The sequence below is a fragment of the Mustela nivalis genome (genome assembly GCF_964662115.1).
Source record: "Mustela nivalis genome assembly, chromosome: 18".
NCBI lineage: Eukaryota > Metazoa > Chordata > Mammalia > Carnivora > Mustelidae > Mustela > Mustela nivalis.
In genome coordinates, this window is record NC_139037.1 from 47,408,933 (window position 1) to 47,469,880 (window position 60,948).

Here is a 60,948-nt window from a genome sequence, read left to right on the forward strand (position 1 = left end):
TCCTAGTCTTTGAGGAAAAATTAACTTTTCTTCCCTAGTCTTAGCCCAATCCCCTTCATAGTCTGATTTAGTCCATTTTTGTAAATATACTTGCATCCTTGACAAGGAGGACCGTGGCAGCAATTATGCGGAGGCAAGGGGGGAACCCAGCCACTACTAGATCTAGTTTCTTGCTAAGATAGGCTACTGGCCTTTGCCAAGGCCCCAGAGTCTGAGTTAAAACTCCTTTGGCCATCCTTGCCTTTTCATCCACATACAAGTGGAAGGGCTTAGTAACATCTGGGATGGCCAGTGCTGGGGCACTCAGTAAGGCTGTTTGTAATTCCCAAAATGCTCCTTCTGCCTCAGCTGTCCACTCTACCATAGTGAGTCCTCCCTCAGTTTGTAGAGAGGTCAGGCACTCTCCACAAACCGCGGTATCCACAGCCTACAGTAGCTCACTGTCCCAAGAAACTCCCTCACTTCTTGGGGTGTGGTGGAGCTGGGGTACCAGGTGATCACCTGTTTTCTGGACTCAGACAGTGAACGCATTCCTTCATGGAGATCAAAGCCAAAATAAGTGGCATGGCTCTGACAAAGCTGTGCTTTTTTGGTTGACACCCAATACTCTTTCTCCTGCAGAGTCTGTAAGAGAGCTCTCATCCCCCGCAAGCATGAGTCATAGTCCTCAGCGGCTATCTCTGCTATTCCCGCTAACTAAGTTAGGTTCTTCCTTTAAATCCTTCAATTTTCTGAAGTTCCCTTCTTATATTTGGGGCTGACTGACTGGCAAAGGCAAGATCATCTAAACGAGCTGTTGTGCAATTTCTCTGAAGTTTACCTCAAGTTGTCTAGTTTAGGTAAACAAACATTTAAAGACAACAAAATCTAGAACTTAATATCCACAAAGGCATGTTACTGAAACATAATTTTTCTCTCTAGAATAACCCTCATTTCCAGAGATAGCCAAATCAGAACTAATTTATTTGAAAAACAAGTCCAGATTTAACAAACTTGGCCTAATTATTTACATAAGCTCAGCAAGAACAGTAAGTGATCATATAGATCTTTTAGAATCTGCTTTTTAGGGGCGCCTGGGTGGCTCAGTGGTTTGGGCTGCTGCCTTCGGCTCGGGTCATGATCTCAGGGTCCTGGGATCGAGCTCCGCATCGGGCTCCCTGCTCCGCAGGAAGCCTGCTTCCCTCTCTCTCTCTCTCTCTCTCTCTCTGCCTGCCTCTCTGCCTACTTGTGATCTCTGTCTGTCAAATAAATAAATAAAATCTTTTAAAATTAAAAAAAAAAGAATCTGCTTTTTAAAAAATTTTGTTCAATTTATTTATTTTCAGAAAAACAGTATTCATTATTTTTTCACCACACCCAGTGCTCCATGCAATCCTTGCCCTCTATAATACCCACCACCTGGTACCCAAACCTCCCACCCCCCCGCCACTTCAAACCCCTCAGATTGTTTTTCAGAGTCCATAGTCTCTCGTGATTCACCTCCCCTTCCATTTTACCCCAACTCCCTTCTCCTCTCTAACACCCCTTGTCCTCCATGCTATTTGTTATGCTCCACAAATAAGTGAAACCATATGATAATTGACTCTCTCTGCTTGACTTATTTCACTCAGCATAATCTCTTCCAGTCCCGTCCATGTTGCTACAAAAGTTGGGTATTCATCCTTTCTGATGGAGGCATAATATTCCATAGTGTATATGGACCACATCTTCCTTATCCATTCGTCCGTTGAAGGGCATCTTGGTTCTTTCCATAGTTTGGCGACCGTGGCCATTGCTGCTATAAACATTGGGGTACAGATGGCCCTTCTTTTCACGATATCTGTATCCTTGGGGTAAATACCCAGGAGTGCAATTTCAGGGTCATAGGGAAGCTCTATTTTAGAATCTGTTTTGCTGGAACTTCTTATAAGGAATCTCTTGGCTGAACTTGTAATAGCCTCTCCAGGCCAGAAGCCAAGCCATATACTTGTCATCAGAGATGCCTGCAATACCAGTCAATTTGGGCGAATTCATCTTCCTGAGGTCCCCAAAGTATCCTGAGGTTCCTGCACCTGCCAGGAAGTGACATTCTTTACTCACCTGGTGAGGCTGCTGGGAATTCTGCAGGCCAACAGTTTCCAGGGGCTTTATGGCTCCAGGTTTTATAAAGTCAACCTTAGTTCCTTTAAGCTGTCTGGTCATATCCGAGTCTTTCTCAAATATGACATTCCAGTCTAAGCCTTGGTAAAATAATCAGTGTTTCCAATTGTGTTCTGTTATAAGGAGAACAGATTCTTATTGAACTTATGCAAATGACCGATTGTCATGGAAGAAAGAATACTTGCTGAGACCTTTTGAGTTTCAGAGGGTTCAGTTTGAGAGAAAAGTGAATGCTTTGATTTGTTTACAAATGAATATTTTTACATTTCTGTAAGTCACAGACATCTTAAGAAAAAAAAGTTTCCTTAGTCTGGAAAAGCAAACATTAGAGAACCAGCAATGTTTAAAATAACAGATACAACATTAAGAGACATAACATTACAATCTTTCAGTTCATCTAGTCCCATGTTACTAATTCTGGTTTAGTTAGAATGCAGCTCTTATTTCTGGAATTTTTTACCCATTTCAGTTCCAGGATTTCAACATATCAAAGACCTGTATTTGTCCTGAAAGTCTCCCATATGAATTTCCTTTAAGGTGGAATGCATTTTACAAGATAATTAAAACAATTACAAATGACAAAAACTCAAAATATATATGGTTAAATATCAAGTGATGACCCTTATCAAAACATTAAAACTTTAGGAAATGCATAGAATCTCTATAATAATTATAGCATTTATCTAAATGTAACCCAAGGTTTATCATTGGTTTAGCAGTACTTCCTGAGTAACTTAGCATACCAATGAAAAGCCTTATGAGTCAAAGAGATCTCATTTATAATTTAGATTTTGTTGGCAACTGTTAAAATCTAAGTTTTAAAGCACATGCTTAAATAGGATTATGGATGTTTAAAATATGATAAAACAAAACAGAAACTGGTTTCTCTGGGAAGGCAAAGAGAAAACCATTTACAGTCTTTTTTTAAACAGCAGATCAATTAATACATAATAGTTAACATTTACTTGAGTGGATCACCAATATAGATTTGTCATGAGAGAGGGCTTTAGTCTACCTTCCTTAAATACTATGCCTCATTTGAACAGAAACATTTTACAGGAAAATATTTATTAGTATTTTTTTCCTTCTTGTGAATAAATCCATCAAAACTGATCTAATATGGTCAAATTTTCAAAATATTTCATTGTTTCCTTTTAAACCTATAAACCAAGGCAAATAAAAGTCACTTTCCCCAAGCCTTCTACGACTTACTATATACCCTCAAGTTTAGTTTTTATTATCTCCTTTCATGTTCTGGTGCAACCAGACATTTTTACTTTTAGACAAAACTATTTACTCTCTTAGGCCCTCTTTATTTGTGTGTACAGTTTTTTAAACTTACTATCAGTCAACTGCCTTTTCTCTGGTTTTTCAGAAAACATTAAAACTTTTAATAAGGTACGTCTGGGTGGCTCAGTTGGTTAAGCAGCTGCCTTCGGCTCGGGTCATGATCCCAGTCCCACATTGGGCTCCTTGCTCAGCGGGGAGCCTGCTTCTCCCTCTGCCTCTGCCTGCCATTCTGTCTGCCTGTGCTTGCTCTCTCCCCCTCTCTCTCTCTGATAAATAAATAAAATCTTAAAAAAATAAAAAAAAAACTTTTAATAAAAACCTTATGGCATTTTTCTTTTGGTTATCCATCCTGACCATACCTAAATTTTTTTTTCTGAAAATTTCCCTTCACAAATATTTTACAGCTTTCTTTTGTATCCAGGTTTTGTCCCAAGCCATTTCCTTACAAACAAACCATCTCACTTAGGACAAAATTACCTTTTTCTTTAACAAAATCTATTCTCATTCCTCATCTTTCTTATGTGTATCCTACTTTTTTACATATAGGGTTATTTCCTTTAGTTCTGTCAGTCTTAGTTACAGTTAGCAGAATTTTCTATTCTTAGAAACACTTCAGTTTCTAGTGATGGCTAAGTATTAACCAATTGTGAACAGTTACAACAGAATTGCAGTAAGAAGTCAAAAGCATGAACCTACATCAAGTACTCAATGCTTTAGTATTTTATCTCATTTGGTTAAGACCTAGATGTCCATAATTTGTCATCCAACCAAAACTTCAAAGTTTCAGGTTACCAAAGACTTTGAAAGTTACTTTAACAATTACCCATTAAAACTTTGAGACAGACAATTAACCATCAGTTCAGTTATTTCTTTGCCAATAGCTTTTAACAAATAGCATGAGCTTATTTGACCTTCAGTAAACTTTGATTGAAGTTTTACACTTACTGCTGTAACTTTAAAGACATGTCTATCTTAATTAAACCAACAAACTTAACTTAGTTCAAATACTGATTTACATTTCACCTGGATCCACTCCACTTTTAATGTTTACCTGAGACACGAGTGAGAAGATCTGGAGTGGGGGGTGTTAGGTCCAGGGGCTGCTCTTCTTGCTCCTTGACAGTGAAGAGGGAAGGAGCCATGGTGCAGGAAGCACTGGGGATAGTCTAGAGGCTAGTTATGCAGGCCGCACCCAAGTCAGTTCAGAAACAGAAGGGGGAGTGCTGTCAGAAGGCAGAGAAAGGATTCCCAGTTTTAGAGAGTTTTTCTGGATAAACCTTGTCACCCAACTGGGTGGTTTTACCTTGAAAATCCTTGAAATTCTGGAGAACAAGACTTAGGGGTGTCATAGGTCCCTTACTCTCCGCTTGCCCCATTTCTTCAAACACAACAAACAACACAACAGACAACAAAAAGACAAGACAAAGACAACTGCAGACCAGACCCAGCAGCCCTTCCTCAACCAGATATCAAGTCCAAGGGTGTGCAAGATATAATCCCAACTCAAAAATACAACCTGCTGGTGGGGATTTTCTTGGCGCCCTGACTACCTACCGGGACTCGAACCCCCTGGCAGGTCCCCTGACCACCTACGGGGATTCGAACTCCCTGGCAATCTCCCAGTGGAGAGTTGGGGCATCCCCACATCCACTCCAGCACTGGGGAGCAATGCTGCATCCAGCTTCTCCCTGGTGGGCTATACTCTGGAGTTCTGGAATCAGACAGACAGTCCATATCCTGCAAGATAAAATCTCAAGATCTTACCTCCGGAGGCTTTTCCCAGAAATTCTGATGCTGACTCAGTTCTAGTCGTAGATCCCAGACGAGCCCCTAGAATGTTGAGGCCCATTATCAAAGGAATGAGACTGAGACAAAGTGAAAGTTATGTGAAGCTTTATTCTATGCCAAGCATTAGAAGTCAGACTGACCGGCCAGGGCCCCTCCAAAGAGAGTGACCCCCTCCTGATCTCATAGGCTGGTTTTGTAGGGCATACCTACAGACCTAAGGTATGTGGCTTCTATTGTTAAGGCGTTTACTCCTGGAATCAATACCCGGAACCATACCAGGAACTACTGGGGCGTTTATTCCCAGAATGAAGTCCGTAGATGTAAACAACAATATGGCTACCTAGGCAATATGAAGTCGCTCTGGCTAAGCAGGCCCTAATAGTTAAACAGGTTTTAACATTAAATTGGCCCTAATACCCTACACGCAGTGCTGAGAAATTGTGACTGCCTCAAGTAAGTCTGCTCCGATGTATGGGTGTCTCTTTTGTGATTAGTCTTGTTGTTGGTGTTTCCTATCCCATAGCAGTTCCCCATGCATCTTATACATGGTCTACATGCAGTGGTCATGACTGTATAGATGATTATTTTATGCACCAATGAAATGGTTTTGTATCCTACTTCTATTGCTATTTCTGCATTTATTAGCTAGAAATTTTAAAGAAACATAAAGAATTTTCCATAATCTTCTACTCAGGTTCCTCAAAATACAGTCTGTACCAAAAAGGGGAGAAAGAGCTTGATAACATTTGCTCTGTTTAGCGATTTCCAGAATAATTATTTGGATCATTAACATCATCCTCAAACAATAACCAAATACTTTTTGTTTTTGTTTTTTTGTTTTTTTGTTTTTTTTTTAGAGAGAGAGAGTGAGAGGTGGGAGGACGGTGGAGGGGCAGAGGGAGAGAAAGAATTGGTTTTTTAAAAATTTATTTTAGACAGAAAGAGCACATGAGTGGAGGAAGAGAGGGAGGGAGGGAGAATCCTCAAGCTGACTCCACACTAAGTGTAGAGCCTGATGCGGGGCCCAGTCCCAGGATCCTGAGATCATGACACCAGCTGAAAGCAAGAGTTGGACATTCAACCCACTAAGCTACCCAGGTTCCCCCAAATGTTTATCTCAGGGATAAGATGCCCCCTTTGCACTTGTACTCAGATTGTGACCATAGTAGCCACTACCACATCAGGAAAAAACATTTGTCAGTGGCTCTTCTTTTCAGATAAGTCTAAGATTTTAAAAATAATTGTATCTGTGTTTGTTAGGGCTGTTGTAAAGGAAATAGGATCGACTGAGTGGCTTATAAACAACAGAGATTTAATTTCTCACAGTTCTGGAGACTTTAAGTCCAAGATCAAGGTGATGGCAGATTTGGTGTCTCATGAGAGCCCACTTTCTGGTTCACAGATAGCTTCTTCACAGTGTCCTCACATGGTGGAAGGGTCAAGGAAACTTCCTAGTATCTCTTTATAAGGGTACCAATCCTATTATTAAGGCAGAGCCCTCACGACCTAATCACCTCCCTAAGGTCCCTTCTCTTAATACCATCACGTTGGGCATTAGGTTTTCAACATACGAATCGAGGGGGACACAAACATTCAGACCATAGCAGTATCTCTGTTAGGAAATTCAGTTAAAAATATATGGAGGATGGGTGCCTGGGTGGCTCAGTGGGTTAAGCCGCTGCCTTCGGCTCAGGTCATGATCTCAGGGTCCTGGGATCGAGTCCCGCATCAGGCTCTCTGCTCAGCAGGGAGCCTGCTTCCTCCTCTCTCTCTCTCTGCTTGCTTCTCTGCCTACTTGTGATCTCTCTCTGTCAAATAAATAAATAAAATCTTAAAATATATATATACACACACACACACACACACACATGGAGGAGAGGAGACACAGGTGGAATTGCTGGGGTTGGAATACTGAGATGTATCCATACATGGAAGAATTTTTTTTTTTTTGGCATGGGAAATAGGCAAAATGCCACATCATCTGGTTCCTCCTCCTCCTGTTCTCCCTCCCCCCTCCTTTTTTCTTTTTTTTTAGTGGGGTAGAGGCAGGGGGAGAGAGAGAGAATCTTAAGCAGGCTTCACACCCAGCACAGAATCCAATGCGGGGTTCAGTCTCACAACCCTGAGATCATGACCTGAGCAGAAATCAAGAGTTGGATGCTTAACAGACTAAACCACCCAGGCACCCTGGACGTGAAACTCACAAAGTTGACTCTAAAGCTTCAGTCTATTTGGAGAGCAACAAGATGTTTATTAGTTCCAAGTTCTGAGTGAAGGTACTTTGTATCTAAATGATACTATAAAAATAACACTATGATATCTTGTGTTACTCCCCCACACAGTGAATGCAGGAGTAAGTGCCCCTTAAGGAGTCTTTAAGCAACACTACAACAAGGCTGTTTAAATTATACACAGTGGCATATGGAATTAAAGGTATCTTTACACTCACAGCTCCTAGAAGAGGTGGCACTGTACCTCATACAAGTGGCCAGATGGGGCCAGGGAACTAGCTAGACCAAGCAGGTGGGGGAGTCCAGAGTGAGGGAGTCAAAGGGGAGTACACAAAAGACTTAAGAGAATTCATTCATGCCCTGGAATGTCACTAGATCACAGGGAAGGATAAGAAAAGGAAGTTGTATAGGGGACTAACCTTATTATCACACCGGGGTACCTGCTCACGTGGGTGGGGTGCTCACAGCCTGATGTAGGACGTTGAGGCAGCAGGAAAACGTGGTTTTATTTTTATTTTTAAAGATTTTATTATTTATTTGACACACACAGAGAGAGAAAAAGAACACCAGCAGGCAGGCAGAGAGGGGGAAGCAGGCTCCCTGCTGAGCAGAAAACCCGATGCAAGGCTCGATCCCAGGACTCTGGGATCATGATGACTGAGCCAGGCCCTCTGAGCCACCCAGGCGCCCCAAAACGTGGTTTTACAGTACAGTGTGACTGCTCGCTCCATGAGGAAACTTAAAATAAAAAGATGAAGAAAACGCAATTTGGGAAACTGCGGAAATTTCCGTGCGTCCCCTTTGTGAGTATCCGATGCTGCCCCGTTCTTCTCCTGAGCCTCCGCGCACCCTCTCTCAGCGCCCGGGTTCTAGAAAGAGCTGAGGAGCATTCCTCACTGGGTAGGAGGCAGGACAAAATTACATTACCCAGAAGGCCGTGCCGCCCGAAGGGGCGTCGCTGGGTCCGCTGGCAGAGGCGGGACTTCCGGCGTCGCGCGTGGACGTGTTTGTGACGTAGCAGGGGTGCGTGCGGGCTGTGAGTTACCGGCGGCTCCTCGGGTGGACGGGGAACGGCGGCGACTGGCCTCGCCCGCACACCTGCGGGACGCAGGGGTGGGCGGGCTGAGCCCGCAGGAGCCCCGCGGCCCGATGGCGCGGTCCCTGGATCCGGCGCAGGTGAGTGGGCGTGCGGGCAGGCGGTGTCCTGCGCCCCTGAGCTTCGCCGCTTCCCCGGCTGACGTTTCTCGGCGCTTGGGGTGGGGACTTCTCCGCTCCAGAGGGCAGGTCGGGGTCCCGTGGGGGAGCGCCTATCTCTTTGGCAGCGGGTGGGATGCTGTGTGGAAGGGACAGGTGTGGCTCCTGCAGTCCTCCCCGGTTCCCGCCCCGCTCCGCCCCGAGTGTCCAGACCTGTAGTACCCAGCGCGGATTCTTGCCGCGCCCCTTCCCGACCCCGTGACCTTGAGCGAGGTCCTCTCCCGCGCTGGACTCGTTTTTTCTCAGGTGTGAAACGGAGGAGTATGTACAGTTCCTCGTCCTGGGTTGAGGGAACTAGAAAGGGTCCGTGGGTGTTGTGTGTCCCCGGTGTCCAGCAGGGTCCCGGGAGCATCGCTCTGGGACCTCTCTCCTCGGAGATGTCTCCTTAGCCTGTGTTGGTCTTGGCTCAGCCCAGTGGGAGTCTGACCTCTGCCCCTTCCTGGCCTCTAGCCGCTAAAGCTAAGGGCTGGGGTGGAGGAGCTGCAGGAGTGGTTTTTTGGAATTGCTGCTGTGCTAGGGCAGAAAAGACGGAAGGGCAGGCTGGGGGCTAGGAAGGCCAGGCAGTTTATCTTTCCGTTTACAGCAAATGGAGCTGGCTTTCCCCTGACAGTAGTGAATCTGTTTTCGCTCAGTTTAAGACACTCAGATTTGAAAAATGAGTCCATTCAAATGGCCGGTGATGATAGTGTGCAGTAGCGTGTGCCATTGGACACAAACGCACAAGGGGATCCAGGTGAGTCTCCAGCAGTCAGCCCTGTTGTACCCTCTTCATAGCCTTGATCATGGTGAGCGCTTGTCTCACTCCCATCAACCGGGCACCCTCCCTCACTTTATTTCAGACCCACTCCAGTGTGCCATCCTGAAAGATGCCTTCCGTGTTGCCCCATGTAAAGTGGACTACAATCTTTTTAGTCTCCTTACTCTGTTTTCTTGTCTTTAGATTCTTTAGGTCCCTCTGACATTGTCTTGCTGATTTTAGTTGCTTATTTAGGATGTGTTTCCAGCCCTGGATGGTGAGCGCCTATTGCTGCCCTATGCCAAGACCTAGAACGGCCTGGGCTTGTAAAAGGCACTCAGTAAATAGTTGAATGAGTGAATGGGTCTCCCCCTCAGGGGCTCCCATCATACTTACATCAAATGCACGCAGCCCCCTCTCTGGCCCTCAGGGCTCTGTTCCATCTGCCCCGAGACTTACCTCAGTGCTCCCCTTCAGATCTTCCCGTTCTCACTGCACCCAGTTGGGTGGTACTGAACTTGCCAAAGTCCTTCCCATATTGCAGCCATTGCCCTTGCACTTCCCTTCGTCCCAGGTCCTGTCCCCACGTCCCTGCAGGGCTGTGCCCTGTACTCTCTACTCCTGTGCATCCATGTCACCACTTAGAATAGCCTTTTTTAAGGTGCTTGTTTTCTGGTAATGCTGTCATCTTTTACTGGATGTTCAGATTCTTTCTCTGCTCCTTGAAAGTGAGACTGTGGGAAACTTTCTAGAGCTTCCTGAGCCTCCGGCTGCTGGAGGTAATGGTGGCATTCACCTTGTGGGCTGTGGGAGGGTTAGGAAAAGTCACAAAATACATTGAACACATTCCAGGCCAGGCACTCCACTGTTTGCCATGTGAACATTTTCTCTTTACTTCTCAGAACTGCCTGGTGAAGTGGGAACGATTAATTGTACTGATGTGGAAGTCAAGGCTTAGAGAAATGATGGGATGTCCACCCCATGGTCACAGCTGGCAAGTGTCTGATTCAAGAGTCTTAATAAAGTCCCTGGGAGTCTGGATCCAGAATAGGGGATTTTAAGTCACTTTATCTCCGTGTGAAACCCTCAGCTGGGGCGGGGACAAGGGGAGGACCAGGGAGACTGAGCTACTGTTGCTGCAGTTCTCATTGTTGGGATTATCATCGCAATCACTTTCCCCGTTCTTCTGATGTCCCAGATCACCTACTGTCTGCCCCCACGGTCTTCCTGGGAATGCTACTGTCTGTTATCTCCAGCAGCTTCCCAGAGGAGGTTTTCTCTCAGCCATGACTGCATTATGTCCAAAGGCTGCATGTATCTCCCCCTTGAGCCCAGCACAGAGCTCTGCTCTCAGGAGGCCTCATTGAGTCAGGCCTGGGTCTCTCCATATCTTGACCAGAGACTGAGTTATAGGGTTCTGACCCCATCCAGCAGCACAAGATCAACATCATTACCTCTGTTTGATTTTTCAGGTTTTGGTGACCTTCAAGGATGTGGCTGTGACCTTCACCCAGGAAGAGTGGGGACATCTGGACCTGGACCAGAGGGCCCTGTACCAGGAGGTGATGCTGGAGACCTGTGGGCTTCTGGTCTCATTGGGTAAGGGCTCACCTCTCATCCCTGTGGGGCAGCCCACCCTTCTTGATTCCTGGCTGATTAAGAAGGTCACAGGAGCCATCTTCCATCTTCCCCAAAGACCCTGCAGTTTTCTGAGTCCTTGTCCTTCTACCTGGTCTCCCTGTGTCAGGTCTGCATTAGGGATCATTTGGAGAGAAACAGCCTTCTTCTGAACGCAGACTCATCCCAAGACTCAGCACACTCAGGCTGCGGTCTGATGTCCATATTCTAGACTACACAGGAGTCTCTTGGGTTAGGCGTCCGGGGCCCAGTTAGCACAGCTGTGAGTGATGGGTTGTTCTCAGGAGAGAGGGTAAGTCAGGCACATCCCTATATTTGTCATCAGTGCCCCAGGGATCTTCCTGAACAACACGGTCTCTGTAAAAAGACCCGTGGTGTCTTCATGATCATCACATGTTCTCCTGAGGCCTAGGTCACAGCCCTCCACTGGAGCAGGAGATGCTTTAGAAAGTGCACAGGAATGTCACAAAATACCAGGGGTGGACACCTTGAGAAAGCCAGTCCTTTGACCGCCTCTGTCTAGAATGCTGATTGTTGTCAAGAGAAAGTCTCAGAACAGTGCTGAGTATTTCAGGTGCCCTAATTGTGGGTAATTTTTCCAGCAGAAGGAACAGCCTCTGGCTCACAATCCGGAGCTCTCTGCATGAACTTGCTGGGCTCTAATGGCATTACTTTGATTCTGTTGTTTTGATGGTAACCTGCCATTTGTGGAAAGTGAACTTGACTCTTTTCATTTACCACAGCAAAACAAAGAGTTCCATTTGAGAACAAAACACTTAACAAAAATTAAATGGGGTCCATTTAAAGAGAAGCCATCAGTGACAATGACGCCCTGTGTGTGAGAATACAGACCAGTCACTCTGAGTTAGGTGGGAAGGTGGATGCCAGTTCTTAGATGAGTTGTGATGAGTTGTAGGAGAATTAGGGGAACTTAGGAGTATTTAGCCAGGTGGTCATAACCCATCATGGGTGCTGCAAAGAAGGCATCTCAGGGAGTGACATTGGAACTGAGCATTGAAGCTTGGAGGGGAGGTAGAGGAGGGGTTCCAGGTAGAGGAACCATATAAGAAAAGGCCCTGAGGGGAGAATGGGCTCAACTCCTGTCAGAGCCAAAGGAACGTCTGGTTCACCTTTTCTGCTGCCCCTCCATGAGCTCAGTGCCAGGCACATAGGACACATCGGTGACCGTTACTGAGACCTGCCTGAATGAGTCCCAGCCTGAGGGTCAGAATCTGCCAGTGGAGACTTCCGTGGGTCCTGATACCTCAGCCCTTGAAATGCTGTGCGGAACCCACCTGGCTGTGTTGAGCCGTATCTGGCTGCATGAAACAAAAACAAGCTGGAAAGTGGCTTTCCTTGAAGGAAATTCCCCATCTCGCCTAATGGGAAGCCCCAGGGTGGGGCTGCCCTGGATTGGAGGTTGCAGTTACATAGTTCTGTCCTCAGTGATATGAAGGTTCTCTCTGCTCCTCTCCCTGGACCAGGCATCTCCCTGTTCCTCAGGCTGGCGCTTTTGCAGGCCTGTGGGGTGCTGCAGCTAGGACTGGGGAAGCAGCCCCCTTGTTCAGCCTCCTTTCGTGCTGGAATAAAGGCTTTGTCTTCAGCTCAGGTTACCTGCCTGTCTCAGATTACCAGTCCCATCAGAGATGCCATTCACTGATTTCTTCCCCTGGCAGGTTTTAGTTCTCTTGGGGAGAGAGAATTCCCTAGCGAGAGAGCCCAGAAATACTGATGGCTAGGCCTCAGCCCAAGCACTTTTGTTTCTTTCTGTTTGAGGTTGGAACCAAGCATCCCTAAGTGTTTCTGAAGCACAGGGTGTTCGAGAACAGTGACTTAGATTAATTACAGAATCCCTTCTGGAAGGAGGGGCTCACCTTCCTGGGGTCCCATGGCTGTGTGTGAAATGGCTTTTGCCGATGAGATTCAAAGACATTGATGTTGTCTGGACGGACAGGACTACCTTCTGTGGCAGTTGAAGCCAAGAATGGGATTTGTTTGGTTTTCAGGTCACACATCAGCATTTTCTTCACAGCTTCATCCAGGTCTTGGCCCTGCCATGAAGTCCCACATGGGATGGAGATACTGCTTTTTTCTCATACACCACAACCTGTTTCTTTCTCCATCAACAGGGCATCCAGTTCCCAAAGCAGAGTTTGCCCACCTGCTGGAGCATGGGCAGGAGCTGTGGACAGGAAAGGGAGGCCTCTCCCATAGCACCTGCTCAGGTAGGAGCAGACAGGTGGTTGGGGGTTGTGGGGTGGTCAGGGAGCCTTCAGCAGGCAAGGAACCAGTGCCTCTGAACTTGTGAGCTCTTGGTCACATTCCTGGAGAACTGAATGAGAATGGAGTCTGCTAGTCTCTCAGATGAAGAAATTGTGCTTTGAAGAAGAAAGTAACCCATCCAAGACCACTCACTTGGTAGAGGCAGGACTGGAACAATGGCTTTCTGGCTGCAGAATGCGCTTAACTACCACGTGATGCCTCCCAGCAGAGCAGAAGCTTGTCATTTATACCATTGGTCTCGGAGTGTCCCTCCATCCCTCTTCTTCAGTCTTAATTCTCTTCCTTTCATGATCACCCTTCAGTGTTGGCTTCACCAGGCATCTGGGGCCCTCTCTTCCTTTAACTGTTCAGCACTCCCCAAGAGTGACCCTACCCATGCTTGTTCCTTCCATTCCAACCCAGTGCTCCTTTCCTCTTCCTCTCTCTGGCAATTCTAATTCTCCATTAGGACTTAGCTCATGGGACACTTCTATGGGAAGATGACCTCTTTTTCTTCCCAGTCCTATCTGGGGCCACTTCTGTGTACTCTCTTAACACCAAGAGATACCAATTCTTGAAGCAAATACCCCACAGACAGTGTTCTCAAAATTGTCCTCCCTCCTCTTCTCCGAACTGTGAGGAGGGGTCTCCACTCCAGATCCTCGGTTCCCTGGTCCAGCCTGTCCTCGGGTTTTTCCCTTGAATGGTGTCAAGGCTACAAGGACCGTAGACAGTCATGGGAAACCCAGGATCCAGAGGTGGGGAACACAGCAGTCCCGGGGCGCTGTTTCACTCTCACTTTCCCACTGAAGTGTTGAGTTTGTTTCTTCCGTATTGAATCACTAGAAGTCCCCGGCTGTGTGTTTGCTTCTCTGCAGGTGACAGCATGAGACTTCAGACCAGGGACCCAAGCACTCCTCAGCTGGTTTTGTCTGAGGGAGTCTTGCTCCAGGGAAGCCTGACTCAGGGATCTTCAAAGGACTCCAGGTTGGCGCACGCCAAGGATTGGGAAAGGCTTGTGCAAATGCAGAAAGGTCAGTTGAAGCCTGGGACAGATGCTCAAAAAGAGACCCATCTTGGGAAAATGAGCCTTGAAGATGATAGTTTGGGGACAGAGGATAATCTGCACTCCTGGGTGTTACAGGAAAGAGTGTCTCAGGGACATGTTCTCCGTGACTGTGACCCACAGGGACGCAGTAAAGGCCGTACGATTCATGCCAGGAATATTGTCTACAAATGCAAGCAGTGTGGGAAGGGTTTTAACCGGAAGTGGTACCTCGTTCGACATCAGCGGGTTCACACTGGAATGAAGCCCTATGAATGCAATGCATGTGGGAAAGCCTTTAGCCAGAGCTCAACCCTTATTCGCCACTACCTCATTCATACCGGGGAGAAACCATACAAGTGCGTGGAGTGCGGGAAGGCCTTCAAACGCAGGTCCTACCTCATGCAGCACCATCCAATTCACACTGGGGAGAAGCCCTACGAGTGCAGCCAGTGTCGAAAGGCCTTCACCCACCGCTCTACTTTTATTCGGCATAACAGGACCCACACTGGAGAAAAACCCTTTGAGTGCAAAGAATGTGAGAAATCCTTCAGCAACAGAGCACATCTGATTCAGCACTACATCATCCACACGGGAGAAAAGCCCTACGATTGCATGGAGTGTGGGAAGGCCTTCAGATGCAGCTCGGAACTCACGCAGCACCAGCGGATTCACACCGGGGAGAAGCCCTATAAGTGTGCCCAGTGTGGGAAAGCCTTTCACCGGAGCACGTACCTCCTTCAGCACTCTGTCATCCACACGGGGGAGACACCGTACAAGTGCCTCGAGTGTGGGAAGGCCTTCAAACGCAGGTCACACCTCCTGCAGCACCAGCGGGTTCATACTTGAGAGAAGTGCTCTTGGTGCCATGAATGTAGAAAGGCCTTCGCCTGCTTCTGCTCTTCTGTCCGTCATGAGGGGAGCACAGTGGAGGAAACAAAAAAACAAAAACCCTCTCAGTATAAAGAATGTCGGAGAGGTTGTTTTGGGGTCTTCAGGCACATGAGTGGTCATACTGGAAAGGAGGCCTGTGATGCAGTGAACATGAGAAAGCCTCCAGCCACTGCTCTCTGCCCACTCATCATGGGGTTCACACTGGAGAGAATTTTGAGAAGGCGGGTCACCCATGGGTCCACCTCTGTCTGCATCAGAGAGAGCCTCAGGGAAACAATTCTGAAGGCAACTACTGAGGAGTCATTTTAGCCAGAAGAAGATACTTAACCATCTGAGAATGTGTAACAAACGGGAACCACATCCTTGTCATTACTGTGAGAAAACCTGTGACAGGTCAGCACTTAAGAGTCAGATGGAATGGGACACAGCGTAGGCCTTACTGTGAGAAGGATGTGGGAGACAGGCAGTGGGTACTGTGCACTTACAAAGACTTCCGACCACACATTTTCCCCTTCGTTGATGCTTAGAAAGCCATCTCAGCATTTTTTTTTTTTTAAAGAAGAAGGAAAAGGGGATGGAAATCTAGACTGTAAATGGAAAAAACAAATGTCTTCACAAACTGTCAGATTTCCCTGCCAAACCTCTTACAGTTTTTCATCAGTTTTATTTTTTGGTTGGGGGGAATGTTGGAGAGAAAGGGTCTCAGCCCTTCATTTTTATGTGTGTTTATGGCTCTTCTGTGTCAGGAAGCTGTTGTGAGGACAACTCTAGAGACGTTTGCTGGAAGCCTTGTTGCACACATCTCTACCCACAAGGAGCATCATTCTTTGTGAGAAATGTCAAGTCTGAGTCATGAGGTACTTGCACTTAGAAGGTTAGAATTCTGAAAGTAACATCACCTGCCACTTGCCTCTGTTGTCTGAGAGCAGGGTCCGCATACAACAGCCGCATTAAAATATGCTCCCTTGGGACTGCTTAAGGCTTTGGTATTTATAAGTAAAACTCCTGTTTCTATGGTTTTTAAATGCCCAGTGTTCTCTCTTCCTCCCTATTTCTTGATTCCATTCTGCTCTTCTGCTTTCTTCATTTTCCCCTGACAAATGTGGAAGTGGACTTCTCAGCCAGGACCCAATTCTTTTGTGTTGTTGGGGTTTCACAGGTTAATCTCGTGGGGAGGAATATGCATTCCCCAGGCCCTCTCCACAGCATTCTGGGGCTTACATTATTGCTAAAATCAGTGAGATGAAACACTCAGCTGAGGCAAAGTCATGATATGCCCAGAAAAACAGTATTCTCATTGTCTGATCTTATAAATGTGAAGTTTGGTTTCAAATAAAGTGTCAGGGATTTGAAGAGGAGACTCCAGTTGTGTACATGCAGGGGTTGGGTTTGTGTGGGCTTCACAGTTGCCACCGTGGACATCCTGTTCCTTGGGTGCCAGCATTGGAGGTGGTTATTTGAAATTCATCCTGTGGACTGTCCTTCAACCCTAGTTTTCAAGGTACACAAGGTAATCAATGTTAATGGGTTAAACATGTACAGAAAAAATAAAAAGTGATTATTTCCTCACTTGGAGCTTTCCTCACATCATTTTAAAAGACTACATACACAGTTCACATGTTCATAGTGGGCCTGAGCCTTTTTTGTGACACACATAGTATGATTGCCTTCTTTGTGAGTTCGTAAGAGTTTTTGTTTGATAGTGTGCATGGTTTTTTGTTCTTTGGAAAGGACATTTGACTCAAAAGACCCCTGCCCTCTTCTCTCCTCTCTCTGGAGGATGGTATATGTTGTAGCTGTGGTTGTACTTGTGGCTGAGCTGTGAACTTCAACAACTTCAAGTTCTTGTGAACTTCAAGAGAGTTGGAGAAACCCCTTTGGAAACATCATGGTTTTTATCAAAGGTTCTTCTTTGCATGCCTGGAATGCTGACCCCAGTTTGTTCCAAAGCAGGAGTGATGCATTTTCCACTAGATGGACATCTGAGGATTGGCTCCCTCAACTCCAAGGTCTTCGCATATAGTCTTAACGTGTTCAGTGCCAGGACCTACTATATATTTGCTGCTGGCTCGGCAGGGGTCTCCTGAGACCTCCATCCTTCCTCCACATGACCACTTCTGTGTTCTGGGCACACTGAGGAGTGGGGTGCCTGGGTGACTGAGGTGGCAGTCCTGTCCTTGAGCACGGAGGGAGCTTGATGCTAGGGTAGGTGAGCAGAGTACACTGGACTCTAAAAAGACAAGGAAGTTGAGCACATGGCTTTGCCGGATTCTTAACCACCTTGAAAATTTTGTCTCCAAAACAGGATTCTTCTCCATAGGTGAGTGTACTCAGGATACTCAACTTGAAGGGAGGGTGGTAGTGACTTAGTAAAGTTAGGATAAGCAGCAGAGTGGATTCTTATAAATGGGTAAGAAAGTGAAGGTGACATTTAGTGCTCCAAGAAATCATTTATTGTATATCTTATGAGAGTCTTGGATTCTTTTAGATACATGAGTTGCACAAAACTGCCACTTGTAGACGGTGCACGGGAGAAGAATGAGGCACAAACAAGTCAGCTGCAAGAGCAAGGGAGCAGGGGACAATAGCAGAAAAGACTGTTGCCCCGGAACAACTCAGTCCTGTTTTTATTAGGTATAGACAGTAATCAACAAGGGCTGAAGAAGGCCACATATTCATTCATATGCCTTGTAGATAAACAAGAAGGAAGGCAAAATACGTCTGGTCAAGCAGTATAAAGTTTATAGTTGAGCAGCACATTCAAGGAGCTCATCAAATTAGCCACGGGTGCTCTCAGGGGAAGGGGAGATAGGGGAGAATGAAGCAGTCGGCGTTCTGGCCTGAGTGGCCCCGGGCGTCCCCCGCTGCTTGGCTTCAAAGCCCTCTATGGTCCCTTCCCCCAGAGGCCTGTTGCCAGTATATGTTTTTCTTTTTTTTTTTTTTTTTTTTTTTTTTTTTAAAGATTTTATTTACTTATTTGGCAGAGAGAGAGATCACAAGTAGGCAGAGAGAGAGAGGGAAGCAGGCTCCCTGCTGAGCAGAGAGCCCAATGCGGGCGCCAGTATATGTTTTTCTTAAGGCTGCATCTAAACATGCTTGGTAACTGATTTCTCATGGGTTTTATTTTAAGTAGTACATTGTTCTGAGGGACAGTTACACAAAACAAAGGAATTTTGCCCTCATGGAACCTACTTTTCTGGGTGAGGAAATGCAATGTTCCTAACTCCCATAGCACGTGAGAAGGGGATGGGTTCTGTGGAAAAGAGGGGAGCAGGATGGCAGTGAAGAAAAAGGGAGGAGTCCTGACATTAGGATGTTCGCATTAGGGCTGGTACAGATGATGCGTTCTGGCATTTATTTTAGATGGTGAAAGAACCATCTATTTCTTTCTTTCTAATGTGTATGTGTATGTTTTTCCTGGCCTTACAGCATGAGGTAGTTTCTGTGGAGTAATGCTGAAGGCCAAGTGATCCCAATTTTTTTTCTTTTGTCTCTGATCTTAGGTGAAATATTAACATCATACATATGGCGTGTGTTGTAGAATATTTTCAGTGTTTAAGGAAAACCCATTCTACGCTTAAAAAAAGCCAAAAATGGGTGAATTAGCATCAAATGATATCTTTTGCGTCATCTGAGTTGATTATGATACATACATTTTGTATGAAGTGGTAAAATGTGTTGATTTTTGAATTTTTAAAAACTTCAGTTTTCAACTTATAGTACAAAAATAGTACAAGATACTCATGTATAAATTCTGCCCAGATTAAACAGTTGTTTGTTCTGTGTCTTTTGTTTTATCAGTCTCTCCCCACACACGTACATGTGTGGGTTTCTGAACAATCCAAATTAATGGGGAGATACATTGCCTCCGTACAAGTGAATGCTTTGGTGCATGTTTCTTAAGGGCACATTTTATATGATCAGAATATTATAATCAGGATATTCAGTATTGGTAAAATACTATTAAGTAATCCACAGGGCATGTCCAGATGTTACCATTGGTCCTAATACTGCCCCTTGGTGTCTACGGGTCTGTGAGCAAACCTAGAACAGCATGAGGCATTTGGTTGTCACTGTTCTCCACTCCTTAATGAAGCAGTTAATCAGGCTTTGAGTTCCATGGACATGACATGTCATATAGTTTGTAGAATTTCCCTCTGTTTCTCTAATGTTTCCTAATGGTGATATTTTGCTCTTGCATTGTTTTATACTGAAATCACAGAAATGGTGCTGTATGTTTCATAGTACATCATATTGGGAGGTACGTGGTATCCGTATTTACCAATACGGATAGTAACTTCAGTCACTTCTGTAAGTTTGTGTTCTTGACTCAAGAATTACTATTTCCCTTTATTTTTTGTAACATTTTAAGAGTTTATTTGAGCAAAAGGTGATTCAAATCAGGGCAGCATCTAATCTAGCAGATAGAAGGGAACTCCAAGGAGCTGTACAAAATGAAATACTTTGATAAGGGAGAAGGAAGTAGGAACAAAGAAGTGATCCTAGGCAAAAGATGGGTTGGTTCATACAAGGTCACTTTCCTTTAGGAGATGGCTGGAGGCCCTCAGGCAAAGTACCTGACTAGTGCTGATCAGGAGATCCTGATGGTTTATGGTTCCATTTTGGGGAGGGCCAAACTGTAATTAAATTAAGTCTTGGGTGGGGGTGGCTCAGTGGGTTAAAGCCTCTACCTTCGGCTCAGGTCATGATCCCAGGGTCCTGGGGTCGAGCCCGGCATCAGGCTCTCTGCTCAGCGGGAAGCCTGCTTCCTCCTCTCTTTGCCTGCCTCTCTGCCTGTTTGCGATCTCTCTCTCTCTCTGTCAAATAAATAAATAAAATCTATTAAAAAATTATGTTTTGGTTTGGTGATATAGAGCTTAACATAAGGGACTCCATGTCGGGCCTGTTGTTTTATTTCCCTTTATTTGTAGTATGTAGTTACTCAGAAGATGTTCTGAAACTGCGTGACTATACTGATCCACGTCAGTGTTTCAGCCCATAGCTTCAGCCACCACTGATGATCAAGTCCCATCAGTCTTCCCACATTTATTAGTTGGCATTCGACTTTGGAAGTAAGTTTCCCAATGGATTGTTCACTCATTTTTATTAATTCATGGAATTAATAGTATGGAATGATGCATGCTTAAACATATAAGTGGGCCATGCATTGTGATGCTTGACTCTCCAGGCACAGCTTAGGGGAGCTCCTTCCACTTTACTTCTTTGTCCCCTTTTAACGTCCCCATCCCACTGTGAACACAACTTTCTGGTATAAGAGACTTATTTCCAACTTGACAGAACCCATGGTATTAACTTTATAGCAAACACATTTTAACAGCAGTCACAGGAATCTGAAGACAATTGAATTACATAAGCAGCCTCATGCCCAGAAAATAACATGGCATCTAGTTTTCCACGTAAAAAATAATCAGTAAACATCTGTCCTAGTTAAGGAGCACCTGGGTAGCTCAGTCGTTTGAGTGTCTGCCTGTGGCGCTGGTCATGATCCTGGGGTCTTAGGACCCAGCCCAGAGTCCAGCTCTCTCCTCAGCAGGGCTCTTCCCTCAGCAGTGAGTCTGTCTCTCCCTCTCCTCCTGCCTGCTGCTCTGAATACTTCTGCTTTCTTTATGCCAAATTAATTAATTAATTGGGAATGATTGAATTAGCAGTCTGAACTCATAATTTACGTAGCAACTACAATGCTAAAATGGAATGAAAAAAATCTCTAAATGCTATATGTGAAACGAGAAAATAGGAGATATTTGTTAGATGAAAAAAAGTCAAGGTTCAGTATACTCTACCATATCCTGATTTTTTTAATTTAGAAAAATGTAAAGAAATGCATGTGCACACAAATATATTTGTGTATGTGTACATTTGTACTTACATATTCAGTCGCCTTTAAAGACTGTTTAAGGATGAGCCATTGTAAGAAGTGTGACTCCTGGGGCACCTGGGTGGCTCAGTTATTAAGCGTCTGTCTTTGGCTCAGGTCATGATCCCAGGGTCCTGGGATTGAGCCCCACATTGGGCTCCCTGCTCAGCGGGAAGGCTGCTTCTCCCTCTCCCACTCCCCCTGCTTGTGTCCCCTCTCTCACTTTGTCTCTCTCTGTCAAATAAAAATAATAATAATAAAATTTTTAAAGATTTTTATTTGTTTATTTGACACATCACAAGTAGGCAGAGAGGCAGGCAGAGAAAGAGAGAGAGAGAGAGAGAGAGAGAGAGAGAGAGAGGAAGAGGCAGGCTCCCTGCTGAGCAGAGAGCCCGATGCGGGGGCCGATCCCAGGACCCTGGAATCATGACCTGAGCCAAAGGCAGAGACTTTAACCACTGAGCCACCCAGGCGCCCCAATAATAAAATTTTTTAAAAGGAGTGTGACTGCTTTAGAAAAGTCACTAACCAGGGTTTAAAGACAGGAACAGACACTAGTTATGAACTGACCAGATGTTATATGTTTGATTTTGGGAAAACTATAAATATTTTTGGTAATAACATTATCAAACCATGTTAAAATGAAATCAAAATCCATAAAATTCAAAGGCATAAAAGGTATGTAAACTTGATTGTGCAATAAGTGTAGAGCTTCCCTACAAAGGAGTAATAATTCAAACAACACAGAAAAAAAGAAATTCTGACTGTATATTACTAGTGATACATAAAGGTAGAAATATCTGCAAGGGCCTTAAAATTTCATGAATCATCATATTATTGTTAAATACTGAAACAAATTAAGTACATGTATTTATGTAACTGGAATCAGGACTTTCGCTAACAAAGAAAAGATACAGAAATATAAGGGTAATGTATTTATGCAAAAATGCTGTGACATCAGGGCGCCTGGCACAGTTGGTTAAGTCTCAGACTCTTGTTTTTGGTTCAGGCCCTGATCTCAGGGTCGGGGGTTGGAGCCCCAGTGTGGGCTGCTGCTTTTTTTTTTTTTTTTTAAGATTTTATTTATTCATTTGACAGACACAGATCACAATTAGGCAGAGAGGCAGGTGGGGGGGGCGGGAAGCAGGCTCCCTGCTGAGCAGAGAGCCCGGATGCGATGCGGGGCCTCCATCCCAGGACCCTGGGATCATGACCTGAGCCGAAGGCAGAGGCTTTAACCCACTGAACCACCCAGGCAACCCCCTTATTATCTTTTTAATACCTGTAGAATCTCTAGTGATGTCACTTCTAATATATATTTATTTATTTATTCTAACATTTCCAACATTGGAAGTTTGTATATTCCCCTCTTTTTATATGATCAGTTTGGATAGAGGTTCATCAGTGTATTGATCTTAAAGCTTCGGGTTTCATGAATTTTCTGTACAGTTCTTCATTGTCTATTGCATTCATTTTTGTTTTGATCTTTATTATTTCCTTCTGCTTTCTCTGCATTTCAGTTCTCTTTTTCTGGTTTCTAAAGGTGAGATCCTTGATTTGAGACCTTTCTCTTTTTAAGTAGCTTCCACACCCAATGTGGGGCTTGCATTCACCACCCTGAGATCAAGAGTCACATGCTTCACAGAATGAGCCAGCCAGGCGCCCAGAGACCTTTTTTTTTTTTTTTTTTTTCCTGTAAGTGTTTAATGTGATAAGTTTTCCTTGAACTACTGCTTTAGAAGCCTCCCACAAGGGCACCTGGGTGGCTCAGTTGGGGTCTCTGCTCATCGGGAAGCCTGCTTCCCCTCCTGTCTCTCTGCCTGTCTCTCTGCCTACTTGTGATCTCTGTCTGTCAATAAATAAATAAAATCTTTAAAAAGAAAAAAAGGGGGGCGCCTGGGTGGCTCAGTGGGTTAAGCCGCTGCCTTCGGCTCGGGTCATGATTCCAGGGTCCTGGGATCAAGCCCCATATCAGGCTCTCTGCTCAGCAGGGAGCCTGCTTCCCCCTCTCTCTGCCTGCCTCTCTGCCTACTTGTGATCTCTGTCTGACTTGTGATCTCTGTCTGTGAAATAAATAAATAATCTTTAAAAAAAATAAAAATAAAGAAAAAAAAAGAAGCCTCCCACAAATTTTCTTATGTTGAGGGTTTTTTTCCCCATTCTGTACAAAATACTTTTCTCCAAAGCAATTTTTTAAGAAAAATTTTGGGATGCATGTGTGACAAGGACAGAGTCATTAAACTTAGAAGGGATCCTCTTAAGGAGCTCGTACAAAAGTGCTATTGCAAATGTGGTTAACTGCCATACCTCTTTGTCCACTATAAAACATGCTCCTGAGATCATGAGCAAAACCAGGATGCCTACTCTCCACACTTGTGTCCAGTATTAATACTGGTGTTCTTGTCTAGTGCAGTAAAACAGGAAAATGGGTATGTACCATTTGGGCAGGAATAAATGAGGAATTAATCACTAGCCACCTTAACATTTTCCTCCAAATTTCATCTTTGCTGAATCCTACTACGGAGACCCAATTTACTATCCTAATGCTTCCCCACCCCCTCACTTTCTTTAAGCAGTCTGGTTCTTTTCTCCTTCCGTGAGACCTATTACCTTCCAAGACACCAAGTAATTCAACAAGACCCATTGCTTGTCTGTTTTTCTTCACCACAAGGCAATTTACATAAGGAAACACTCCTTGTTTATGTTCTGTGCACTCATATACCATATACCTAGAAATGTGCCTGACCCACATAAGGGACACTGTTAAGTATCTGCTGAAGCACTGAACAAAGCAGAGTTCCCGTCATTTGCAACGTCATATGTTGTTTCTAACTCTACACATCCATTAGGGCCTCTCCCTTCAATTTCAGTACCTTCAGGGCTCTGAGGGAGGAAGAAAAATATTTTGGATATAAATACCGAACTAAGTGGGTAAGATGTGCTCAGCTTCGTTCTTTCACTTAGGGGATTTCAGTGTCTTCTGTTCAATTACATTAGGATTTTTGCTCTCCCCATGCTGTTGTGCCATTCCTGTTGGATACCTCCATCAATCACTTTTAATAGTTCAGTGATAACGCACAATTCATAAATATTTTCCAGAAGTAATCTTAAATCCCCCATAGACACTGTCAGTGCAATTACAGGTGAAATGATAATCACTTTCAGAAACCAGATGAGGTCATGGCATCTCAAAACCTTAACCTCAGGGTTCAAAAGCCCCATTTCCACACCCACACAGGTACCATCACTGCAGCCACTGGCCTCACAGCACACACCAACTGGGTGAGTAGCTATTTTTTTTCCCCAGTTCTTCATTATAGTAAGGAATTTATCTCAGGAAATCCAGGAATATCCATTCTCTTAAAAGCATGAGGCTTTCTGAAATCGAACATAAAAGACTGAGGGGCATAGGAGACATCTGCTCTTGGAACCCAGCTGAGGAAACCAGAGGCTCTTGCCACCCTTGTCCACCTGGCTCAGGGCCACCCCAGTGGCCCCCTCTCCCTCAGTTTCAGCCCTTGTGAAACTCTTTCTCACTTGCCCGCAGCACACCTCACCTCACAGGTTCCCCTCTAGAGACTGAACATGCAGGCGCGTGGTCAGCAGTAAGAGAACAGGAGCCCCAGATGGTGAGAGTCTGAGCGCCACCCGGTAGATGCCCAAGGGCTTCTGGAGACGCTGCTCTACGTGGTGCACCGGGGAGGCGGCATGTCATGCTAACTAAAGTCTAGTATGTTTAGAAATTTCTCTCATTTGTAAACATTCATATCTCATTTACAGAAAATACTGTCTCATTTGTTTGCATGATAGAAACAAAATTTTCATGGTAAGAAAAATGTGGCAAGGGCGCCTGGGTAGCTCAGTTGGGTAAGCAGCTACCTTGGGCTCAGGTCATGATCTCAGGGTCCTGAGATAAAGCCTCGTGTCAGACTCCTTGCTCAGTGGGGAGTCTGTATCTTCCTCTCCCTTGGCTGCTTCCCTTGCTTGTGCTGCCTCGCTTATGTTCTCTTTCAAATAAATAAAATCTTAATACACACACACACACACACACACACACACACATACAAAGGTAGCAAAAAGTTTGTGGGGGACAGACAAAAGGAATAATCAGGACTTTAATAGTCCTTTAGTACTGATTTTAAGCTTTTAATAGGGCTTTAATTTTGCTTTAATATTTCACCACATTATTTAGCTTAAATTATTTCCTTTAAAGAATATTTTAGTAGACTATTTGGTATTTTACAAAACTGTATTTAGTGTATTTATATTTATAATTATAGAGACAATATTTACTACATACAGAAAACTGGTTGATTTCTGATTATTTTTATAGCATATACGTAAATGTTAAACTATGTTGTTAATTCTAACCTTTTATGTGGTCCGATAGTGCCTCTGAGATACTCAGGAATTTCAGCTCTCAGTCTATTTCCATTTAAAATAAATATATCTCAAGCTATTTTGCCTGCCTTGTTGAAATGCCAGGAAATTGGTGAGCCAATAAGGGACCAGCAGAGTCCTCTTATTTGTGATCAATTTGGGAATATTTCCGTATTTCTCCATTCAGTACCGAACAGAGTATTTCTTGAAGAAAGCCCATTCTTGGGAAGCCTCCCCTTAAAATCTTGTTGAATTTCATTTTCTATTAATATATTTTAGATCTTAGCTTCTTTTTCCATCAGTGATAAGGTTTTTTATCTGAGTGAAATCACTGACTTGCCACAAAGGCTCATACAAATCAGACTTGGTTTGGATACCTGCCGCCAAAGAGTTTTCTTAACGTGATTATTTCTTTCTTTTAAATAGTATGGTAACTTATTAAGCTAGATTCCTTATTTTTAGAATTATGTAAAAATCTGACACATTTCATTAACTGATGAGCACACAAGCACCTGTATATTAGGCAGGTTTTACTTTCTTTAGTTTCCAAACTTCTCGTTTATCTGGTCCCTCTAGATACACACATCATCTGATTTTTCGAGTCCTGTCTAAAGATAGAAAAACATTTAAATATAGTCAGAATAACATAATTTAACAATGAAACACTAAGAATAAAAAGCACATTGTCTCAGGTTGAAAAATATTTTCTTGAAGACATAAAACTTGAGAATAAAATGCTTTTGAAAACTGGCACAATGGAAAATTCCAAATATGTGTGAAAGATAATAGCATCAGGCTCATAGACTGAGTACCACTTTCAGCACAGTGATTTCATTTCATCTACACTGCTACTCACATTATCCACACTGGATTACTTAACAAATAAATTCATATATGTCATTATATTCTTGAGTAAATAATCAAGAACATACTTCAACACAATGATATGGGATCTAAAGATGGTTTCCATTCACAAGGAGGACCTGAGTATACCTTCATAATTATTGTACAATAACAAAAACAATAATTAACATTATTATTTACCATTTAACCATTAAATAACAATAATAGCTCATGTTTTCCTTATTTCCTCAAAAACACACCCCACTAATAATCATTTGAATCAGGATCTAATCAATATCCCCATATAATTCATTTTTTTTTTTTTTAAGATTTTATTTATCAGTGAGAGTGTGAGAGAGCACAAGCAGGGGGAGCTGCAGACAGAGCAGGCAAAGGGAGAAGCAGGCTCTCTGCTGAGCAAGGAGCGCAGTGCAGGACTCCAGTCCAGGACGCTGGGATCATGACCTGAGCCAAAGGCAGATGCTTAATGGACTGAGCCACCCAAGCCTCTCTAATTTGTGTTTTTCTATTAAGAGTCTGGCAAATAGTAAGTCCTCCTATTTTCCCCCTCATTTTTAATAAAAAATAAATGGATCATTGATCTAGAATAATTTAATACATTCTATTAATTTATTGCATTCCACTGATATTGTTTCACACACTGTCCCAGACAGCCATGAAATGTGTGATTTTTGTTAATGGTTTACTCAAATTATAGTCATTTATTGTGAAGGATACTTGAGGTAGTATAGTTCCTTCTTACTGCCTCCCACTAGAAGTTTTTCAGTGTTCTTGCTTGATGGTTTAACAAGATGTTTCATTTTTCCCATATGGATTAGGAATTGTCAAATTTTTGTCAAGATGTCTTATACCTTTTTAGTGAGAAACTGCATTTAGAGGTCACAATCTGTAGAATGGAGGTGCTCACCAGTTGGTTGTAATAGCTAGACTTGTTCATGTCTCTCTGTATATTTTAAATCAAATACAGATTGGTTAATGTTGATTTTTTTTTCAAGGAAATGAAAAAATATAGCATCTTAAAACAGTTTGGTTTTCTATTTCTTTTATTTTTTCCTAAAAGTCTTGATTCTCATGTATATTAATATTCTTATTCCATCATTTTAAAAAACTATGATTTTACTAAAGAATATGATATTAGATACCAGTTCACAATTTCTTGGCTGGTGTTTTGTCTGAATATATCCCAATAAAAATAAACAGACAACATTATTTTTTTAAGTTTCTCAAAAGTTATTATTTATGTGGATTGGCCCCAAACTTCACACATAACAAGGTTTGCACACATACACACAAACATGTCTTAAAATTCATTTGACATGGCAAGTAATGGGTTATTCTATTATACATTTGTTTTATGTTGTTTGGTAAAGATGCAAAGTATTTCCAGTTTTTTTTAAGAAGATTTAATCTTTTATTTGACAGAGAGAGAGCGATCACAAGTAGGCAGAGTAGCAGGCAGAGAGAGAGGGGGAAGTAGGCTCCCTGCTGAACAGAGAGCCCCCTGCGGGGCTTGATCCCAGAACCCTGGGATCATGACCTGAGCTGGAGGCAGTGGCTTAAGCCATTGAGCCACCCAGGTGCCCCAAAGTATTTCCAGTTTTATAATAGTCATAACATAATACAAGGTCAGTTTAGAGAAGTCTAGCCTCCAACTTTCTCTGTCCATGAGGACATCATTTTTATGTCTTTGTTAATCCTCCCATAGTCCTCTTCAAACTATATTTCTTTATATTCATACTTATATTTATACTAGTATTCTTTGAATTCTTAGAAAAATAAACCTACTTCATCTGCTCGTCTGCATCTCACTTTTTCCCATGTAAGAATATATTCTGGAGGTAACTCCATACTTGCAGTGAGGAGTTCCTCCTTGTCTACAGCTGCAGTGAACCAGGGCCTGTTCTGCTCGACGTTTATGTTATTTCCAAAGCACAACATTAGTAAGTGACCCTCACACACATACTCTTAATGCTCGTTTACAGTGAGAAACCTGTGTTGAGCTTAACACTAGAACTGCTGGGCAGGATGATGATAACATACATATTTTTAATTCTTCTGACTTCATTTAAGATCAAGCTCCACTAGATATTGGTGTGACGAGTTCTGTCAACTTGGAAATGGGGATTTTCTTCCTCTGCCAGGGTTTGGCATCATGGGTAATTCTTCACTCCTTTGTCTTAATCATTTCATTCTGCTTGCTGGATGCAAGATGAGACCCAGAAGCCTTATTCTAAATCAACTATTACTAGCTAGATCCTTAATTCTTTTCTCTATAGGGATTCTTCAGGCAGTGGCAGTTTGGGAAAGAATTTGTGTCCTGGATGATGCAGAATTTAAACCTGTCTTTTTTCTTTTTTAAAAATACAGAATGGGCAGGGGGTTTTCCTTAGCACCACCTCCCTCCTCGGTGGCCTTCAGGCCAATGAGCTCTGCCCTCAATTTCTTTAGATGGATGGAACTCAAAGGTAAATCTTCAAAGTGCATTGGCTTCTGATCAAACACACACACAGGCACATGCAAATGTGACAAGCGCATCAGTGTACACACACACCAACACACACACACCAACAAAGGGTGCTATAGTTCTTATTTAATTGCTTGCAAAGTGAATGTCAGTCAGGGCCAATTAGAGAAACCACACCAGAATTTTCACAGTGAGAGTTTAATATAAAAGACCAATAGGCGATTGCTATAATGACAGATTGGTCAGTAAAAACAAAAAGAAACCTAAAACATACAGGAAGAGCAAGTATTAGAAGTGACCACCCTTTGGGCTGAGGCTGTGTGTCCTGGTGGGGGTTGAGATACCCTCAACCCTACCAGAGAGCTTGTCCTTTATAAGATCTTGTCCAAAAGGGCAGGTGGTGACTTATGGAATGACAGAGTTGCTTTGATGCCTCGCCAGCCGTACTTATGGGAACTGTCCTCTGGAAGTCGGGAGTGTCTGGGAAAACTATTCTTGAGGGTCAGAGGTAAGCCACTTTAAAAGTTCTTGGGGATGGTGATGTTGGGAAAGCTGCTGGCTAGCATGCACGGCCGGACCTGAGAGCTGGAGACTCCCGGAGATTTCTCTGTCATTCCGTGGTCCAACTGTGCACTCGCCCCCAGGGTACAGATTTCATCCTGGGATAGGCTGTGTGACGGCTCTATCTCCAGCCTGGCGTTCCTTATATCTGACAATCCCAAACTATTCAGAGTTCTTGATCCTTCTAATCCTCCAATCCTTTGTTACTCTAGTCCTCTGTTTCTTTAAGCTTTCCCTGTTCAAATTATGGTGTGATAGTGACTCATTGACCTGTCCGCTTCCTCTCTTCCCCCTAGTCTATACACAGTACAGACACCAGACTGAGCCTTTCTTTTTTTTTTTTTTAAGATTTTATTTATTAGACAGAATCACAAGTAGTCAGAGAGGCAGGCAGATAGAGAGGAGGAAGCAGGCTCCCCGAGGAGCCCGATGCAGGGCTCGATCCCAGGACCCCGGGACCATGACCTGAGCTGAAGGCAGAGGCCTTAACCCACTGAGCCACCCAGGTGCCCCAGACTGAGCCTTTCAATACACAGGTTGGGTCATGCCCCTCTATATTCCAATACTATGTATACACTGGCTCACCATTTCACTTAGAGAAATTCCAAATTATTTACAAAGGTCTACAGTGCCCCACCGAGACTTAGCCAACCGCCAACTTCACCAACTTCTCTATTTCTTTGGTCATTCTCCTTGTATAGATTTTTAAAAAGATTTTATTTATTTGACAGACAGAGATCACAAGCAGGCAGAGAGGCAAGCAGAGAGAGAAGAAGGGAAGCAGGCTCCCTGCTGAGCAGAGAGCCTGACTGAGGGCTTGATCCCATGCTGAGCTGAGAGCCTGACTGAGGGCTTGATCCCAGCACCCTGGGATCACGACCCAAGCCAAAGGCAGAGGCTTTAACCCACTGAGCCATCCAGGCATCCCCTCCTTGTATAAATTTGTTAATTAACATCAATAGCCTTAAATAATTTGCTCAACTCACAAATGCTTTTCAGATGTAATCTTAAATCCCATACAGACCTTCTCCTAGCAATTACAAGTGAAGAGGTAATCACTGCCTAGCAAGAAGTGAAATCATGGAATCCCCAATATTCATCTCAGGCTTCAGAGTCCCCATCTCCACAGATGTATACAGATGTTGCCACTGCAGCTACCGTGCTGGCAGCAAATACAATCTGTTTGGTAGGTGGCTATTTCAAAAAACAAGGGTCAGAAACTCTGAGGAAATAGAATGTATTCCATAAAACCTAGTAAGAAACTCATGGGATTCAAGCAAATGATCTTACAATTAAAAGCATCAGGGAGGCATAATACTCCATAGTGTATATGGACCACATTTTCCTTATCCATTACCCAACTTTTGTAGCAACATGGACAGGACTGGAAGAGATTATGCTGAGTGAAATAAGTCAAGCAGAGAGAGTCAATTATCATATGGTTTCACTTATTTGTGGAGCATAACAAATAGCATGGAGGACAAGGGGAATTAGAGAGGAGAAGGGAGTTGGGGGAAATTGGAAGGGGAGGTGAACCATGAGAGACTATGGACTCTGAAAAATAGTCTGAGGGGTTTGAAGTGGTGGGAAGGTGGGAGATTGGGTACCAGGTGGTGGGTATTATAGAGGGCACGGATTGCATGGAGCACTGGGTGTGGTGAAAAAATAATGAATACTGTTATGCTGAAAAAAAAAAAAAGCATCAGGGAGTTTTCTGAGGGATCCAGACACACTGTTGTGCTCCTCTGTCTGCTTCAGGGCTCCTAAGCACGTACTTCCTTCTTCCCTATTACCCTGACATCTTCACCTCTTGCCTCTGAATAAACAGACATGCAGAACCCTCATGACATTCAGGGCAAAGGCTTACCTCTAAGCAGAAGTAAAGAACAGTAAGATGATGATTTTTAGTTCTCATCTGGGAATGGACACTTGGTTATTGGGTGGCAACTGCAGATTTATGCCGTAGGATTTCGTTTTTAATCACTGAGAGCCTGTGTATTTAAAGGAGTCTATGATTGGTGGAAGAGTATAAACCTCCAAATCATGGAGATATGCTCTTTTAAGAGAAAAGTGACTAAAGATTGCACATTTAAGAGAGCAGAGATCATCAGGGACTTCATTATTTTCAGATTCTCAATTTTACCCTGACCTACGACCAGATTTCAAAATCAATGTGAAATTATAATTATCTATTAAATCTTCTCCTTCTACCCCAACAGAACTTCATTGTCCTTTCTGATCAATATGAAATACTAGTGTGTTCACCCCCATACACCTGTAGCATTGACAGGTTGGTTTGTTCTGACATATAAAGTTCTACCCAAGTACATAATGATATACTTTTAATATTTTTTCTCTGAAAGCAAAGTGCACATAATGTAGCCCCTAACCATGGCTCCACGGCCACCGTTCCATTTGATTAAGGGAATAAAATGAGTCTCTTATTTTTGCCCTTGAATGACTACACTTTGAGCATAGGAATGACTAGTGATCACAGCTGTTAATAAGTCAGAGACTCCTCAAAGTTATCTCTGATTTATAGTAATTGTAGAAATTCTCCACATAAAATGACATCTTTGTTGGATAATTAAATTCATTTCATGTTTTCTTTTCAAAACTATTTCTCGAACTTTCTCTTGGTTTAAAATTCTTCTTTGATAAAGTTCGTATGTGTATTCCACTACTTTTTCTTAAAATTATCTTTCAATTTTAATTGCTGTTAGAAAAATCACAATTGTATCTAAACATTTTGAACGAATCCACCTGTCTATAGTTAATGTGAAAGTGTATGTCTAAATACCCCATAACTCCCTCCTTCAATAATCCAAGTGCACATCCTTGAAGAAACGTTCTGAATTATTTACAACTACTTAGTAAGATCTCCTTTAGATAACCTCTCTTTGATCCTTTTGTTTGCTTTTTAACTTTTTTTTTGGCAGGGGGAGTGGGAGGGAAGGTCAGTGAGGGAGGGAGAGAGATCTTAAGTAGGCTTCATGAACTGGGGCTTGATCTCACAACCCTGAGATCATGGCCTGAGCCAAAATCAAGAGTTGGATGCTTAACTAACTGAGCCACCCAGGAGCCCCTTTTGTTTGCTTTTTAAGGACACATTCTGAATGTCTTCTATGTGGGGAAAAAATGTGGTTAATGAAAAGCCCTACAGGAAACATAAAGATAGTAATACATATATTTTGGATTTCCTCCAGATCTTTAATTCCAGTTAAGACCAATTTCCACTTTAAAAAAAAAAAAAAAGGATCAATTTCCACTTGATATTGATGTGATGGGCTCTTTCAAATTGGAAATAGGAATTATCTTCCTCATTCAGACAGGAGTTGGGATCCTGGGAAATTCCTTCCTCTTTGGTCTTTACAACTTCCCTTTGTTCACCGGACACAAGTTGAAATCCAAAGACCTAATTCTCAATCAATTGGTCTTAGCCAACTCCTTGGTGCTTTTTTCCAAAGGGATCCCTCAGACTGTGGCGGCTTTTGGATGGAAATACTTCCTGGATGACATTGGATGTAAAGTTGTCTTTTATGTACACAGAGTGGTGTCGCTCTCGGCCCGCAAGAACGACACGGAGACACGCGTGGAGGCAAACTTCTTTAATGGCTTTTTATCTTCTTCCCCCTCTGGCGCAGCACAGCACGCAGCTCCCGCCGCCCCGCTCGGGCGTTGCCGCCGCCTCCAGGGCCGCGCGCCGGCCCTCGGCGCCCGCCGTCGCCGCCGCCGCCGCCATGGTCCGGGCTGCAGCCCCCTCCGGCTGCCGCGGATCGGCGCGGCCTGGCTCCCAGCGGGCCCGCACCTCTACAAGTACATTCAAGCATATATACACCGGCAGCTTAGCCCGCCTAGCCAATCACCGCAGTGCTCATGCACCTCCCGCGTGAGTGGACCTAAATGAACAGCCAATCATATTCAGTCCCTTACAGCTCTTATAGTAGGCCTCCTGTACTGGCTCCCGACAGAGTGGGCAGAGGAGTTTCCCTCAGCATCACCTACCTGTTGAGTGGCTACCAGGTTTTTAAGATTCATTCTAGTATCTGCAAGGTGATGGAGCTCAGAGTATCTCCAAAGCGCATTGGCTTCTGCTATTTCATCTGGTGGATCTTGCATCTCCTGTTAAATATCTATGTTCCATTAAGAATGACTGGGCCACTGAACAGCAAAAACCTTAGTTTGAGAAAAACATACATCTACTGTTCTGAACTACCACAAGATAAATTTATAGGCTCACTAAATGCTACCATGTTTTCTTTATTTAACTTTGTGTGTTTGAGCCTCATGGTCTGGGCCAGTGGCTCCATGGTCCTTGTCCTGCTCAGGCACAAGAAGCAAGTCCAGCATATTCACAGCCTCAGCGGTTGCCCCAGACCTTCCCATGAGGACAGAGCCACACGCACCATTCTGATCCTGGGGAACTCCTTTGTCTGCTGTTACTCTCTCTTCCATTTTGTCTCTTTGCCTAGTACTTATTTTGAGTCCAGACCAGTGGCTAGTAAACACTGCTGTGTTTGTAACATCATGTTTTCCGACATTCAGCCCATTTGTGCTCATCAGCAGTGATATGCGTGACTCTCAGTTCTGCTTTACCTGCTGGACAAGGAAAAGTTTTCCTTAATCTGGTAAAACAGTTGTCTATCTTTTGATCTGTGCAGATAAATCTGCTTTTCATTTCACCCTTTGTTAATATATGACTATTTGGTGCTAGTTACAATTCCAGGAAGCTGTGCTATCCAATGATTAGCACCCTACCCTGACACAGCTATAGTGAAACCAAAATAGATTTATACAATGTGCAATGATTACTTAATATACCATTCCTCAACTAGTTCAAGGTCATTTAGGAGGATATAATGTACGAAAACTACCAGGTTTGCCAACATAAGTAAAATGTCCCCTACAGCTAGCATCAAACAGGGCCTTTTAATAGTTTTAATATGTGTATTTTTTCCTAAACATAGGTGAGTAAGGCTAGATCGATCAGGGAAAATATCTGGATGGCTCATGTGGGAACGCATGTGCAACCTTAATTAACAGCGAAACTACGGTATTTGTTGCAGGATACCATCAATCAGACAAAAATTTCTAAGCTTTGTCCTAACAATGGCAAAGATCAGTGAAGGGGCATCACCTTCGCTTTTTATTTTTTATTTTTTTTTTTATTTTTTTTTTTTTAAATATTTTATTTATTTGACAGAGAGAGATCACAAGTAGGCAGAGAGGCAGGCAGAGAGAGAGGAGGAAGCAGGCACCCTGCCGAGCAGAGAGCCCGATGTGGGACTCGATCCCAGGACCCTGAGATCATGACCTGAGCCGAAGGCAGCGGCTTAACCCACTGAGCCACCCAGGCGCCCCTCACCTTCGCTTTTTAGATGTCATTTAGTACATACATAATTAAATGTGTTTTACTTTAATAAACTTCCATCTGATTCATAATTTTGATTAAAATATTTTGGTTTAATGGTTCTCAAACCCAGAGTTTCCAATCTTCAATTACTGGCTTTTATTTTAAACAAAAGGTAAACTTTCAAGAATGTAGGAAGGATTTTCACTCTATCTCTTCCATTACTGTTGGATATAAGAGTTTTTTCCCCAGTGATTTCTTTTCCTCTATTTAATTCAGCCTGTTCCTATTGTCTTTAAAGATTTTAATTTAATCTTTTAATTTTCCTGAATTTCACAACTATTTCTTAATTTTGATAAATCCTGAATGCTATGTCTTTGAGAATGTATAACCTTTTATTACTTATTTACACATAGAAAATGATGACATTTATAAGCCTCCTTAAGTCCAATCAATTTTTATGAAAATTTTTGGAAAAATTCATGCACTGTGCAACACTTTTTTGAGCTTAAGTTTACACCATAAGTCTTCTGGTGAGGCCTTATCTTTTCCACAACATCCTCTCACACAGGCTCCACTATCAGGTCAGGGTTTGGTTCTCTAAACCATCCTGATTTAAAGCTTTCTAATTACCGACAGAGTCACCAACTAACTTCTGACCTCTGTAGTCCTAAAGTAATTCCTAGACCAATTAATTCTTGAGTAGTTGATTAGAACACATTGTATTTAAAACTGAGCCTTAGCCCAATGACACCTAATCATACAGTTAATGAATAAAGTCACAAAAGATAGAGCAATTTCCTTATCTATGATGCCCCCTCCTCTGTCTCAGGCAGACACACCTCACAGTGAGCTTCCTTCCTGACCTGCATGTCTGTCCCTTGATCTTACTGGCCTGCAGGTTCTACAGCAGATTTTGTATTTTCTAAGAGTGGGTCTGAAATTATTTTGTTTCTATGGTTTTACTAACAAGTTATTCATACAACTCAGCTATAAGCTAAGTATCCTCATGTCCATCTGAAGACGACAGAACAGATTTACAACCTACAAACTCCCGCCATCATTCCATGGTACAACTGGACTCAAACTTATTTGTCCAAATTCTAGACAGTGTTCTTAATGGAAATAGCTTGCATCCAAATAACTGTGATAATGCTGTTTTTGAAGTGCAGTGAATCATTTTGGGAAAGTTTTTTTCTTTTTGCATTTTATGGGTTGATCTGTATTTCACCTGATTTTCAGCCAAGCAATCACTCTCTGGGTCTGCGAGGAATTCATACTGATACTGATTGATTTTGTGTTTGTTTCATGCTCTGCCTCTCATGAGAGGTTTCTTTAGAAAGAAACCTGCTAGTTAAACCTAATATTCAACATTCTTTTTCTTCCTTTTCCATCTCCATTTTTTTTTTTCTCTTTTCTGCTCTCTGGGCAGGTTATGTGTAATTCATCTCCATTAAATTATTTCATTTTATTGTTTTTTGGTGCTATCACTTAAGGACCACACTTATGTTTATCCCATTTTTCTTTACACTCTTATTGTGTTCCTAAAATAGAAGCCTCTGTATCTGCCACTGAGGAAAATACGAAGAATGCCAGTAGTGTCCTGCCATGTCAAGTATCCCATCCCAGACATGGTCTACACCTCCTCCAAGAGTAACTCAACATTTGGATTTTTAAGTCAGCATCTGTTGGATTTTCTTTTTCTTTTTTTTTTTTTAAGATTTTTTGTTTTTTTGTTTGACAGAGAGAGATAACAAGTAGGCAGAGAGGCAGGCAGAGAGAGAGGGGGAAGCCCAATGCGGACTCGATCCCAGGACACTGGGACCATGATCTGAGCTGAAGGCAGAGGCCCAACCCACTGAGCCACCCAGGTGCCCCTCTGTTGGATTTCCTTGATAGTTTTCCTTAACTGTGCATAAATCCTAAAACTATAGTTTGACTCTGTATGCCACTGATATTTATATGAAAGGAGTCATATGCTATGTATTTGTTTGCTCTTACTTCTTTTGGCCACTGAGTGTCAGTACGACTCACCCATGCTGCTCAATGTGTATCATTCATTTTCAGTGCTTCTGAGAGCACCATTTCATAATCTGTCTCTGTTCTACACTGATGGACCTTTGTATGGCCTTCAGGTATCGGCAATAATGACAACGCAGCTGTAAAAGTTTTTGTTCATGTGTCCTGATGTACATCAGAACGTGTTTCTTTGGAGCAGCAGTTCCCTTCCAAACCAAGTGTGGATGACTGGATGTATGTGGATCTCCTTCTAAGCTCTACATGGTCTCCGCTGATCTGTACATGTAGCTCTGCACAAATATCTAATATCAAATTGCTGTCATCTCTAGTTTTATAACAGGTCCTAACCTCTGAAAGAACAATCCACCTTACCTTTTTTTCTATCTTCTAATTGTGCCTTATTTTTCTGTGAATTCTGAGTTTTAAATACCTTTTGTCAAGTTCAACAACAGTAACATGAATCAGAAAAATTTCACGGTACACTTGCATTCATTAATTGTGAAAGGGAATGAGCTCAAGCTGATTTTGGTTCCTCTATTTCTCTTACTGTACATGTGTCATAACATTATCCTGTCCTTGATTCTCCTTATTACGATGGGTCTAGGCAGCATGTGTTTCCCCATTCTGAACATCCCCCCTTTGTAATTTTCTCCTTTGTGTTGTATTATCTTGATACATGTCTGCTTCTTCTTTAATGTCTTAGATTTTTAGTTTCCCTTTAAAATTTCCATTGGCTTTACCCCCTTTCTGACTCCTTTGAGATTTTCTCCAGAGATAAATATATTTTATTTGTTTTTAAGTAAGCCCTATACCCAACATGGGGCTTGAATTCATGACCCAGAGATCAAGAGCTGCATACTCTACTGAGACAGCCAGGCACCCCTGATATTTTTAATTTTAGTTATACAGACATTTATTTATCCTTATCTATTGTGTACCTTATGAGACCACTGTATTCAATGTCCAATATTTCCACATTATCACTACTTTCATATTGTACTATATAATTAATATCCTCTTCACTTTGAAAATAACTACTACACTTTAATAGATCTATTAGTCTGTTACAAAAGATATTTCTCCAGTATTACACATAGCCCCCCCCTTTTTAAAAGATTTTATTTATTTATTTGACAGATCACAGGTAGGCAGAGAGGCAGGCAGATAGAGAAGAAGGGAAGCACACTCCCTGCTGAGCAGAGAGCCCTATGTGGGGCTCGATCCCAGGACCCTGGGATCACAACCCGAGCCAAAGGCAGAGGCTTTAACCCACTGAGCCACCCAGACGCCCCACACATAGCCCCTTTTACAATGGTTTTGCTTACAGGTAACTTTGAAAGAGAAAGCCAAAAGGCGATCTCTTTACTAGATATGGAGAAGCTGGAAAGTCATGGTCGCGTAAAGGTGTGGTGTCAAGCCATCAACCGTCTCTCTGCAGCAGCAGCTGCTAGGTTTGGCTTGCCAATCTGCCATAGGCGTGGCTGGTAATGAAACTGCAAGCCCAAATGGACTGAGAAAGATTATTCCTTACACAGATGGGATAAGAAAGTCAGCAAACATTGTCATCTCCTGTTATGCCTGTCACATAGGACACCACCAAACCAAAGGGGCTAGAATACAGGCAACATGTGCAGTGGGACTAAGTTGCTGAGGAGCCTAGTCAAGTCTGGCTGTGAGTGGTTTTATATCCTCGCAGATGGACCCTATGGAAGGAAGGATTAAGTGGAAGTTCCAAGATCTCACAGGAACCAGGGATGTAGTGAAACTCTCATATGCCGCTGGTAGGAAATATAAAAAATTAACCACTTCAGATCAGTTTGACAATTTCTTTTTTTATTTTTATTTTTATTTTTTTAAAGATTTTATTTATTTATTTGACAGAGAGGAATCACAGGTAAGCAGAGAGGCAGGCAGAGAGAGGAGGAAGCAGGCTTCTCGCGGAGCAGAGAGCCCGATGCGGGGCTTGATCCCAGGACCCTGAGATCATGACCTGAGCCGAAAGCAGAGGCTTTAACCCACTGAGCCACCCAGGCGCCCCAGTTTGACAATTTCTTAAAAAGTTAAAAATTCACCTACCCTATGATTCAGGCATTGCACTTAGAGGTATTAACATAAGAAAAATGAAACATGTATCCACATAAAGATTTATATGTGAATCTTCAAAGAAGTTTTATTTGTAATAGCCAAAACCTGCAAACCCAGGTGTCACGGAACAGATACATGGACAACAAATGGCGGTATATCCATACAACAGAACACTACTCAGCAATGAAAGGAATGCACTTTTTAAATCTCAAGGTAATTACACAGTATAAATGAAGCCAGAGAAAAAGAATAAATACTTTAATACTAAAATTCTAGAAAATGTAGTCTACTATAAAGGAAAGTAAATCTAAGTTTGCCCAGAGAGCCAGAGAGGGCAGGGAGAGAGATTAATAAAAATAAGGTAAATATGTGGGGGGGGGCACCTGGGTGGCTCAGTGGATTAAAACCTCTGCCTTCGGGGCGCCTGGGTAGCTCAGTGGGTTAAAGCCTCTGCCTTCGGCTTAGGTCATGATCCCAGGGTCCTGGGATCGAGCCCCGCATCAGGCTCTCTGCTTAGCAGGGAGCCTGCTTCCTCCTCTCTTTCTCTGCCTGCTTCTCTGCCTACTTGTGATCTCTGTCAAATAAATAAATAAAATCTTTAAAAAAAAAAAACCTCTGCCTTCAGCTCGGGTCATGATCCCAGGGTCCTGGGATCGAGCCCTGCATCGGGCGCTCTGCTTGGCAGGGAGCCTGCTTCCTCCTCCCTCTCTGCCTGCCTCTCTGCCTACTTGTGATCTCTTTCTGTCAAATAACATTTTTTAAAAAGGTAAATATGTGTGGAACTTATAGGCTCATTATCACAACTATGATAGTTTGGTAGATTATATTGCCAAATCTTATCCAACTACACACTTTAAATATGTGCAGTTTACTATATGTCATTATATCCTAAAGCTTTAAGCAATGGTTCAAAATAAAAGTAAGGATCTCTCCCACTCCTTTTTTTTTTTTTTTAAATCAGGTTTGGCAGCCCTCTAATATCTCTACCACCTCTCTCCTGATGCTTTGGGAGGAATGGCAATGATAGCAAATACTGGTGAACAATGGAGGATGTTTCCACCTTAGCCACAAAGGCCGTATGGCTGGATTAAGAAATCTCCCTTCTCTCTATCCTTGTTTTCCTGCATGTGCAATAACAGTCTTAAGGTCAACAGCCCAGAAAGCTACAGGAATCCATAAAACCTTAATTTCTCTGCCAATGACCTCTGCTATTAGGGTTACACAGGCCAGGAGTCACACTCACCCAACACAGCCACAGCCACTGGAATAGCTGTGGGTGAACTTTTAGAAGAGAGATTTCAGTCTTGTTGACTGCAGGGCTCCAGCACTCCCTATCAATCCAATGTTTCTCATCAATTGTGATTTCTGTGAGCCCTTTAGTATTAAAACCAGTATCACTACCCTACTAAATCCCGGGCATCAGGGCACATGGCTCTTCTGAAGGACCTGGGGAAGAGATTCCCCTTAGCCATGTGGTCTTTACATGATATGCACTATAGACCATGGAACCAATCCCAGAAACACGGGGGATTTTCACAAGTAGCTGCTCCTCAATGTGAGCACAATCTGGGCCCACAAAAAAATCTTGGCTTCCAGGCTGCATATTAGTTGCACAAAGCCAGCAGTCTTTCCTTGGAGGCCTTGGACAGCAAAGTGAACTAAGCCCAAACTGAAGAGTTATTCTCTGCCATCACACTTTGTCTTCTGAGGCGCACCAAAGTTGGGAACTCTCACACAAACTGTTTACACCTTCATGATGTTTTCAAAGCAATCTCTTGGTGAATAAAACCCCAAGGATTAAAGGTGGTTTAAACAATAAGGCCTTTATTATTGCACAAATCATAGGCAGACAGTTTATGGGTTGGTGACATGGAGACTGGAAAAAACCCACCACAAGTGTTAAATGAAAACAATGTCCCTGAAGACAAATCTTCTTTGCAAGCCACCAGTAGAACCCAGATTAGGTCTTTTGGGAGAAAACTGGGTCAGGTATACACATTAATTAGAGAGAAGGGAATGACATCACTGTAAGACTCAGGCTGCTCATTATTTTCTCCAGACAGAACAGAGATCTATTTCCCTAAACACTGGGGTAACTGATGTATACCACGGGGGCCTTTCAGGAATTAGAGCTGCCTTATACCATGAAAACTGGCAGTCACAGTTTCAGCAAGGACCCCAAGCCGGTTAGGAAGCACAGCATGGTTCCTAGAAGTTTCCCTCATACTTGAAACTTACAGGGAATCTTCCCTGTGTATATTCTGATGTATGAGTTCAACTTCAGGAAGATATCTCCCTTATAAAAGCTCTCCTCCAATGTCATTATATCAAACATGCAGAAAGCCTACTCCTTGCATGGCTATGGCTTTGCTATGTGAACTTTCTGGTGTCCAGTGAGGTGAGACTTTCGGCTGAAGGCTTTCCCACATTCACTGCACTCATGAGGTCTCTCTCCAGTGTGGACTTTTTCATGTCGGATGAGGTTACACCTTTGGCTAAAGTCTTTCCCAAATTCATTGCACTTATAAAGCTGATCTGCACTGTGAACCTTCTGGTGCTAAATCAAAAGCAGACCACTGACTGAAGGCTTTCCCACATTTGCTGCACATATACAGCCTTTCCATATGGTGGTGAACTTGTTGGTGTCTAATGAGGTTAAACCTTCGGCTGAAAGCTTTTGCACATTTGTTGCACTCATGAGGACTTTTTCTGATATGAATTTTTTGGTGTTGAGAAAACTGGGGGTCACTGAAGAATTCCCCACATTCTCTGCACTTCTGAGGCCTCTCTCCAGTGTGAACCCTTTTGTGTTGAATGAGGCCAGAGTTGCGGGTAAAGGATTTCCCACGTATCCTACTAAATGGGACCTGCATGATGCAAGTTTTAAGGGAAAGGTGAGACAGGTGAGTGACAAGCACTGGCCCAGAGCAACTTAACACATACAGACCATAGGAAAGAAGACTAGTATTACAAAGAAATCCTCAGAGGAGGATCCCGTAAGAACTGCCCATAGTCCACATAAGTACCAACCATGTCAGTGACTACAGTTCCTTGAGCAGGCAGGGACAGGAAATGTCATCACCTATAGGAAGGGGCAAAACCAGGCAGAGAGGTGCTGCGGACTTGGACAGAGTCAGACAGACAGTTGAAAGGCAAGCAAGGTGGAAGCCATTAGCATAACTGCAAGACTACTGACCCTGCATACCTTCCCAGTGAGGCTTTGGGGCAGTACATTCAGCCCAGCCCCAAGGACTGCAACTGACCAGGGAACTGAGGGGAATGAAGCAATGCCCATGTTTGTGATGGGAGAAAAACAGAGCTATCCCTGGGATAAAAGCAGAAAGGCTTATCCCAGGTCCCTGGGGGAGGGAATGAGGGCCTTACCCAGGGTGGTCACAAGTGCCAAGTTCTCCAGCATCACATCATGGTATAGGTGTCTCTGATTCTCATCAGGGAGACCCCATTCCTCCCAGGAGAAGTACACAGCCACGTCTTCAAATGTCACACTGTCCTGACAGAGACAGATGAAACCCCAAAGAAACCCTGTCCCAAGGACCCACAATCCCTTCCTCCACAGAGTTACTCCATTGCCACCACTGGTGGTCTCTCCTCATGGTCCCATTAATCACTGTGTACAACCCTCAACGACAACAGCAGGACATCTGATAAATGCCAGCTAAACTCTGGGCCTGGCAGACATGGCCCCAATGCTCCTGCTAAGCGATACCCCTGCGGTTCTCCAGACTAAGTGTTCCAGACTCAACCAAACTGAGCTTTCCCTTCAACCTTAAGTCTGCAATACCAGGACCCTGGGGCCATTACTTCACATTCCCTCTCCACATGCACATCACTGTACCTGTGATGCAGACTGTACCTTCTATGTCTCTGGAGCCCACAGGCACACTCACTTTGCCACCACAACTACCCCCTTGCCCCACAGCACAAGTATCTCCCTAGATTCTCCCTGTATCACTTAGCACATGGCATCCAGACAGTGCTTGCTTGGCAGACTCAAATGGAATCTACATATAATCCAACGTTATCCAGACCTCCAATGGCTTCCACTACAAAGGGCAGTCCAGAACCCTGCTGTGAAAGCATCCACTTCACAGAGAGAAAGCTGGCTCTGTACTTTGCTTCAACCTCACCAACCAGAACCACATGCACATCTCAGACATCTCGCCCTCTTCTACTTCTGTGCTGTACTTCCTGAGCCCTCCAGTCACATGCATTCACACCCAGTCACACCTCATTCAAAACTCAGCCCCACTGGTCCCCTATCCCAGGCCTAAAAGCCCACAGATGACCACAGCAGACTCTGAAATAACCTATCATCCTGACTGAAACATCCCATGTCCTACCCAAGGGCCACCACAAAGTCCTGGGGAACATTATCCTGCCTCAGTTACTCCATCTCTCCACATTCCTCTCATGTCCACTTTTGCCTTGGAAACCTTGGTCACCTGCCAGATCATCCTCCTGCCCACACTTCCCTCCCAGCCACTTTTCTCCCTCACCAGTACCCAGTACTCTCCACCTTCAACCAGGTGCCCAACCTGAACACCCCATTCTAGGCTCACACTACTTTCTTCTTGGATTGCTAACAGTATTACCAACAGAACCTGAACACTCCCCTTCCCAAATGCAACCCACAGCTCCCCTCCGGTTGACATTACAGCAATCACCTTTGGAATGGCTCCATCCTGAAACCCTCTCCCTACCAACCTATGTGTGCAACTGCCCACTGAATGCCTCCACTAGTCTCTGAAATGTCTCGGGCTTAACAGGGCTAAAGCCAGCCTCCTGATATTCCCACTGAAAATGTTCCCATTACTGACTACTCCATCTCAGTTGATGGAACTTCCATCCTTCCAGCTGTTAAGACCAAAACCTTTGGGGTCATCCCTGACTCCTTCCTTTCTTCCCCTTCCACATCAAAAGCTGGTTGGCCCTACTTAATAAAAAAAAAAAAATGAGTCCACGATCCAACCACTTCTCCCACCTCATTTATGCCCAACAACATTTGCCAGGCCTATTACAGGCCTTTCTTGGTCATTCTTCTCCCTCCTATCCCAGAGTCCATTCTCCACTGGGCAGCCACACGAGGCCTGTTAAAACCTTGGTAAGATCACTTTACTCCTAATCAAACCTTCTATTATCTCCAGAATTGACACCTGACCTCAAAGGCAGGCATTCCAGTCCTGCTCCTGTGCCCTTGTTCCCGCAAAAAGGGAAATCCAGTTCCCTCCAAGGATCTGCAGGCATTGGCACCTATTTCTGAATAACCTTCCACACCTTCAACTGGTTGCCAGAAACAAGAATTCTTCCATGTAACTTAGAGACTCAGGACTCCGTGCCTGGAGTTTCTCCAAGGTCTCCCAGACACAAGGACTGGGAGAGCAGTAGGCAGAGTTCCGGGACACTGAATTCCAGAGACAATTTGGGAGGGTTCAGATCAGTAAGGGACCGAGATCCTCCATGGATCCGTGTGGGCCTCAGGAGCCCACAGATGACCACAGAGTTAAACCCTAGAGGAAGATAGCCATGGCCAGGCTCCACGGGCTCAGAACTCCCCATATGCCTGCCCAGCCCTGCGGCCAGGTGACCTCCACAGGACCGCTAACCTTTGTGCCTCAGGGTCAGAGGGCTCTGACCAGGGGTGTGACCTTGCATGAGAACGCCACCTCCGGCACCCCAGTGTCCTCATCAACCCCCCCCCCCCCCCCCCGGTCTTTTCTCTTTCCCAGCAACCTTAAAACCCTTAAGGAGATCCAGTCCCTCCCTTGGCCAAAGTCCCCTTGGCGTCCAGGGTCCTCACGAAGGTCCCGCAGCTCAGCCCACCATTCCAGGCATCTCCGCCTCAGGCTTGTCCCCTGAGGGCAGAATCCTCCCCTCTCAGACGCCCTGCAACCCCCGCCCCAGCCGGCCCCTCAGCCCTGAGCCCGCGATCCCACGCAGCCCAACCAGCTCACACACTGGTGCCCAACCAGCTCACACACTGGTGCCCAACCAGCTCACACACTGGTCCCCACCCACCTCCGACTACCTGTCCGGTACACCCGGGCCTGGGCCGCAGGGCCGCGAACAGGCGCCCCGCTCTCGGGCCTGCCTTCGGGGTCTGGATGGGGGGCGCGGGGGAGGGCCTGGGGGACGAGCATTTACTTCAGCCGAGTCCCTGGGCGCGGCTGCCGCCATCGGACTCTATGGAGAAGCAGACACCGGGACCGGCACCCGGCGCAGGCAGTCCTGGCGGCGTCACCGAGTCTTGGACCCAAATCTGTGCAGTGGGGACAGCGCCTCCTCCTGCCCCTCCTCTGATCTTATCACCTCACTCCCAAACCACTGCTGCACCATCTTCTAAACCAAGGTAAGCTCTAAAGAAGCCAAAAAGGGCACCTGGGTGGCTCAGTGGGTTAAAGCCTCTGCCTTCAGCTCAGGTTGTGATCCCAGGGTCCTGGAATCGAGCCCCACATCAGGCTCTCTGCTCAGCAGGGACCCTGCTTCCTCTCTCTCTGCCTGCCTCTCTGCCTACTGTCAAATAAGTAACAACAACAACCAAAAAAAGGCAGCCAAGAAGACCGTCAAGAGGAGGACGCCAGAAGCCCCGCCCCAATATGACGTGTTGCACAGACGTGCCCTCTTCTGAGCCTTCATTGGCTCAACGCCACCGGCCTTCCAACAGAGCAGGTTAAACAATCCAACACAATGGTAGAGAAAGTGCCAGAAAGAGATGAAAAAAAGCTTGCTGAGGTGTAAGGAGATCAAGCAGCCAGAAAAGGGCAAGGAAGAGAGGATAGGAGGACTAGGAGGAGCACAAAGGTGAACACAAGAGAGCGCCAAGTGAGGCTCAGGTCTCTGATCTCACTTCTCTTCTATGCATACTCACTGCAATGGAACCTCAACCAGGCTTGTCTCTGATAATTCTCTCTGTACGTAGGACTCCAAAATTTTCATCTATACATCACACTTCCTCCAGGAACTGACACATACCTCTATTCACCTACTCAGCACGTCCAGATGGGTTTGAATTTGCTGTCTCCAGTAGTCATCATCTTGGTTCATAACAGCTCCATTATCCTAGTTCCTCAGAAGCCCCACTCAAGCCACTGGCAAAACATAAGGACAAGTCAAATATCTACTGGCTATGCCAATTCACCATGTGTTAGGAGCCAAGCCCATTCACTTCTGGTGGGTAAATTTTAGGCAACTGATTTTAAGTAAACTTCCTTCCATTACTTCATAAAATAACTCACAACTGCAACCCTCTGACACCCACTTCTACAAATTTCAGGCTAAAATCCTGTATTTATTACAGTATTTATGTGTTTCTCAAACTTTAAATGTGTAAAACTGTGCTATGGCATTTGTTAGGATTCTATCTTCTTTTTTATGTTTTACTGATTACATTTTGAGAATTTCAATAAGCTCTGTGATTTCTTTTAAGATTTTACTTATTTGGGGGCACCTGGGTGGCTCAGTGGGTTAAAGCCTCAGCCTTCAGCTCAGTTCATGATCCCAGGGTCCTGGGATCGAGCCCTGCATCAGGCTCTCTGCTCAGTGGGGAGACTGCTTCTCCACCCTCTCTCTGCCTGCCTCTCTGCCTACCTGTGATCTCTGTCAAATAAAAAAAATATTTTTAAGAATATTTATTTGGGGGCGCCTGGGTGGCTCAGTGGGTTAAAGCTTCTGCTTTCAGCTCAGGTCATGATCCCAGGGTCCTGGGATCGAGCCCCACATCGGGCTCTCTGCTCAGCAGGGAGCCCGCTTCCTCCTCTCTCTCTGACTGCCTCTCTGCCTACTTGTGATCTCTGTCAAATAATTTTTCAAAAATTTATTTATTTATTTATTTATTTATTTGACAGAGCTCCCACTGAGCCACCCAGGCACTCAAGCCCTGTGATTTTTATTTTGGACTTTGCATAGCTTGATGGTTTTTAGGAACACATACATTCCATTATAGCACAACTGACTGGACTTTCTTCCAGAATATATTCTTTTTTTTTTTTTTTTTTTTAAATTTGACAGACAAGAGAGCACTAGTAGGTAGAGAGGTAGGCAGAGAGAGAGGGGTGAAAGCAGGCTCCCCCTGAGCAGGGAGCCTGATGTGGGACTCGACCCCAGGACCCCAGGATCACGACCTGAGCGAAGGCAGCGGTTTAACCCACTGAGCCACCCAGGCGCCCATTCCAGAATATATTCTTAAGTAAAAAAAACTATGGTCCAGAATGAACATGAACACACACACACACACACACACACACACACACACACACACACATGCAGGGAAAAGTCAGGGACACAGAACAAGAAGCATCTAAAACAAACCACACACATATGTATATGGATATATTTTTACTGATAAATATGCATTATCAACTTGTTAAAAAAACATTTATTGGGGTGCCTGGGTGGTGCAGTTGGTTAAACATCTGACTCTTGATTTCAGCTCAGGTAGTGATCTCAGGATCATGAAATCAAGTTCCACCTTGGGCTCTGCACTCAGCACAAAGTCTGCCTAAGACTCCTGCTCTCCCTCTCCCTCTGCCCCTCCCTGCCTGTGCTCTCTCAAATAAATAAATAAATCTGAAAAAAAAAGAAACTTTTAAATATATGGCACTTAAATATTTGTACCATTAGTACGTAAAAATAAAGGTAAATTTGATCTCATCACTAAAACATTTATTTATTTGAGAGAGAGAACACAGCTGGGGAAAGAGCAGAATAAGAGGGAGAGAATCAGACACCTGAAAAGAGCTCCTTCCCAAACTGTTTGCTCCGAGGACAGGGATGGCCATGGCAGCATCTGTGCAAGGGGGATGTATACACGAGACAAAGTTCTGTAATTCCAGGATCTCATCTGCTTGCTGGGAAATGATTATCATTTCACCTATAAGGGCAGTGACAGTGTCTGCATGGGGAGTAGAGATTAACTGGAAAACATTTCAGACCAAGCAAACCAATGAAAGCTATTAAAAAGTACTTAGGAAGATATCCATCAGTAGTGGCAAAAACTGAAATGGGAAAACCTGCTTTTGAAATACACAATCAAAATCCCAAAAGAATGGAAGGAAAGGAATCTGAGATCTAATAAGTGAGCAATGGAAGCCAATCAAATGCCTATTGGGGCTTTTCAGAAGATTTGAAAGTTTTTTTGCCATTCCTGGAAACGCTGAGGTTAGTGAAACTGAAGGAAAAGACACTGTGGGTGAAGTTAGAAAAGTATATCCAGAGCTGGGCAAATAAATGTTAAATGTGCTTTGTCATTTTGTTCAACATTTTAAATAATTTTTTTTAAAGATTTTATTTATTTATTTGTAAGAGAGAGAGAGAGTGAGAGTGAGCACAGGCAGACAGAGTGGAAGGCAGAGTCAGAGGGAGAAGCAGACTCCCTGCGGAGCAAGGAGCCCGATGTGGGACTCGATCCCAGGACTCTGGGATCATGACCTGAGCCGAAGGCAGCTGCTTAACCAACTGAGCCACCCAAGCGTCCCTGTTCAACATTTTAAAACATCAATTGTGGCTGCAGGGTGCCAGGGTGGTGTCCTTAGTTAAGCCTCTGACTCTCAGGTCATGATCTGGGGGTCATGACATTGAGCCCTGCATTGGGCTCTGAGCTGAGCATAGGTTTCTTTTTCTCCCTCAGCCCCTCCCCGCTGCTCTCTCTCTAAAATAAATAAATCTTTTAAAGAGACCACATCAATTATATACCTCATGTGTTTCAGGCACATTTCTAGGAACATGGAATATATAATACAAAAATGTAAAAAAAAAAAAATCCCTCCCGGAACTTACTCCATAGTTGATGGAAAAGGCAATATGCAATTCATAACTTATATTAAGTTGCATAGCATAACAGATGATGGATCCTAAGAAAAGAACAGCGAATGGGTGATGAATTCAGGAGTCTGGGGTGGGTGGAGGCGGTAAACTGGTATCTACATTTGGACTTGAGGTGAAGACAACAACATGGGAAATATTTCAGGTGGTTTATTTCTTCTTTGCCAATTGTTACCTATCCATCGTCTTGCCTTACTGAATGAAACTGGAACTCCAGGATAACTGAATAAGAGAAAGGAGGAGCTATCTTCCCTTTGTTTTAATATCATGGAAAATTTTAATAATGGATGTTAAGGCATAATACTTGTAAGTATTTCTTTGTGACCTCATTTATAAGATTGAGGAGGATTGCTTCTATCCTTAGCTTAATATCTCTTTCAGTGTAACACCAAACAACTGGCAAATTGAAATTTGATGTAAAATTTACCATTTATAACATCATCAGACAGAGAAAAATACTTGGAGATATATAAGATATGCGAGGCCTATAAAAAGCAAACTAATCTCAGAGTTGTGGGTTCAAGCCCCACTTTGGGTGTACAGATGACTTAAAAATAAGATCTTAAAAAAACCCCACTGTGAAAAAAATTTTATTTTATTTTATTTTTTAAAGATTGTATTTATTTATTTGACAGACAGAGATCACAAGTAGGCAGAGAGGCAGGCAGAGAGAGAGGAAGGGAAGCAACCTCCCCGCTCAGCAGAAAGCCCGACGCGGGGCTGGACCCCAGGACCCTGGGATCACGACCTGAGCCGAAGGCAGAGGCTTTAACCCACTGAGCCACCCAGGCACCCCATCAAAACTTTAATAAAATCTAAATAAAAGGAGACATATCATGTTTATGGATTGGGACACTCGGTATTTCTTCTAAACTGAAGATTAAATGCAATCTGATATAGAAATTGACAAGTGGATTCTATTTTTTCTTGTATTTTAACTTAAATTCAATTAATTAATATATAATGTATTATTAGTTTCAGAGGTAGAGGTCAGTGATTCATCAGTCTTATAGAATACCTAGTGCTCATTACATCACATGTCTTCCTTTTTTTTTTTTTTTTACGATTTTATTTATTTATTTTTTGAGAGAGAGAGAGATTACAAGCAGGCAGAGCAGCAGGTGGGTGTGGGAAGCAGGCTCCCTGCCGAGCAGAGTCTGATGCAAGGCTCAATCCCAGGACCCAGAGATCACAACCTGAGCTGAAGGCAGAGGCCCATCCCACCGAGCCACCAAGGTACCCCAATCACATGCCCTCCTTAATGTTCATCACCCAGTTACCCATCCCCTCACTGTCATCCCCTCCAGCAACCCTGTTTGTTTCCTATGATTAAGACTCTCTTATGGTTTGTCTCTCTCGGATTTCATCTTGTTTTATTTTTTCCTCACTTCCCCTATGATCCTCTGCTTTCTTAAATTCTGCATATAAGTGAGACCATATCATAATTGTCTTTCTCTGATTGACTTATTTTGCTGAGCATAATACTCTCTAGTTCCAACCACATCATTGCAAATGGCAAGATTTCATTTTTTATGGCTGAGTAGTATTTCATTGTGAGTGTGTGTACACCACATCTTTATCCATTCATCTGACAAATGGATTCTAAAATTCATATGAAAAGGTGAAGGACCAAGAATGACCACAACAACTTTGAAAAAGACTGTTATAGGAATATATGACCTTGATTTCTGCCTACTTGTGATCTCTATCAAATAAATAATAAATAAAATCTTTTAAAAAATTATTCAACACATGAAAATATAGGAAATAGATAAATGCAATAGAAGAAAGTCCAGAAATAAACATACAGAGAAATGACGGATCTTCAGTGAAGATACAAAAGCCAATTCAAGGGAGAAGGAATAATCTTTTAAATCAATATGGTAGCAGCTCTTGGGTATCCATGTTTTTTTTTCTTTTTTACTTTTTTTTTTTAAGTAATCTGTATGTCCAGGGTGGGGACCAAACTCTGGACCCTGAGATCAAGAGTCACATGCTCTACTGACTGAGCCAGCCAGGTGCCCCGATATCCATTTTTTTTTTTAAAGGAATGTCCAAAATTTAACTAAAAGGAGGCACATACATGTCAGTTAAAAAAAAAAAAAAACTTAAAGAAACAAAAGGAAAATTATGTCTTTAAATTTGGCAATTTTTTTTCAGCAAACATTTCTTATATACAAGATCAAAAGAATATCCAGTGAAAGAATGGACAAATTTGACTTCCTTAAAATTTAAAAAATTATTTTCACAAGAAAAGCAACTGAAAAAAACACCACCATGACTGGAAGAATATATTGGCAAATATTTAAAATAGAAAACTTTTATCCATAATCCACGGGCAAATGTCAAAACTCAGTAATTAACATAATACATCATACAAACAGAAATTTCCAAAGATATGATAGCTGGAAATTAACACATGAAAAACATCTAAATATCACATCTTAGGGATATACAAATTAAAATCACCAGGTGCCATTACACACCTACTACACCACTGAAATTAGGAAGTCTGACCATACCAGGTACAAGGATATAAAGAAACTGGATCTCTGGTTCTGGTGTTTCTGGTGAGAATGCAAACTGATACCAACCTATCAGATTATCCCTTAGTAGGTTATGACACAGGAACGCACTGCAACATCATTATTAATCACAAAGCCCTGCAGTATTTCCCAGGATGTCTTAGGAAGCAATGCAAAGGATGCTAAATTAGGAATAAGAAGTATTTTCTGACTCATACTGTGCTCCTGACATGACACTGTGACTCACAAAAGCTGTTCACCCCTTCACACTGGCAAACCACAATTCTATCCTAAACCTGCCCCAAAGGGCACATAACCTCCAAGCTTCAACATGGCTTAAAAAATAAGGTGTTTGTCTACTACTAAGGGTTTTCTCTCCTGTGAACTTTCTGGGGCCTGATGAAGCAATATCTTCCACCAAAATACTTTCCACATTTGCTGCACAGAAATGCTTTTCTCCAGTGTGGACTTTGTGGTGCTGAGTAAGTCTGTCCTTGAGGCTGACGAGGTTTCCTATGATTTCCCACATCCATTATACTCAAAGCTTCTTCCTCCAGCTTGAATTCTCTTTGCTCAAGATTTCTTTTGTCCATGGAAGACATCCCATACTTATTACACTTATTCAAGGCCTCTCTCCAGCATGAACATTTTGGTGTTGAATGTGAGTGGATCAGTGATCAGTGTCTAAAGAATTTCCCACATTCATTACATTCATATGGCTTTTCTCCAGAGTTTCTGGTGCTCATTGAATTCAAATCCTTTTATGAAAGTTTTCCCACACTTGCTGCATTCTTAAAACTTTTATCCAGTGTGGACTCTCTGGTGCAAAAGAAATCTTTATTTTGTGGATGAAAGACTTCCACATTTACCGTGCTGAGATGGCTTTCTGTGCTGTGAACCTTCTGGTGTTTAAGGAGGGTGAAGCTATGTCTGAAGAACTTCCCACACTGGCTGCATTCAAAAGGTTTTTCTCCAGTGTGGACTCTCTGGTGCTCAAAAAGTCTGCTTTTGTAGACAAAGGACTTCTCACACTCACTGCACTTATAAGGCCTGTCTCCAGTGTGGATTCTCCAGTGCGCAAGTAGTCTCCTATTATGGATGAAGGACTTCCCACATTCACTGCACTTGTAAGGCCTTTCTCTAGTGTGAATTTTCCAGTGATGAAGAAGACTAGGTCTGTGTCTAAAGACCTTCCCACATTCATTATACTCATGAGGCTTTCCACCAGTGTGGATTCTCTGGTGCCTTAGAAGTATTCTTTTGTAGAAGAAAGATTTCCCACACTCACTGCACTTATAAAGCCTGTCTCCAGTGTGTTTTCTCTGGTGTTCAAGAAGTCTCTTTTTATAGATGAAGGACTTCCCACATTTGCTGCACTTGTAAGGCCTTTCTCTAGTGTGGATTCTCTGGTGCTCAAGAAGTCTGCTTTTATAGGGGAAGGACTTCATTCACTGCACTGATGAGGCCTTTCTCCAGTGTGAACTTTCCAGTGTTGATTAAGGCTAGATTTGTACTTAAAGAACTTCCCACATTTGCTACACTCGTGAGGCTTTCCTCCAGTGTGGACTCTCTGGTGCTCAAGAAGTCTGCTTTTGTAGACAAAGGACGTCTCACACTCGCTGCACTTATAAAGTCGTTCTCCAGTGTGGATTCTCTGGTGCTCAGGAAGTCTTTTCTTGGAGATGAAGGACTTTTCACACTGACTACATTCGTGAAGGCTTTCTCCAGTGTGAGCACTCTGCCGCTCCTTGAATTTAACCTTCTTGTGGCAGGCCTGCCCACCCATGCTGTGTTGCCCTCGCGGAATGTGAGAGACTGCTTTGTTCCACCTGCCGCTGTGTGGATGCTCTTCACCTGGTGCTGGAGAGAGCCCAGGCTTCCCAGGGAACCATCCTCAACTTCCCCAAAGGTGACAATATTGTCTGACACGAGGATTTTGCTCTTTATGAACAAAGCCCTGTGGTCCTCCCTTCCAAGGTCCTCCTTGCCACAGTCCTGCTTCTGGTTCTGGTCTAAGTATGAACTAAATGAGCACAGTTTTCCACAAGTGCACAGGTTCAGCCCAGCACACGCTCCTCCATGCTCAGAAAGACAAGATGTCTTTCTCTGCTGGGACACACACAACACAGGAACAAGCCCCTGGAATAGACAGGGCTGGATCTGGAGTCCTGGAATGTGACACTCTTTCCACAAAAACACACTACTCGGAAAAAGCTTCCTCAGCTTTTACCCCATGCCGACAACCTGAGAGCAGAAAAATGCCAGTGAAGTGTATTATGAGACTTTGGTGGGACAGGACAGCCCATTACAAATGTGTGTAGGACAAAACCAGGACTGAATCCATGGGTTTGTTTTCAGGACAAGGGAGCCAGAAGCAGGTGCGGCAAGGAGACACTGTGTAGCACTGGGCCTCTGATGGTTATAGAACAGTGTGTGGGAAGACAGGGACCTCACAACTAGCAAGAAAGTAGGATACAGTGCTGTGCCAGCAAAAAAGGTCTGGTACAACTCACTCCTCTGTCAGAGGTTCTCAGCAGGACCTTGCCTGTTGGTGACAAGTATGTACTGTTTAGAATGTGTGTCCCACCCCAGAAGAAGACAACTGCCTTTTAGCTGGTGGTCAATCATTTAGGGCTATATGCGTATCTCATGACACACACAGTGCAGGGTAATGTAGCAGAACACTGTGGATAGAGAAAAAGGGGAAAGATGTGAGGGACATAGATGTAGGGGAGACCCAGGGACTAGAAGTCACAGCAGAAATGACAAGTGGGCAAAATGTCAAGGGCGGGAAAGAAGGATTGAAGCAAAGTATGGCCACAAGTCTTGGCACTAAAACAGTAATGAGCAAAGAACAGTTTCCTGGTATGATTTATACTCAATCCTGAAATTATGCCTTCCCACTGCTCCTCCTCACCAGATCCTATTAATCCCCCTTCCTATGGTTGGAGAGGTGTCTGAGCTATCAGGTACCCAGGGTTCTCCTCTACCCCTCCGTTCAATGTAGGCAATTTTCTGGGACCTAGCAGATTGATGTCCTCAGGAGAAAACAGGGCAGTTAAGTGGGTGACACTGGCCCAGAGGGACCCAAACACTAACAGATTACAGGAAAGAAGTTTATTGGTAGGAGGATTCTGAGGATGGTCTTGCAAAAATAATTTAGGGCTCCCTGCAAATACTGACCATGACAGTGTCTATAATTCCCTACACAGGCAGTACAAAAACAGAAGGGCAGAACCTATGACAGAGATCTTCCACAAATGAGAACAGTCAACAAAGTAAGGAGGAGCAAGGCTAATCAGCACCGATCAGGCAGGTCCAAGGCTCAGAAACCAAACCCTTCTGTGAGAGGCTTTAAGGCAGAACATGTTGGGGTTTCATAAAGCTCAGGCCCAGCAAACACAACACCTATGCCAGGACCAGGGAAGGAAGCAATGCCCAGGGCCCAGCTCTGGCAGGGACAGAGATCCTTGGAAAAAGGAGAAGAGCAGAGCCTCGTATAAGGCAATGGTGTGGGAATGAGGGTCCTTACCCAGGGACACTATAAGCGCCAAGGTCTCTAGCATCACAATGTGGTACAGGCATCTCTGAGCCTCATCAAGGAGCCCCCACTCCTCCTGGGAGAAGTACACGGCCACATCCTCAAAGGTCACATGGCCCTGTCATGAAGAGGACAAGCAGTGCATAAGCAGCCTCTCTAGCCAAGACCCCCAAGGCCATGGCCCTCCTTCCCAGCTCCCCAACTCAGAGGAGACACCAGGTCCCACTCTAGGGTACCCCTCTCCGTCATGTCAAATGCCTCACTGTTGCCAGTCATAAGTAAGAACAGATGGGGAGAGAGACAGCCTTACCCACGCTCTAGGCCGCTGTATAGAGTCCCTGCCACTCTCCTCAGAGTCAACCCTCCTAGGATCACACAGATCATGCCCCATTATGTCACTTACGCTCAGCCTTCTGCCTTTAGCCCTGAGTACAAGGATGCTGAGTGCATCTTCACACTTCCTCTGCATTTGCACAATGGAACCGCTCCTTTCTCACATGCCAGGTCACAACCACTCACCCACAACACCACTGACACCTAGAGCCCTTGTCACAGGCACCTCTCTGACTTCCCCATATGTCACTCTGCAAGTGGTTCCCAGCCAGTACTTGTCAAATGCCAGAGGATCCCAGGCTATCCCAGGGCATCAGAGGGACCCTCCTGCTAGACGCAGTCCCAGCACTGCTCTGAGTGCTGGGGTGAGGACCACCCCATGTTGTCTGGCTCCGTCTTCCAACTTTAGCCACTCTAGTCCATGTAGGCATCAGACCCCCTAAGCCCTCCTCCTCCCCAGTGCTGCTTGTGTTGTTCTCACACCAGTCACACCTCTTTTCACCTCATCTCATTCAAAGCCGGGCCCACTTCTCCCACTGCAGCCCAAGAGACTCAGCTGACTTCCTCTTCCCTTAAACTAATCTGTCATCCCATCTGACACGCTTCAGGTTCCAGCAAGAGTTGTCACAAAACTGAACCTGTGGAGCGAAAAATGTAGCATGCCTTACTCAGTGTCATCTGATCTCTGTTACTACTCTTTTTTTTTTTTGTAACTTTTTAAAAAAAATTTTATTTGTCCGTTTAAGAGAGAGAGAGAGTGAGAGAGAGCATGAGAATGGGGAAGGTCAGAGGGAGAAGCAGACTTCCTGTGGAGCTGGGAGCCCTATGTGGGACTCAATCCCGGGACTCCAGGATCATGACCTGAGCCAAAGGCTGTCACCCAACCAATGGAGCCACCTAGGCTCCCTGCTCTGCCTTTTGATAAATCTTGCATCCAGCCCCTGGGAATCCTGTGCCACCAACTGGACTCCCACTTAAGGCCTGTTCCCTTACACCCACACCCCACCCCCACTCCCATGGTCACTGTACCTCTTCAGGTCTTAGTGATGACAGCCATCCCTATCCATGTGCCCAAGAAGTGGGTCAGTTCATGGAGAATATCCTCGCCATCCTTCCCCTGTAATGGCATTGCCACCATGATCTGCAGACTGCCCCCTCTTAAATACGACACAGTCTGCATGCCTGCCACCACTGAGTGGTGTCTTCAAACCTGAACCCTCTTCCCTGAAATCCAGATGTTTGCTTCTAGATGCCCACCTGCCACCTCCACTCAGAGATCCCTGCAATATCTCAGATGCAACATGGCAAACACTGAGCTCAGGTCAGTGCTGCTATGAACTTTCCATCTCAGCAATGGCACTTCCATGCCTCCTCCTAAAGCCAAATATCCTTGCTCCATGGGGAGTAGTCAGTCTTTTGAGCCTCAGAACAGAGACCCTCACCTGCCTTCACACCTCCCCTTCCCACCTCAGCAGGGCTCCTTCCTCATTGCAACTTCCCCTCCCACCGTAAAGCCTTGGATCACGGGACCCTCCTGCCTGCAGGTGCTCCACCTGCCCTCCAGTCCCAGCTCTCTGTTCCTTCCTCTCAGGGCCTATCTCAAAGAAGCGTCCAGATCTTTCCAGCCTAAACCCGAGAGTTCAGGCTCGGTCCTGGGGCAGGACTCGGGCGGTCACGACACGGACATCACTGCGCCCACTTCCGCGGAGTCCAGAGCAGAGACTGCAGCCGCCAGGGCATCCCCTCTGCTATGGGAGCTCGGGAACAGTGTGTCCGAAACCCAGCTCCTAAGCTCTCCCGGAAGCCTGCTCCTCACACCAGCGCCTCGCCGCAGCGCGTCCAGACCTGCAGGCAGAAGGCCGACGGAGAGTCTTTCCTCCTGTCTTGCTCCAGCCACACGCGCGGCCGTGGGACACCAGTACCACGGTTCCGCGTCCTTCGCAGCCGTCTCCCCCGCGCCCCAAGCCCATCCTCCCCGGGCAGCCGCTGACGGGCCGCACAGCGCCAACCCACCCTGTGTCCCTGTTCCCTACCCCGCCGCCCCAGCTGCTCGCGGCAGACAGCAGTCGGACCCCCAGCTCTGCCGAGGCTCGTCTCACACGCGCCCGGGGCTTCGCACGCGCCGACCCCTTCCTCACGCTTCCCACGGGAGGCCAGAAATGGGCCCCCGCCCACGAACGCCCGCGTTCTGGGGAGCTGGGCCTGACAGTGCCCCCGAGGAGACCCACCCCCTTGGGGCTCGGGCCGGTGAGGTCCAGAGAACACACGCTCTCACCTGAGCCGGGTACGCCAGCCCGGCCGTCACCATCGTAACGTGCGGGCTCAACTGGGCCAGGGGACGCGCGATAACTGCGGCAGCAGGCAGAAGGCCCGAGCGCAGCTCCCCGCATTAGCGCTCACAGTGAACCTCGAACCCGCTACCGCGCGGTGCATACGTGCCTTCTGTCGGCTCCCCTAGGTTCTAGCTCCTTCCCCCGGACGCAGATTGGGAGCACCGCCTCCACGAGCGGCCCGCGGGAAGTCCCGCCCCCTGGCCTTCCGCCCTCTTGGACACGCCCTCTCTACGTCCTCATTGGTCAGCATGGTCAGGAAGCTGGGTGCACAGTCTTCTGGGTAACGTAGTTCCTTTCTTCGTGGCTTGCAGCGGGGTGAGAGCTTCCGCTACAGGTGGACAGTCGGGTGGTCCCTATGGAAGGACAAAGTAAAAACCTATCATATAAAAACATATCAAATAAGAGTCCACAAAATCTGTTAACCTTAACACAAAACTGCCAGTTATCTTATCAGTCAAACATGGGCTTATTTGGGAATAAAAGAATTGTAATCCAGGATGAAGAAGCTGTTAGGGTCCGTGATCAAAGGAATGAGACTGATACAAAGCGAAGGTCAAACAAAACTTTATTTCGCGCCAAGCATCAAGAATCAAACTGACCGGTCAGGGCTATCTCTTACGAAAAGGCGATGACGATGATCCCGACAAGGTCACTCCCAAGAAGGCCGCTCCGGACGAGGCTGCTCTAGATGAGGCTGCTCCACAGATGAGGCCGCTCCATGATCGAGGTCGCTCCATGATCGGAGCCGCTCCCAAGAAGAGGCCACTCCCAAGATGAGGCCGCTGTTCCATGAGGTTGCTCCCCAGACAAGGCCGCTCCCAAGAAGAGGCCATTCTGGACAAGACTGCTTCCCGGACGAGGCTGCTCCCGACGACAAAGAGGCAACGATGACAGCGACGATGACGAGGACAACCTGGATGACACAGACTCTGCTCCCCACGATGCTACTCTGACAAGGTTGCCACCCAGAGGAAGCCACCGCTGCGGACAAGGCCGCTCGTGGCTCGGGGTGGCAAGGCATTTTGCGGCGAGGCTGCTGGCGGCTAGGGGCCGTTGGCATCTCAGGGCCACTGGTGTCTCGGGACCCCTGGCATCCAGGGGCTGCAGGCGTCAGGACCGCTGACCGCTGGGCCATTGGACTGCTGGTGTCTCTGCACCGCTGACGTCTAGGGGCTGCAGGCGTGGGGACCGCAGACCACTGGACCGCTGACTGCTGGGCCGCTGGACCACTGGGGTCTCAGGACCGCAGGCCTCTAGGGGCTGCAGGCGTCAGGGCTGCTGACCACTGGACCACTGGTGTCTAGGGGCTGCAGGCGTCGGGACTGTTGACCACTGGACCGCCGGCACTGGGCCGCTGGACCACTGGGGTCTCAGGACCGCTGGCCTCTAGGGGCTGTAGGCGTCAGGACTGCTGACCACTGGACCGCCGGCGTTTCGGAACCATCATCAGTGCAACTGCCAGAGGCTGCAGGTGTCAGGACTGCTGACCACTGGACCACTGGTGTCCAGAGGCTACAGGCGTTGGCTCGGGGCTGCCAGAGGCAGGACAGCCAGAGGCTGGAGACTGCCAGTGAAGGAACCCCCCGTGGTGGGACCACTCGCGGAGCTGTTACAGCTCCTCCACTTCACGGACTCTTCCGCTCCCATGGACTCTTCCTCCTGCTCCTGTCACAGCTCTCCTCTTTTTCTGCTAGCCTCACACAGCAACCTTTATGTGGTTGGTTGAGCCCCACCCCTATACAGGTGGCCAATTGGATCTCAATTCACCCTAGTGGATATACACATGCTGCACCGATTGGACATCTCCACCTGGCCTTCCCCCACCCCTACATCCGGGGTCCACAAGCAAGTTCTTCTGGGAGGGGCAGGCCCTTACAGAAGCTATGGCAAAACCCCCGGCAGAAGGACTAAGGAGAGGAGCCCACCTTTATGGAGAAAAGATGCAAGTTGGGAGGAGTGTTATAAACTAGAAGTCCCCTGGGATAAACCGGGAGTTCCAGGTCGAGTGGCTTCTAGGTGGCTGAGTTGCCGAGCTGGGGGGGTGAGCCACACTCGCGTTCTGCAGCAGGCGGGGTAGAGCAGTATGCATCTGCCAGGTCATGGGGACCCCTTCCTGTGGGGCCACATTGAGCGCCTGCGGCAGCGGCTGGGAGCTCCCCGCTGAAACCTCCTCAGGGATTATGACCTGAGCTGAAGGCAGAGGCTTTAAACCACTGAGCCAACCAGGCACTCCAATTTAAATCTCTTTTTTAAAATAAACTTAAATCTAAAACACTTAGGTAAGAAGATGTAGTCTTGGAATTAATAAAATTTGCTCATATAAAAGTCCAAATCAAACTCTAATAAATCTGAAATTGCAGTAGTTACTGATCATTCCAGCCCTTAAAGACTTCAGAAACACAAATCCAATAAAAGATCACGATATTCCCATAATCATAGGGTGTTGGGCAACAAAGGGAGGATCCAAATTAAGTAACTCCTGCTCTTAGAAAGGGTGACATGAACTTCCCTCCCTCCCCCCTTCCCCTGCTCACGCTCTCTTTCTTTCTCTCTCAAATAAATAAATAAAATCTTTTTTTAAAAATACAAAAATTATTTTCATATAAAAGTTTAGGGGCGCCTGGATGGCTCAGTCTGTTAAGCCTCTGTCTTCGGCCCAGGTGGTGGTCTCAGGGTCCTGGGATTGAGCCCCGAATTAGGCTCTCTGTTTGGTGGGGAGCCTGCTTCCCTCTCTCTGTCTGCTGCTCTGCCTACTTTTGATCTCTTTCCCTCTGTGAAATAAATAAAATATTTTTTTAAAAGTTTGCAGTAATTTTTTTATGAGGTTAGTGCAAGTCATGAATTTAAAATTAGAAAACAAGGTGCGTGGGTGGCTCAGTCGGTTAAGGGTATGACTTCAGCTCAGGTCATGATCCCAGAATCCTGGGATGGAGTCCCGAATGGGTCTTCCTGCTTAGTGGGTGTCTGCTTCTCCCTCTTTCTCTGTCCCTCCACCCAACTTGTTCTCTTTCACATGCGTGTGTGCTCTCTCTCTCAAATAAATAAAATCTTTAAAAAAATAAAATTAGAAAAGAGTGTCTGATTGACATAATGCATTGGAATTCAAGTTCAAAACTAACAGTCATTTATAAAAGTTATAGAGAGGGCCTCCCATATTTAGATTCCTCCTGAAAGACTGGGTTGTGGTGGTGCTACAGAACATTGGAAAATGGCTGCTTAAAAAAAATCGTTCAGTGGTAATAGGGTATCCAACTGGTTAAACTCCAGTTTTCATCTCTGCTCTTAATCATACCGAAAAATTAATTTCAGATAAGACTTCAATAAAAATATATAACTCTTACAAGATGGTAGAAGAAAACATACTTGTGAAATTATAGAGCAGGAGCTCTCAAGCCAAATATAAAACTTATCAAAAAATATACACAAACTATATGAAAATAAAAGGCTTCCATTATTAAAAAACAACGACAACATAAAAACTGAAATAAGACAAGTAAGAAAATA

At 44.7% G+C, this 60,948-nt stretch overlaps 2 protein-coding genes and 1 long non-coding RNA gene across 4 annotated transcripts; 2 read left to right on the top strand and 1 right to left on the bottom strand.

The window, feature by feature from the left end:
* Positions 1–8,155: 8,155 nt before the first annotated feature.
* ZNF550 (zinc finger protein 550) lies at positions 8,156–16,846 on the top strand. The gene is made up of 4 exons (XM_082709668.1): positions 8,156–8,624; positions 10,911–11,037; positions 13,206–13,301; positions 14,217–16,846. The coding sequence occupies exons 1-4, from the start codon at positions 8,598–8,600 to the stop codon at positions 15,230–15,232; spliced, it is 1,266 nt and encodes a 421-aa protein (XP_082565794.1). The 5' UTR covers positions 8,156–8,597; the 3' UTR covers positions 15,233–16,846.
* A 13,404-nt stretch (positions 16,847–30,250) lies between these two features.
* Positions 30,251–34,542, top strand: LOC309853284 (vomeronasal type-1 receptor 1-like). The gene is made up of 2 exons (XM_082711123.1): positions 30,251–33,237; positions 33,393–34,542. Exons 1-2 carry the CDS (start codon positions 32,705–32,707, stop codon positions 33,988–33,990), a joined length of 1,131 nt encoding a protein of 376 aa, XP_082567249.1. The 5' UTR covers positions 30,251–32,704; the 3' UTR covers positions 33,991–34,542.
* Positions 34,543–50,840: 16,298 nt separating this feature from the next.
* LOC309852663 lies at positions 50,841–57,621 on the bottom strand. 2 transcript variants are annotated; one of them, XR_014305325.1, is made up of 3 exons: positions 57,387–57,619; positions 56,797–56,956; positions 54,816–54,896 (listed from the first exon to the last, which is right to left on the bottom strand). It is a non-coding gene; the product is annotated as an uncharacterized lncRNA (long non-coding RNA). The 2 variants fall into 2 exon arrangements; XR_014305324.1 differs by lacking the exons at positions 54,816–54,896; positions 56,797–56,956 and adding an exon at positions 50,841–53,481 and having other exon boundaries at positions 57,387–57,621.
* Positions 57,622–60,948: the final 3,327 nt, after the last annotated feature.

What these genes read in the sequence shown, in the direction of transcription:
- ZNF550 (XM_082709668.1), top strand. Translation starts at nt 8,598, where the DNA reads ATGGCGCGGTCCCTGGATCCGGCGCAG. An exon ending in TGGGCTTCTGGTCTCATTGG is followed by an intron (nt 11,038 to 13,205) that starts GTAAGGGCTCAC and finishes CTCCATCAACAG; the next exon opens with GGCATCCAGTTCCCAAAGCA. An exon ending in CTCCCATAGCACCTGCTCAG is followed by an intron (nt 13,302 to 14,216) that starts GTAGGAGCAGAC and finishes GCTTCTCTGCAG; the next exon opens with GTGACAGCATGAGACTTCAG.
- LOC309853284 (XM_082711123.1), top strand. Translation starts at nt 32,705, where the DNA reads ATGGGCTCTTTCAAATTGGAAATAGGAATTATCTTCCTCATTCAGACA. An exon ending in GCGGGCCCGCACCTCTACAA is followed by an intron (nt 33,238 to 33,392) that starts GTACATTCAAGC and finishes GGCTCCCGACAG; the next exon opens with AGTGGGCAGAGGAGTTTCCC.